The sequence below is a fragment of the Camarhynchus parvulus genome, chromosome 1A, assembly GCF_901933205.1.
Source record: "Camarhynchus parvulus chromosome 1A, STF_HiC, whole genome shotgun sequence".
NCBI classification, from domain to species: Eukaryota; Metazoa; Chordata; class Aves; order Passeriformes; family Thraupidae; genus Camarhynchus; species Camarhynchus parvulus.
In genome coordinates this window covers 13986785-14058873 of record NC_044586.1, presented here as the reverse complement: position 1 = coordinate 14058873, position 72089 = coordinate 13986785, and the positions used below count along the sequence as shown (strand labels likewise).

The window sequence follows — 72089 nt, the reverse complement described above, 5'->3', positions numbered from 1 at the left end:
TAACACAGTTTTCCATTCTGTCAGTGGCACACTCAGCAGCTCCTGCCATAAGCACAAGTCCAAGCAGCTGATAGCAGCAAAGGGAAAGTCTGTGTTTGCTGCGTGGGAGATCTCTGGACTCCCACAGCGAATGTGCAGGAGTTCAATGTCCATTACCAGATATTAAAATAAGCTTGGTTCCCTCTGCCTCCAATACTCACTTTGTGGTTGGTTGTGTTCTTTCCTAACCACTCCAGCTGGATGTTCCTGTGGACCCCTGACTGCTCTTACCTGTCAGGAGGCAGGAAACAGAAGGTGATCTTTCCAAAGGAACTGACCTACAACCTGAGAAATGTCTCCTGGGTCTGTTGAGGTGATAGCCATGGAGTAAAGCAATCCTTCCCCCTCTCCCTGCTCTTGATACTGTTTCTCCATCCAAACAGAGCTTTAATTAGATCTCCCTGTTTTAACTATGTCATGAACTGAAATGAAGGCACTTGCTATACGCTGGCAAATGAGGGTGATCTGTGTGGTCCTCCAACACAGAGTGTTTTTCTCCATGAAACTTTTCCTGTTCCTGAGAGGAATTTCATTGTCTGATATTTTTTTATTGCTACTTCTGTATCTTAGAAACCCTTATTGGAAAGTGTTTGATGTTGGGTTTCACTAGATAAGCGCAGAGAAGCTGTGTTGGACAAAATCACTGAATTCATTGTGCATGATCCTCCCTGAGGACCATCGATGGTGGAAAATACAGCACAGCCGCTGGCACAAGCCATGCCAGCTTCCTGCTCCTGCTGAGAAATACAGGATTGGCAAAATCTGCCCATGCAGGGAGCTGAGCCATCTAGGAGGATACAGCCCAGGCTTCTCAAGTCTCCTCAAGTCCCCCCTCTATGGTCTCAGGTCTGTCACAGAGCCCTTTAGGGTGCAGAAGGTCAGTTTGTCTAATGAACTCAACAGAGTCAGAGGATCATAGAATAGCCTGGGTTGGAAGGGACCTGAAAAATCATCTTGTGCCAGGGGCAGGGACGCTACTTCTACTATCCATCTTGCTCAGAGCCCCATGCAGCCTGGCCTTGGACACTTCCAGGGATGGGGCAGCCACAGCTGCTCTGGACAACCTGTGCCAGGGTCTCACCAATATGATCAGAAGAATGGAGCACCTCTGCTACAAGGAAAGGCTGGGATAATTGGGATTGTTCAGCCTGGAGAGAAGAAGGCTTTGGTCTTCTAGTGCCTGAAGAGAGCCCACAGAAAAGATGGAGAGAGATTCTTGACAAGGGCATGGAGTGACAGGACAAGGGGGAATGGGCTCACACTGACAGAGAGCAGGTTTAGATTGGATATGAGGAAAAGATTCTTCCCTTGTGAGGGTGGAGAGTCATTCCAGATTGAGTGCTAGTGGAAACCTGCTCAAACTGGGGCAAATACACATTCAGTAGACTGTAAGGAACAGAAAGGTGACTTCCCAATTCACTGGCCTTCTTTGTAACCTTAATGTTTGTCTCCTGGCTGTGCAAATGTTCATAAAACAACACAGATGACTGGCCAGGATCACCTACAAAGTACACAGATATAACTCTTGATGAAGGGGAACAATTACTTACTGGTGTTTACTTTACCTCTGTTGTTTTACTTATGCTTTCTAGTACATTTCTAAATAAATGCCCTTCTTGCTTGAATATTTCAAGATCTCTTGCACAAGCAGACAGCATTTTATATGTCTATTCATATGAAATCTTGTAGTCTGTATTTATGTTTCTTCATTCAAAAAAATCACATCCTGTAGATCTCTATCATGTCTTCTAAGTTCATTGATTCAGTATTTCTGGTAGTTTCTTGCACTAGATTTATTGTTCAAGGAGCCATCTTTGTGATTCTATGAGTCTATGAGTTGGATACTTGGAACACATAGCAAATTAGCAACATGGGTAAAATGTTTATACTCATAATATTTATAGTGTAAATGTTTCTTTGTTACATGGCACTGCTCTTAGAATGTTTCAGAAACATTTCTGAATGCAAACATCTTAATTAATGCAATAAATGTTAAAAGCAAATATATTTATTACCTTTAAAATTAGACCCAGTGAATTTTTGGGGATACACAATATAAAATAATTATTCACCACCTTTGTGCTGAGCTAAAGTGATGGATTTTTCTTTATTCCTGTTAGTTAGGGTGGATATTAGGAAAAGGGCACTGGAACAGGCTTCCCAGTGAAATGGTCACAGCCACAAGGCTATAAGAGCCCACGGAATGTTTGGACAATGCTCTCAGGCACAGGGTGGGGTTGTTGGGGTGTCTGTGCAAGGCCAGGAGTTGGACTCGATGGTCCTGATGGGTCCCTTCCAACTCAGGATATTCTGTGATTCTTCACAGAATTACTCAGATAACCCAGTGTGTTCCCTAGTGGGTTTTTTGCCAGTATTTTGGTTTGTTTCATCAGCAATTGGATTTCCAGACCTTCTGCTTTGCAAAGAAAAAAAAATCTCTATTTTTATTAACTTCCACATTTGCATTAATGCAGCACTGGATATGTCAGTGTTGCAGATATTTTTCTGGGCTTCTGCCTTTCAGGCTCAGATTTGCATGAATCTGGTTCTTCAGCTTTTTTTTTTGGCGGATATTGACATATTTTGGAAAATGTTTGGAAAGTGCTATCATGAGACCCCTGATAAGACAACACAAAGGCAGTGGGACCTGCTTTGCCAGCATTGCCACTTTCTGATACTTCCTTGCTGGTGCTCTTCTGGTACATTAGTTGACAATCTATGAGCAATTACGCAGTCACAATTAAGCCTGGTAACAATATGGCTCCATCCCAAATTTCTGAACTCCAGGGCACGTTCTTGGGTGATCTTTTTTAGCTTCCTTCTTGCTTGTGATTTTGAGCACTGTGTGCATTGATTTTGGTGTTTAAACCCTTGATTAATAATGTAGTTACCACTGCATCTGCACAGCTCATTTTTTTTCTTTTGGCAACATTTCAGTTTTTATTGCTGCAGACCTCAATTCTCAGCCTTTGCATCAGTTCTTGAACCTGTTTTCACAGAGACATGTTAGGTGTTATCTCCTTCAGGTATTTCTCTGTCAAGGTAGAATGGAAATGATGCATCATTACTGCAGCCTTACAATTGCCTGGGAGGAACGGAATTTGCTTTGCTGAAGAAATAAAATCTGAATTAAACAAGAGCTTTTCTGCTATGTCACATAAGTTTTTTGTACAGGGGTCTGAAACTACAGCCCTAGGAATGAAATACAAACTTTAATTGAGTCTTTTCTGACCTCATGGTCTTCCATGAGACCACTGTGAGTGCATAAATTAGTATATATTTCCTTAAATTATTTGCAAAATTAGTCTTGGCCAAAACATATTTGTGACAGCACTTTTCCTTCTCTTGTTGTCCTACCCTTCTCTTGTAGAAAAACTCATTTCTTTTGACAGACTGGTTTATTGCTTTATAAAAATGTCTTTTTGGAAGGTGGAGTCTCTTCCATATTTTAGTCTTTAGTATTTAGTCTTTTTCATATTAACACATGTAACATTTGCTGATGGACTATTTTTGTCTTTATTTGTACCCATTCCAAGAGATTTATGACCAGGCTTTCCAAGAACAGCAAAACATGGGTCAGGGCCATCTGACTTTTTATTAGCCTCTGTATGTGCCATTGCAATGACAAGGTTACAGAGTCTGTTGGGATAAAAGGAAACCTCTTCTAACTCTCACTTGCCTTCAAGAAGTGGCCTCATCCTCTGTGTCCTTTGGCTCCTTTGGATTTGCAGTGGTTTCTGTGTTCCAGTGAAAATCTGGTGGCATCCACATTTAATGTGTTCACCACAGACACTGAATCCTCCTGGTGATCTGCTGCATTGTTGGAAACTCTGCCCCTCAGCAGATGGTTGTCCTGAATCCCATCACCCATGTGCTTTTCAATGCTGAATGAACAACTTCCAGGGTGTTTTTGAAAGCAGCTCGAGAACTGGAGTGAATGACATTCCTGAACCAGTCTCAGGAAAAAATAAAATGGAGATGCATGATTATTCCTTATCCACATCTCTTGGCACAAAGGCTCTTTCCATGTTAAGAACCTCTGTGTGAGTACCAGGTGAAATTCTGATTGGACTTAGATCAGTGAGATATGCTGTCAATGATAGCAATTAGCCCCACCAGTAGCAGAAATTACTTGTGTACAAAAATGAATGAAGATTAGGGGTGTTCATCATCATGCCACTAAAGCTCACCTCTCTTTTCCTGTTTAGGACAGATGTTACTTTTTAAGTGATGATTACTGCTACTTGATAGGCTCTATCAAGGAGCGGTAATCCAGGAATCCAGCAGGGAGCAGGAGAGGATCATTTTCCATCCACCAGCTCTTGATGAAATCCTAATAATGAAGGTCAAAGGAATTCAGCTGTTATTAGGTTTGGAATGAAAGGTGCTATTCCAGAGGGGAATATTCACTTGTTAAAATTCTGCTGGATAAAGGAAAAGAGGGAGGAAGCAGCTGAGGAATGAATGGGTGAATTTTTGGTGTATTCAGGAGAAGATGTGGGAAGGGGCTCTTAGGTAAAATACACCTCATGGGTACCACCAGGAGAAGCCCAAACTGCCAATTTTTCCAAGCTCAGACATTCCAGATGGGTAACCAGTGGTTATAACATCCATTTATATATTCCTTAAATGCCTAGTGCCTTGTTGGGAAGGGATAATATTTGGAACGGAACAAATCCAGGGGTGTAAATCCTGATAGTAAAGCCCTGGGGGCCCAGGTTTTCTTATTCTTCCAGCAACCAAACCCAACAGAAGGAATCCTGGAGGAGGTGGAAAACACTGTCACTCTTGGTGGAATTCCTGGGAAATGGAAAGCAGCAGAAGCAGGAAGAACAGAGCTGGAACCAGACTCCAGCTGGGTAAGGCAGACACCAAATCCTTTGGAATTACACTTAGGCAGAGGTGAGAAGAATTAATTGCTGAATTTGTACCACACGGATTCCTGAGCGGGATCCCAGCAGGGAAACTCCATGAGAAGATCCAGACTGGGGACTGTCCAGATGGGAACAGTGAGCCTTGGAATTGTCTGAAGGACAGCACAAGGATCAGCTGTCAAACGTGGAGATGTTATCAGATAATTACTCAGGAATGTTTGTTCTCAAGGCAAGTCAATCTCCTGTCTTTTGAAGCTCAGAAATCTGGGAAGACTCCAAGTAATGTAGGGAATTGACTGGTAGATAAAACTGCTGGGGAATGGTAGGGAAAGTCATCCTATTAGGGAGACTTGTTTTGTATAGGAATTGTGCAAAAATTATCCAAAAGAACAGGAATCAAATTGGATTGACATATTCCTTGGAGACCACAATCCAGTGGGAAAACTGAGAGAAGGAAACAAAGCTTAAGAAGGCAAATGAGCCAAATCTGCCAAAACCCTCAAATGGCCACATTTCCTGGCATTGCTGAGGAATTCAGGCAAGCTCCAAGAGAAAGGTGAGTCCATATAGAATCCTTTATGGGAAACCATATCCAGCTGTGACCCTTCCTGAGGAAAGCCATAGGTATCCCAGTTTCAGAGAATATGTCATTTCCTTGGGAAAATCACTTTGCATAACTTTAATGGTTTAGCCTACGCAGTAACCTGGGATATCCAAGTCCATCCTCCCTGGTGGGGAGACCAGGAGTACATCCAGACATGGAGAATTTCTGGGAGAGCCCCGGAGAAGAAAGAGGCTCCAGCTTTGCAGGTCCATGTCATAACCCATTGTGTCAGCCACTCCTGTTTGATCCCAGTGGCTTTGTCCTCTTGTATTCAACCTCAGCAGCACTAATTGTTGGGAATTAAGCAGCCTTTGGTACTTCTTTTCCACAAAACCTCTCCATCCCACCCTTACAGAACTTCATATTTTCCCCTCTCCCCTTTCACTTTGCCTCTTCTTTTCCTGCAGGCTTTGGGCTATCCAGTCTTGGATGTGGATTAGGCAAAGCACCTTGGAAGCTCAGCTCAAGGTGGGATTGGAGCAGTGTTAGAACCACCATGGGTTCTCCCAAGGTTTGGTGTGAGGAGCTGCATCTTGGGAGGGACTGGGATTTTGTGCTGTTCTGGGCTTTTTTTCTTTTTTTGCCTTTTGGGCCACCTCAGAAGAAAAGCTGGAAACCAAACCAACTGAAGGGGATTCCCAAATTCCTTTCCAGACCTTCAGAGGAGGCCCAAATCCACATGGAGCTGAGAAGGAGGATATGAGGAGAATGGGAATAATTGAGCCTCAGGACTCTGCACTTCCTTCTTTTAATGTGTTTGGAGGTGCAGGAAAAATCAAATTGCAAAGAAATTTTGTGTCTGTAACATCAAGTGCAACCTCTTTAAAGCCAAGTCCTCAGAGCAGGGTTTTCCCCAAGGTTAGTCCAGATGTGACATGGAAAATCCTCAGCAAGTATTTCCAGCCTCGACTACGCAGCCTTTGGAAAAGCTTAGTAGCCAAACAATATCAACTTTGTATCAGATTTGTATCAAGTGTGGTGTTTATATCTGGGACCATTTAGTTCCCTGGGTGTAAAAGTCCTTCAAGTAGCAAAGCTGAGCCGTTTTTGAGAATTCCAAGTGTTGTGTCCCTAAGATTTTATATCCCCAATATTTAAATGATTAATATTTAATTGAGACAATATAAAGTGGATCTGTTAGAGTGGCAGAAATGCTTTTTTGCCTGGAAGTGTGTTGGGATAATCAACATTCCTTATGTCAGAATTAATTGGTCCTCCTCCTTTTCTTTCTAGATTGTGGATAATCAGGGAAAACATTTGGGATAAAGAAATGAAATGCACGAGGGAATCTTCGTGTTCCCAAGGGAATGCTTTAGGGATGTGCAGTTTCTGAACTGCACAAGTAGAGTCAGGCTCCCACAGAAACCTTCCAAAGCTGTAAGGGACAGGGAAGAAAATTCCAAGAGTGGTGTGGGAAGTGCTTTCTCCCAGGTCTGGACACCAGTGAGGTTGGAATGACTTAAAAATATTCCTTGTCCCTCTCTTGTTCCCAGCCCAGGACTAAGTTGGTGTTCCCTGCGTGGCTGCAGCTCCCTGGATGTGGAGGGAGGAGGTCCCTGCTGGTTGCTGGGTCCTCACTGGGCAGAGAACTCTGATCTTGGCAAGATGGGTTTGGGGGTATTGAACCAATCCTACCTCCTTTTAAATGAGTTGTATCAATTAATCAGCAGCAGGGACCACTTTTAGCCAGCTTTAGTTAAGTATCTTTTTCACAGATTTCTTGTTGTTTTGATCATGACATCACCAAAACCTTAAGTTTGCTAAATTAACCCTGAAAAACTTCAATGAACAAATCCTGAGGGAATTGGGGATTGGATATCTGGGCTCTTATGGCCCTTCAAGGCCATGTTAGGTTTACCCACTGATTTTGGTTTCAAGGGCAACTCCAACTTAAGAATAATCAAAATATGAATCAGTTCTCAGGAAACTCATCTTTCCAAAGCTTTATTTAGGATCAAAAAAGATGGAAATGCCTTTGGCAGAAAAGCACCTCTCAAGCAAAGCAGACTTAAAATGTCTGTAAGAAGATTACAGAAAATCATCATGTGTGTGTATATATACACATATAGATAGATAGATAGATATAAAGTAGATATTTTATAGCAGTTGAAGGTAAACTGTCAGGGTTGGGTTTTGAAATATTGTTTTAACAATATAATTATGCATGTGATTTTTAAACATTTAATATAGAAGACTAAATCTCTTGCTAGTTTTAGAGTTTTGCATTGAAAGCCTATGTGGTTTCTCCTCTCTCCCTGTTCCAGGAGAGTTCTTAGGAAACTTCTGTCATCTATAAGAAGGTTGTAACATCAGAACTGCTGATTTCAGTGCCTTTATCTGAACTTGATATATTATCTTATTATTGTTTAGATGCATTGTTTTACACAGAACTAGGGGGCTGGAAGAGAAAATTGAAGGAAAAGGTTGTAGAGAAGGGGCAGAGAAATAATGTAGAGAAGCTAATTTGGGACTGAAACCCATCATTGTGCTGGGTCAGTCTCCTGGCAGGAGGTGGTGAAGGAGATCAGTCGGTGTTGAACACAGGTGTTCTGTGGGTTTGTCCCAGCCAGATGAGGGTGTGGGGGACACTCAGCACCCCAGCCAGGGCAGGGAGGGCTAAGAGGGATAGGGGAAGTCTCCGCAGCCTGCTGGGAGCGGTGTCACACGAGGCAGGTGCCTGCAGAGGTGCACTGTCCTTACGGAGATGGGCCCGTGCTGTCAGTTTGCCATGTACCTGAGCCCCTGGCACGGGTCTGGGTCTCATTTGTAAAGAGTAAGTGTTGCACAGAACAATTCTGAATTATAATTTGGGCTGTTGTGTGCTGTGGGCTTTGGGGCATGCTCTTTTGTTTGGAATGGTTCACAGTGGAAAGTTGTGTATAGGTGGCTCTGATCTGCTGGGTTTTGTGCTGCTTGTCCCACTGCAAGCTCTGAGAAAAGGAAGGACATGGCAGCTCTCTCAGAGTTGGCATCCTTGCCTTCAGCAGTTGTGGAACCAGCAGGCAGGTTTCTTGCCTGTTGAACCACTTCTTGTGGTGTTAAGGCTGACATCCAGTGCTAAAGAAAATTCCTCTCTTTTCATGTGACAGCAGCACTGACAGGAGAGGGAAGGGCTGGGGCAGAGTCCTAAAAACCTCAGAATTTCAGGTCTGACACAAAAGAAAGCTCAGAGTGCAAAAAGGCAAATGTGTGCCCAAATTGCCTCTGGAGGCAGTTTTGCTGTCTGTCCTCATGCAATTGTGTCTTCTGAAAAAGCGACCATTTTATTCATTGTGCTGTACAAAACACTTCTCATCATTACAAGGAAAGAGAGGATACTAGAACTCAAAGGAATTTGGATGTGTAGAAACAAGCTATTCTTTCTTCTCCAGTGCAAGGTGCTTGATGTTAGGAAATACTGAAAAGCAAGGAAATTGTTATAGTTGACTTGGTCTCTCTTTATTTATTACCCCCTTTTGTTTTAAACAGAGGAGTAACTGGGAAGGTTACAGGATCTAAAGCTGGATGTAATAAATCCCTAAATCTTAATAACAAAAGAAGCTTAATGGAGAAGTTAACAGTCCTGTAAGGGGATTATTTTTTAACTCAGAGGAAGTACACACTGCAGAACCATGAAATGCCACCTGAAGGAGCCTAAGTCAAATTGGACTTTTTTGTCATTGCGTTGTTTTTCCTATTTTTAACCTCAAGGGCTGACACTGTCATGCTTCTCCACAGTCTCGGTTTCCCCAGCAGGGCATTGGGTGGATGGATCCTTCTGTCCCCGCTGGAGGTGCAGCTTCACAGCCCAGGGGAGGAGTCGCTGCTGGGGCAGGGGAGGCCAGAGCTGCCGCCGGTGAGCTGGCAGGGGCGCCGGCCTGATTTAAACAGCTGAACGCAGCAAAGTCACACAGGGACTCTGCTGCTCCCCAGGCTCCTGCCAGCGTTGTGGACACGGGTGGAAATTAAGGCAAAGTGACCCAGATGGAGCTATTTTGTTGTGAAATTGTGTTTGTTAGGGAAAGAAGGTAAGGATGAGAAATCTTGGGGTGAATGGGTTTTTTTCCATGAAATACCAAAAGCAATATTGGGAAACTTACTGATTCTCTATTGGTAATGGCTATATACTCCTGCACTTATCCTATTAGTTTTCCTTTCAAATACTGGAAATTCAGAGACTGTTCGAATGGAATTGTCTCTTGTCCATGGTATTTTCTTGGTTGTTAAAACCAACCAACCAAACAAACAACAAACTTGATCAGTAATAGTTAAAACTCTTGAAATGCATTTGTTCATGACCAATGAAAATGGCTGTATGACAGGCAAGGAGCAGGTGATGCATTAATTCTTGAGTGTAGATCAACCTGTTGTCCATAGTGGGGAAACTTCTCTACCCCTTGAGAGCACAGGGACTGAATTTGGTTTGATTTGAACCAAGGCAGTCCAAGCTTTCCCTGCCCACTCAGGTGGGGCAGCCACCAGCCTGTGACACCGGAGCTGGGGAGGAACTTCAACCCTTCTGAGGGCTGACCCTCTTTATTGTTCCAGCAGAGAGAGCCCTTTTGTGGGGATGTACACGTGTAAATTGTTAGAGCAACGTGCTGCTCTCCAGGGCAGTTTGACTCGTTTTGACTCACCCTTCTTCGCGGGTGGGGACTCGGGGGCTCCGATGTCATTTGGGGCACCCCAATGTCCCCGGGAGAGCCAGGATGCTGGGGAGGAGCAGGTGAGTGGGGAATGAGGGAGGTCATGCTGGGTGCCCTCCCCCAGAGGGACCCAAAACTGCCAGAAAATTCACAGGGAGGGGGTGTGTGTGTAGAATACTAAAACCTGTCACGTTTTTTGGTTTTCATATATTGACAAGTATTATTTATATATAAATTCATTTAAATCTACTTCATTTCTATCTACTCTATTATATACAGGAATGTAAGAAGCTCTGAGTAGAGATCTGTAGGGTTTGAAAGCAATGACATAACGTTTTTATATATGAATGAAACAAATTGCCTGAAAGCATAAGAAAAGGTGATCGGGGTGAAGGAAATACAAAGGGCTCCATCCCAACTTTTCCCTCAGGTCTCTCGCCACCCCGCTGAGCTGTGCGGTGGTGCTGCCGCCTGGCGGCAGAGAGCGGCACTGCCGGCCCCGGCACAGCGCCCTGACCGCCCCCGCTGTCCCCGGCTCTCCCCTGCTGGGTGACACGGGACACCGGCGTGGCTGCCGAGCGAGGCGACGTCTGGAAATAGAGTGGAGGGGTGAGGGAGAGTTAGGAGAGAGCAATCAGGGCCACGAGCGGGGCCAGGCGATAGAAGGAGTGCAGGGCGGTGGCTGAAAAGAATGACAGCCGTGGCGCCGGTTGTGCCGGGCGCCAGAGGCGGGGCCGCACCGCGACACGGGACGGGGACACCGGGCGGGCACGGTGCGGCTAGAGCTGCCCGTGTGCCACTCTCAACATGGCGGTGCGGAAAGGACTCTGCAGTTCGCCACTCCCAAGATGGCGGAAGCGGCAAAAAAATCACGTGACAGGACACGACGGGTGGCCGGTCGGAGTTGAGCCACACTCAAAATGGCGGATATGGCGGGACCGGGACAGAGGTGTCCATGTCTCTGCCTGCTGCCGTTCGCGCAGCTCCCGGCAGCTCCCGGCGCCGTTGACGCTACCACACGTGTCTCTACACCGGGAAACACCGCTAAAAGTCGCTCTGAAAGCGCTGGGTCGGCATAGGAGTCGGGTGTGGGGATTTCAGGCAGCCGAAAACACAGACGCCCTTGTGAGGAGCGGGGGGGCCTAAATCGTACCACACCAAAGATGGCGGCTTAGCGGAGATGGCTTCCGCCAGCACCCAAGGTGGCGGCGAAGGGCGGAAGTCACGTGATACCACACCAAAGATGGCTATTCGTCAGGCTGTTACGCGTACTTCCAAATATGGCGCATGCGCCTTGACAAGGTAAAAAAAGGCGGCCCGGAAGAAATCCGCTCCCTCTATTCGGCTGCTTGAACGCGATCCCGACGCCGACCCAGCGCTTTCAGCGCTGCTTTCCGCGGCGTTTCCCGGTGCGGGGACGCGGGCTGCGGGGACGCGGGCTGTGGCGATACGGGCTCTGTGGGCACACGAGCTGTGGCGACACGGGCTCTGTGGGGACGCGGACTCTGTGGGGACGCGGACTCTGTGGGGACGCGGGCTGTGGCCCAGCGGCGCCGGCAGCAGGCAGCAGGAGGCAGGGATGCAGCTCCTCTCTCGCAGGAGGTGCGAGGTGGCGGCCGGAGCTGCGGGCAGGGTTTGCCAGGCAGGGCCAGCAGGGAGAATTCCCGCTGCCAGCCGCTCCCTGGGAGTGCTGGGCGGACTCGGGCTGGGGAGCTGGGAGGTGTGGGGGGTGTTCATGTCCCCGGGAGCTGCTGAAATGGCAGCAGCCTCGTCTGTCTGTGTGGAACCAGCCATAGCGCTGACAGCCAAATCAAATCTCTGTCAGATTTGTATCAAATGCGGTGTTTATATCTGGGAATGCTCAGTTCTCTGGGTGTGAAAGTCCTGGAAGCAGCAAAGCTGAGCAGTTTTTGAGCATTCCAGATGTGCTCTCTGTGACCCCCAGAGCAGGGGCAGGGTGAGGGAGATGTGGATCTCCTGTTTGCTGGGAATTCTGTGGGACCACCTGAAGGAACCGGCCAGGTGGGCGCTGCGTGGGGACACGGGCTGTATGGATGAGTAGGAGATGAGCAAAAGGCAGGGAGAGAAAGGGATGGACCTGAGGGATTGCTCAGACACACTTAAATGTTCTTCCTTCTGAGGAAGCCTTTCAGCCCTAGTTTCAGTGAAATCCCTTAGGGCTGGGAACAAGCCAGCAAACCAGGGCTGTGGGGTTTGGTCAGGGGCATTCCTGGGCACTGTGGGGCAGCTCTGGAAGGGTGGAAGGAAGGAAATGCTGCTTTAGGGCCTGGGGCTGACACAGCAGCACCCAAAGGCTTCGATGGCAGCTCAGGGAGAGACAAGGTGTGAGCGAGCCCCTCCCTGTCCTGCCCAGTGGAAACAACTGCCCCAGATGCCAGGGCAGGAAATTGGAAATCCAGGCAGGCAGAACCCACTGGAAATCTGTGGGATTTTCATCAGGCAGTGCTGAGCTGCTGACACAGAATTCTGCAGGTTCCCAGGAAAAGTGAGTTTGGATGGTTCTATTCTAGGATATATTTGGGGCACAGAGGAAGAGAAATGCATTTATGTGGTAGCTTGAGACACCAGAATATGCAGTTCTCAAAGCTGAATTGGCTTTTTGTTTGAAGAGAGACAAAATTAATATGGTAGATTGTTGAAAATGGTGAAAAAGTGGAATGAAAGGTTCTTTTTGACCCAAACTGAAAAGGCTTTTTTGTTTGTCTTGAATTGTGTTGCCTGGCTTAGGGAAATATAGCAGATCTCACTCTTTTTTCTCCAGTTGAGTGAAGTGTTATCTTTTTAATTCAAGAAGGGTTTGCTGTATGTGTAATATTTCATCTGTAATTCCACAGTGGGGCAGAGCTTGGAGCAGTCAGACTGAACCCAGCAGGCCAGGGAGGGAGTGCTGCCCTTGTCCAGCTGTGCCCTGCAGGCGGGGAGGGGGAGGAAATCCCAGTTGGATTGGAATTCCTTTTTCTTTGGCATCCAGAAGGCACCTGAGTTTGGAGGGAGGAGTTTGAGTGTGTGCTTTGTGTGCAGCTGGACTGTGCAAAGGGACCTGTGCTGAGGGTTGTGCTCCTGCTGGGGCTTCCAGGACACTTCTTTGCAGCCAAGAGCTGAGGTGTCAATAACTGTGGTACTGAGGGTGGCTCTTTGTGCTAATTTGGGGGCTCCTGGCTACTCTGAAAAGAGCAGGAGCACGGCAGGGACAATGTCTGTCCCAGGGCTGTCGTCCTGGCAAATTTCACTTGGAATTTTTCTTTTCTTACATGTTACCCATAAGGACAATTTGCTGTGGACGATGTGAAAGGCAGGGAAACAGGGACAACATCTATCCCAGGAGAAGAGACTTGAAAAATGTGTATTTTATGATTGGCTTTTCGCAAATATTAAAATGAATATTATATGTGTTGTGTTAGAAAGTTATGCTGTATTAATTCTTAAGTAGTGTGTTATAGTTTTAGGTTATAAAAATGTTAAAATAGAAACTATGCTATGCAAGATACTTTTTTTAAAGAAAGTACTCACACTGAGATAGCAGCCACAGGACACCTAAATCTTTCAGACAAAAAGAATTTATTGCTCTCTTATCGAGTTCTTCCCGCCTCACTCAGCCCCGAAGGCGCTGTTAGGATTCAGAGGAAGAAGCTGACACTGACCAGACAGAATCCTGTGTTTGAATGGAATTTATGCATCATGTATGAGGTGTATGAATATGCAACAGGCTGTTGCTTTTAAGGATTAATCCTGTGTTAACATGGGTCCTTTTTTGGGCTTATTTTGCCCAGAAAGAGGTACCTGGACTGTCAGTAACATTTTGTTCTTATTGTCTCATATTGTCCTAAATCCTAATTGTCCAAATTTTTATTACTCTAATTATATTACTATTTTTATAACCATTTTATTGCTATTAAACTTTTAAAATTCTAAAAGCAAGTGATTGGCATTTTTCACAAGAGAGATCCTCCCCTCCTCTCCTGTGAGCTGTGCTTACACTGGCTGCTGTCTGGGGAGATGCTACCTTGGGAAAAAGCACCTGATAATTTCTGTTCCAAGATTCCATCCTGCTGTTTGTGGTTTGCCTGTGCTGAGAGAGGTGGAAATGTGTTTCCCTACGAGTGTTGTCTGCCAGTCACTAAAAACAAGACTCCAATCTTCTTGTGTAAACTGAATTCCCCTTGTTTTTCCTAACCTCACTGAGAACACAGGAATTGGAGAAGAGAAATGATCCTAATTTTTTCCCTGCTCCATACTGCATCCTTAGCACTTGATGGTCCCACCAGGACCTGTGATGGGGTGCATGAGAAAAATAAGTTATTTTGCTGATATAATTGGATTCTTGGTATTTTGCTGTGGTTTTGAACTCTTTTCTAGTAAAGCTTATAAATCTTTTAGATTAGAACAGAAAGCATGGAAAAACAGCCTGGCTTGAAGGGTTTTTAATAAATAAAGTGGCGGGGCTTTTTTTCTCTCCTTTATGGACACCGGCTTTGCATAGAGTGATTTTCCATATAGGAGAAAACGGAAAGAAAAAGGGGGGGGGAAGAACAAAAGGAAAAGGGAGAAAAGGAAGGACGAGCAGAGGCGTTAGAAGCGAGCTCCGCGCTGCCCGAGGGCCGGTACCCACAGCCCGTTCCCATCGCACCTGTGCCAGCCCCGCCCCGCCCATGAATCCCGGCGGATCCGCGCCCGCTCCGCTCGGTGCGGGGGATGCTCGTCCCGGGCTGCGGCGGGACCGGCGCTCGGAGCGCTGCGCGGGGCTTGAGGCGCTGAGATGAGGCCGGGATCCGGGCCCCGAGATCTGGGTCCGGGTCCTGCCGGTGTCTGCTGAGGGACCCGGGCGGAGCCGCTTCTCCTCGGCGGGCGCGGTGCGGGATTTGGGCTGGGCTGAGGACCGGGATCGCCGCGGGCGGGAGGAGCCGCTCCGGGCCGGGCGCTGGGGCCGAGCCCGGCGCTGCCGCTTTTCTCCTGCTCGGCCGGCGCGGGGCTGGGTTCCCGCCGCGGCTCTGGGTACGGTCCCGGTGCGGCCGCGGGGAGCCGGGGCCGTGCCGGGCCCGGGAGGAGGGCGGCGGTTCCCGGAGCGGGCGCTGGATCGCGGCTGGGAGCGGGCGGGCCCCGGGACCCTCCCGCCGCCGCCGCCGCTCCCTCAGCACCGCCCGCGGCCCCGGCCCGTGGGCGCCGCCTGGCGGACGCGGAGCGGCAGCAGCGGCTCCGGCGCGGCCCCTGCCCCGCAGCGCCCCGGGGATGCGGAGCCGCCCCGGCCGGAACCCCGAGGGCACCGCACCCCCCGGGCAGAGCAGCGCCCTCCGCCCCCTCCCCCGTGCCCGAACCCCCGGGGGCTCCCGCCCGCCGCGCCCCCGCGGAACGAGCGGCGCTGGATCGCCGGGGGCGGGAGGAGCCGCTCCGGGCCGGGCGCTGGGGCCGGGTCCGGACTGCGCCCGGTGTGGGACGGGGCCCCGCCGGGGCTCGGTCCTGCTCCAGCCGCTCATCCGACACCTGCTGGGTAAGACTTAGTGCTCTCCCTCCTCTCCCCCACTTTCTCTGTGGCTCGCACTCCCCCATGGAAAAACCCGTGGGTTTAAAAAGCCAGTGGAAACTGTTTGCTCTTTATTTCTGGAGCACTGGAGAGTCTGAGTTGGAAAGAGACACGAGGATCATCAAGTCAAACGGTGATACGTGATTGATCCATGTGGGGATTGAATTCAGAATCTTGACCTTGTCAGCACCCTGCTACAAGCACCTGAGCCGATCTCAGGCTCATGAGGAAGGTCCTGCCTGGGATGGGGATGGCTGCTGCCAGCAAGGGAATTCCTGTGCAAAGGTAACTCCTTCTTTCCTGCTAGTGCTACTTTACACACCAGCCCCTAGACTGGCTCTAGAGCAGAACTGGCTGGTACCTGACACAACAGCACAAAAGTCTTCCAATAACCCTGGTTTCCTGCCCTTTCCAGGATTTACCCAACAGCTGTAAAGGTGCTCATTCCATGTCCCTTTCCAGGGAGAAATGAGCAGGACAAGTCCTGAGGGTTCACTTGGTCCATGGCCAAAGTTCTTCTGGAGAGTGTCAGGGCTGGTCCCAGCTGCAGAGGGGCGTTTCCTGCAGGTGAGTGTTCACAGCCCAAAATCACTGCAGGTGCTGAGGCTGGGGCCACTTTCCTGGCCCAGAGCTCCATGGAGCCCTTGGTGACTCCCACTCCCTGCCAGGAATGTTCCTTGGTGTTTCTTCAGTGTGTCCCAGCTGGCTGGGAATGCGGGGCAGGAGGAGGCCGGGAGCCCCAGGAAGGGAACCAGCCCCTCTTGTCCTCGGTACCTGCAGGGGAGGAGCTGGGCCTGCAGTGTCCTGCCTGTGCCACACACACACCCTGGGGATGGTGCTGGAATGGACATGGATAAAGGGCTGCCCACGGCTCCTCAGCCATGCTCTGAACAGGCACCCAGAGATGCTTCAGCCCAGACAGACCCCCTGACACCCCAAAATTACCCCGAGGAGCAGCTGGCGTTACCTGGGAATGTCGGCACAGGGTGTTTGCGGAGGGGCTCAGACAGCAATTCCCAGTGCCGACCTCCCAGAGCTCCTGCACACCCCCAGGTATGTCCCAGCCCCCCAAAGCCCTTCCCTTCCAGCCTGGGGACATCATCCATCAGCAGTGCTAAAGTCAAGGGAATCTTCCCTCACAGGAATGAAACCTCAAGCAATGCCCTTGGAGATGCCTTAAAATAAAAGGTCAGAGTCAGATGAAGTTTTGTTTGGATAAAGTTTGGAGTTTTTCAGGGAGCCAGCTGGAACCACAGAACTGATGGAAAGCTTTCACAGGTGGGTCGCACTGGAGGTGTGCTCTGAGTACAGAAGCAATCCCAAGGTTGTTGTCAGAGCTTCTGGAAAGTAGCTGGAACAAAATAAGGTAATTCATCTTTGTTTTCAGGTGATCAGGGACAGATGGAAGGCTGAAGAGCAATATCTTTCTCTTCAAACTTGTGTACTCCCGAGTGAATACTGGTTGCATTCTGACATATTTAGAAATGTGGGAAAAGAACAAGAGATTGTGCACAGAAAGGATGCTTTTTCTCCCCTCTTTTAAAAATTCACAAAAATGACTGGTTTTGCAAACAAACATTTTTCCACTTAAGACTTTCCCACCAACTTCATTTAACAGAGGTACATCACACTTGAGACACCTGTTAAAATAGTACAGAAATACCATTGGTTCCTGCTGGTGGTGAGAAACATGGCCCAAACCAAAATATTCTGTTCTTTACTTCCTCCATTAGAAACTCTCACACAAATTCTTCTTCTTTTTCTTTTTTTTTAAGTTATTTTTAATACCCTCTCCCTTACATTTAAAAATTTCCAGTAACTTCTTTGGGGGCGACTACACTTTCATTGTACCAACCAGTACTGCAGGACAATAACATTACACCATCTTTTTTCATGGCTTGTGTTAAATACAGTACAGAGAGATCAAATTATGGCCAGCCACATGCCTTTGGTAAAATTAAAAGTCTGGTGAGATCACATTTTAAACTCAGAGAAGCCACATGTTGAACTCATGTTGTGTTTTGAAGTTCAATTTTATACAAACTTCTTCAAAGCAAAGTTAAACAGCTGTCACCCCACGCAAATGGCAATTTCTGAGCTGCTCCAGAAAAGAGATGAAAGGTTTGAACTTCAGAGAAGCTCTTCACATTCCTTGATCTCCATTAGATTTGTGTTTCAGACAGGGGGTAGAAAGTCTAGTAAATATTCACAAACCTACAAGTCAAAACAGTGATACCAGTGATAAATATTTTCAGTTTTTAAAAAACTTTCTGTAGTAACACATGTGGCTCATTTAAGGAACTGACGCTCTTCTCCTTTGAGGCGTTTTTTCCGGGGCTGTACAAAGTCATCATCCGAGTCATCAGTAAGCTCTGGGTTATCTTTTTCACTCTTGCTGCTTGGCTGTACAGGGAACTTTCTCTCAGGATAAAGATTCCTTAGAAGGTCTTCAAAGTAGGCTTCGAGTTTCATGCCAGCATCAGCCACTTCTGAATCAGGCTGTGGGTGAATGAACAACATCAGTGCACTGTGAAATAGCTTTGGAATTAGATCACATTAGGTCTTTTAGGTACAAACTCAAAAAAAAAAAAAAAACTCATCAGCAGGAATGGCTATGGAGCACAGGGCCCCAAAGAGCACAGAAATACAGAGTGAGGGCAGATCTTCCAGCCAACAACCACCAATGATTTTTTTTCTCTAACCGGTGACAACAGAAGTGACCACAAAAGCCACATTGCCTGGGTACTCAAAGCTGTATAAAGATTCTAAAAACTCTTAAATCCTGACTGGGGTGGGAGCAGGGGGACAGAGTTGTGTTGTGCTGTGGAACACACAAATATACCCTCAGGGTGTTAGAAACTTTTCTAGCTTACAGATCTTTTTAGTTATTACTTAGTAGATGATGACTGTAACACAGAAGACTGAGCAGTCCTAAAGTCATCCACAACCACCACAGGTACCAATTTCCTGAAGCAGGTATCACCAGTGTAGGAGTAAGTCCTAGCTCTCAGGGTGACTGGATGAGAACCCCACAGAAGCCATGTGGAAAAGCCTTTATTCCCATTTTAATTCTCTCTCATTTTGTGGTCCACTCAGAACCTGCATCCCTATTTTACCACATACTCCCTTTATATGCAGTAGGGGATAATAACAACTGCATGCAACTTGAAATCATAAGGGCTCCCAGAATTAAAATCTCACTGAATTTAAGATCTGACACAAGCAGGATGAAACCAAATTTTAGATCATAACGCCCACCATTAACCTGTATGATAAACATTGTCCTTTTCTTTAGCTGCTGTTGGGCCATTCACCTGGGTTTGTTACCCCCTCCTCCTTTTTCTGGAAAGATCTGCACTGCAGAGTTATCTCAGACCACAGCAGTGTCAAATCTGATCTATGTTTTCACTGCAGTCTCATCATCAAAGCAAGTTTAATACAATAAATTCTTGTGTTGTAAGTTGTGCCCCCATTACAGTTATACTGAAAACAACTAAGCCAACAAAGCTGATAAAGTATCTACTTTTCTAACCTCATTAAATTCAGCACAGTTTTGGAAAATCAGTCTGAAATCAGCCACAAAATCTTCTGGCTTTGTGTAGAATGAATTGGTCACTTCAAGTCTTCTCTTGATGGTTGACAAGTCCATAGGCTTCTTGATTATTCTGTAGTAATCAGGGACCTAAGTGGGGGAAAAAAGTCCAAAATGCAATCATGTTCATAATTTATTGTTTCATAAACACTTGGATTTGAGGGAGTAGGCAAGATTTAGTCTCATCTTCAAAGTACAACTCAAAGATACAAGAATTGCACTTCTAACATACATGCAGACAGTTTGTGGATTAACAGTGATGTATGACAATTTGTTGGCTAAAGTATAGTCTTTCCAATGCCTATTTCAAAATCAAAGAGAAACACATAAAAAACTCCACTAAGTACACATAATAGAGCCAATGAGTTGGTTTGGATGTTATTTTCAGGTGTAGTCAAATAAGCTCTCTATTAAGTTTCACTCTCAAGATCACCATATGAAATAAGTCCTTTGAAATTATGGCAAATTTCAGAGATATCACTGGTTTTCATACCTAAACTGTGGCTGTAGGATCAAGAGTTTTTTTTCTTTAGAAAGAATAAGAAAGTAAGTAAGAATGAAAACCGGTAGTAATATATTTGTATTTTTCCCTACATTCTCCTAATTGAATTCATGTTTTTAATACCTGAATTTAGTAACACATGACCATAATATGAATAATCAATTAATCTCTTGTGCTATTTCTTATTATTAAACTCTGTGGAATGTTCTTCAGAATTCTTATTCAAATGGAATAAAGGCTGCCTAGGAACATACTGCTTTTTGATGAACTCTTTCCCATTGACTTGTCATGAAGAACATCTTTTCATCTGATCACAGTGGTAGCTTTTTGTAGCTTTGGACTTCTACTGCACCCATGTACTGTTTACTATTTTAAACTAACAAATTTCAAGTCAATAAGAAATTCAATTTCGTATTAGTACTATGGAGTATCCCAATTCTCAAAATCAGGTAATGTTTAAAACCCCCAAATATATCCCAATTTACCTTCTCAGTAATGTAACTCAGGGTATAAAGTCAGCAGTGTTAGAACTCACTTTTTAAACTACTTTTGAAGTATTAAGTAAAATCAGTTATTGTGGAATTTTACTTGTAAATCCCCTGCCAACCCAATGCTTCAACTTTTAACTTCCTCCTTCTGACAGTTCGCATAAAACTAAGCACGTTTAATGCATTGAATGTCTGTGGAGTTTGACTTATGATAATAGACTTTAGAATGCCACTAGAAACATGGCAAATATGCTGCTAACATAAAATAGAAAGAAGTGAAGTACATACTGTGGGAGGAACTGGATCTTGAAAGGCAGGACTCATTTCATGACAGTAGAGGTATAGCAGCAGTCTTTCACACTTCTGTGCCAAGAAAAATAGATACCCAATTAATTCAGGAATCCTACATGTTTATTCTAAAATCACAAACTACAGAAAATACAGAACTCAGTATTCCCCCTTTTTCTTTGTGTATACAAATATATTAAACTGCATCTTGAGCCTTAAAAGAGATTCTGAAAAATACTTCTGTGTGATTTTATGCTTGCTGATCCCTTATTAGCATCTTTACAGGGCTTATAACTTACATTTAATGCAAAATACAAATAGAGCACATGTAAATAATGGTGCAACATGGTCTGTCCTACACACACACACACAACTGATGGGCAATGTGATCTGTCCTAAGATAAGAACTCCAGGTGGGAATTGAAGGAGGAACTGTCTGGATGTTTGCATAATTAATGCATTCCCTGGGTGGGGGAGTGGTGATGGCTGTGACTGATCCTGGCACACATGGGCCTGCAAAGGGCACAAAATGCTCCTGGAGCCTGGGCCAAATGGCAAAGTGACCTCTGAGGCTGCAGGGCAGCTTCCAGGTGGATCCCACCCCTGCAGGGACACCTACAGGGTACATCCAGCCCGAGAATGGGAACACTCAGGTTTGGACAGGGGAGTAAGAGGTGGAGATAAAATCCTAATGTAGCTCCATGGGTGCTTTGCTGCTTTGCAATTGTGCTTTGTGCAAATCTGCATGTTTCCAGCTGGCCCTGTCTATGTTACAGCCCTTCAGACCTGCTTATATGATACACTGCATTGGCAATATTTAGATACTGTGTTAGCAATAAATCTCATCATATCACCCACATAATCAGTGCCATACATCATGAACCTGGGAGTCTCCATCATTCTACATGTAGACTAAGACCCCAAATGAAATACTAATTTCAGCATATTTACACAATTTGCCAACTGAAAACAGGTAAACACAAAAGTTTCTAACACAGTTCAAAATTGCTTCTGCTTTAAAGTTTTAAATAATAATTTTATCCTTACCCTGCGGTCTATGGGTGCCAAACCCATGGTGTCTTCCAATTTTCTTTTTTCAGAGCTGTGAGCAGGTTTATCACAGTCATATTCAACTTCTGGCTTGGACAAATCCCGACAGAATGTACAGATCCACTCACCACTAAAGAAGACAAACAGACACATTGACCTCAGTGAGGGAGCACTCCTTTGTGGAAGGCTTTCCACATATTTCTGGGTATAGAAATCCCTCATCTGGGGGGTGGGATTTCTCTGCATCTCTGTTGTTTCCTTGGTGGTGGTACAAAAGGCTGCTGGCAAAAATGTTTTACTACAACTTGTTTCCTTTTAGTGTCACTGGTGCCATTATTGGTGTCCTAGCAGAAAGACAGACAGATGGTCTCTACCTTTGTCAATACTGAGTTTTTTCACTTGAGCTCACAGGATTTAGGGACAGCACTATGAAAGCCCTGTATAACTACAGAGGGACTGAAGGAGTCATATGGGCTAAAGAGAAGGCAAAGTGTTAGTATTATATGGTGAGAACCATGTGCCCTCTACAAGCTTGATCCTACAGCACGTTACAAATCTACAGAGATTACCAGGATTCTTTGTAAAACTGAAAATATTTCACTCCCTAAAACTTTCAGATATTCGTGATTTTACCAGTTTGCCTAAGACAGTACTGGAGATTTACAGGTCAGCATGAGATTATAAGATAATTAGTTCTGCAAGTTATATCTACTGATTGTTAAACACAATTTATAAACTTGAAAATTTTGAAAACAACTATGAAGAGTCTATTTTTTTACTATAGTTCTCTACAAAAAGAGAGAAACTGCATGCTTGCAGATAACCACCAGAGGGCTGAATCATCACACAATAGACAGAATCCAGCAATAACCAGCTGTGAGACCAAATGCATGCATCTACCCAAAGGTATGTTAAACAGTCTTCATAAATGGGAAATAGTTTCTGCAGCACCCTTTTTTCATTTCAATAGTAAGGCAGAAAATCTTACTGTTTTCTATTCAGAGTGATCCAAAAATTTTCACCATCTGCCAAGTTTTAGCATGCATGGTGAATGATGGGCATTTTGCTTCAAGAAGCAGTTTTGCTTACTACTGTCTTAACTTCACAGAGTGATTTATGACAGTGTCACCTCTGTGCCTGGATTAGCCTCACAGAAATGATGTGGCAGATACACAAAAATTAATACAGGCTATGACCTAGAGATCTTGAGATACAAGAAAACAAGGAACAAATTAGAGGAATGATGTATTAAAATATCCAAGAATCAGGAAGAATGTGGTAGGTTGGAGTGAATGAAAAAAGCTGCTGTGGCCTTATGAATCTACGTGGGAATATTGTTTTAAACTGAAAGAGGGCAGATTCAGACTGGATACAAGGAAAAAGTTTTTTACAGTGAGGACTGTGAAACACTGGCACAGGTTGCTCAGAGAGGTGCTGGATGCCTTATTCCTGCAAATATTCAAGGCCAGGTTGGATGGGGCTCTGAGCAACCTTGTCTAGTTGACGATGTCCCTGAGCGTTGCAGGGGGCATCAGATTAGAGGGTCTTTAAAGGTCCCTCCAACCCAAAAAGCCCTGTGAACAAAACACTCTATGAACCTATGAAATTGCTCTACCCATCTGAAACAGGAAAAAAAACCAACCATGAAAGCAGCAGACTGACACCCCTGACACAATAATAACAATTTTTTTTGTGTGTTTGGAGGAACTGATGCTAAGAGACTAAAGTTTGTTTGGCAGACTTAAGAGTTGAGAGAAAAAAAAGTAAGCAACCCCACAAAGATGAGAACAAAAACCTGATACATCAGAAGTCAGGAGGAAACTTCACCTAACTGCTCTGGAGCCCAGGAACACAATGCACCTGTAGCAATTTGCACCTTTACAGATCTGAACACCCGCCACCAAAGTGGGCTTTGGCTCTCTTGCCCTCAGACATTATCTCAGTTTCCACTGAATGATCCAGTAAAAATAAAGCATTTTAAAGACTTGCTATTGAATATTTAATTTTAATAGAAACAAAGTCTTGTAATGCACAGTTATCTATCTGCTTCAAGATTACTTTTTGTTTCCTTGCCAGAAAGAATATTTATTAATTTAAGTGCTTACTGTAACCTTACTGGGCTTTCCTTATGGCATAAAGCTGTAATGTAGCATTGTTTTAATTTAAAAAACCCTGGAAACTGAAGTTTCAAAAAGCAAGAGAAACACTTTTATGTGCCATTTCAACTGACATTTAAAAGAAAGACATACTTCCAGAATTATGCCTGTTCAGAGTAGCACAGAGATGATCAACCTGCTAATCTAAGTTGCTATCCAAATGTTTTACACAGTAAACTATGCTGATATTTAATCAGAAAACCTAATATTTATAAAAGCATTAACCAATGAGCATGCTATGACCAATGTTTTTATCCTTTAATGCAAACAAGCTTATTGCATGACATTTCCAAGCTGGGCATTGACAAATGCCCTTTATTTCAATCAAAGACACTAATTCCAGAAGCAAATGCCCGTAATGCTTATAACAATAATGTACTTAAGGCTCGATTTTGAAAGTCAAGAAACTGAGCAATGGTTTTGTAACAGCCAACCAAGAAAGCCCAATGCTTGTTTCAACACTGACTGTTATAAAATATGTCAGTCACTACACATCCCATGCTTGGAGTGTAGTCATGTTAAGCACTGAAGTAATATATTTAATACTATATTAATTCAGATTTTTCCTGTAGACAAGTCTTCATTTTTCTTTTTTTTAAAAAATCATTATTATTAAGGAGTTTAACTATTTTCACTCACTCTTAAAACATTTTATGACAGATTGCTAATTCTGTGTTCCAGTTTTAATAATAGATGCCCTAGATGTGATCTTGCTTAATTGTCAAATAAGTGAAGAGTTTTACTAGATTTTGTAGAAAAAGATACAATTAAGCTGAAGTTTCATGAAAATTCAGATTTTCTCCAAGTAATAAAACTCCTGGATAAAAGACTTTAAAGAAGGCACTGCGCTTCCTCTGAGACTGAAACTTCTTACCCTGGGTTTCACAATTCACAAGTGTAATGTCTTCTAGTGCAATTTTAGATGGAATTTAAATTGTCAATTACCTTGGAAAGCTCATCAACGTAGGGACATGACAAGAAAGATGGAATACTTTGGGACACTTCTCACAGCAGAGGAGCTTCCCTCCATTTTGGCATACAGCACACCAATCTTCATTGGGATCATCCTCTTTTCTGCCCTCGCCAGCGTGGGAGGATCCCATCCATCCTGTTTTCCCAGGGAATGTGTTCTCCTGCAGTGCCCCTGGCTGGTCATCTGTGCTGTCTGGTGCATCTGTTCTTAGCATGGCTTCCTCAGAAGTGGAATTGTGACTGGTATCCAGCAGCAAGGAAGTAAGTATGGACTGCAGGAAGAAACAAAGGAAGTCAAGATCACAGTTATTTACGTGAATTTACATGACCCTAAAAACATGCTAACTGACCTGAATAACAGATTTATATACCAGCAGCCACACAACGTGCTACATGCATGCAGAAATTACTAACACTCTATAACACAGGCAAATGAACACCAGAAATTAGCTATGAAAGGATATTTACTGCTCCACCAATAAAAAACTAATCTCAGACGGCCCAAAAAACTAGTACCTTGTTTATGGATATTCCTGCACTATCACTAGAAACACTTCCTAGCAGCACCTGAAAATTTCATCTCTGCAAGTTATTCCTGGATTTCCCAGGTTTTCAATGGATAAAAGCAGTCTGATCACACCATTTAATTGGCAGTAGGCTAGTTTGATTTTGAATTTCACCTCTTCCTTTTACTTAGCTTTTTAGTTTTCCCCTGAAACAGTTCCCAAGAGAATACAAGTAAATTATTTTAGTCCCCATAAATACAAAATACCCTCCAGAGAGAAAGGAGCTCTTTCCAGCTGCAAACATTACATTCCGAGGCCGGGATTCCTCCTCCTCTTCCTTCACGACAACGATGGGGAAATCAAAGGCCTCGTTTGAGGGACTTGACTCCTGCTTAATTCTGATGGGCTCCAACATAACAACAGGGACTTTGTGTGTGGAATCAGCTCCTGGTGGCCTGCTGGAGGAGCCAGAACTGCAAATAACAGGAAGAAGCAGGAAAAAAAGGAAATTGAGAGTGAGAACTGGACACCTTTTGTACACTGATGCTTTCCAAGACCTCAGGATGTGAATCTACTTTGTTTCTTTGAATCCTGAGTAGTACTCTCTTTATGGAATGCAACATCCAAGCTTATTTCCTTTGATGTATACTGAAAAAGCATTACCAAATGGGAAAATTTTAATGGCTCCACCATTAAAATTTGAGAATTACTCATGGTTTGACCCATTAGGGCAAAATTTGCAAAACTCAGTTTCTTTCAAATCATGCACAAAAAAGCACCTTCACTGGACACTGTAAACTACACAACCAAATAAAGCAGATAAAATACATGTTTATATTGTCTTGGGAAACTTTCTTAGAGCCTTGCAGCTCCACCAAAACTTGGTCCCTACTTTTAGAACTAGATCTGTCTTTTTTTCATGTATTTAGTCCTAACAAGATGAGAATGGACAATAAAACTTTAAAATATCTGCTTACCTTTTTAAATAAAAGTGAGGAATTTAAATCTAACAAAATTAATTCAAGCAGCAGCATATCAAATCACATTTTTAAATGCAAGTAAAGACTCTTCAAACAACCATTTAAACTGTTCATTTAAACTGTTCTTAAGAGTCCTTCACAGAATTTACCATGTAAATGGAATAGAGCAAAAGGTATTTCAGATTAAAAAGCACCTGCATTTACAACTCAAGTAGGATGAATGTCATCTGATTTTTCTCTGCATGAAAAATTAATCTCATGTCAGATGTATGCTCTAATTTATTGTAACGCATTAACAGATCTGCACTCTTTAAACAACGCTGTGTAAATATATTTGTTCATTAATATTCCATCAGTAAGGGATAAAAACATTTGGGTAGACTCTCAGTAGATATCTAGTGCTCACTTAACTGTATTGCAGCAGAAAATTCTTAATAACCCTCTTTGTAGCATCAGTTCCTTAAATCTGGAGTAATTTATAGTTCCACAAGGGCCTTCAATATGCAGCTTTCTCCTTTAGCTGATTTTTCTGAACTTAAAACCTAATTTATAAATGGTATTCTTTCAATAACGCAAACCTAACCATCATTTACAGAGTCAATACATTTTTAGATGTTCTATTAATACATTACAAATTAAATTACTGCTTTTAGAATGCAAAGAGTGCTATAACAACCATCAGGCCTGACCTGTTAACAGAGAAGGTGAGGCAAATCAACATCTTTATGCATTAAAGAGAGAAGAGACTCAGGCATGTTCTGTGGAGGTGGAAGTTACATTTTCTTTTCTCACACTTTCCTTACCTCTCTCTGCTCCCAACACTGGAGGCACTGGGTGAACGAATTGGAGGGTGTACGCTTGTCACACTGACTCCTCCTAGGACAGAAGAACAGATTAGAACAGAACACAGGCCTGAGATGTGACTCAGAGACATACACACATTTTAGGGAAAATTTCTCCTACAGCGAGAAATATCTCATTCAACACATTTTCATGAAAGGATGAGAGGCATGAGATAACAGAAGGAAAGAGGACTAAGAAAGGGCCCATACATGCAAGGAGGCCGATGGGTGAGTACCTTGCCTGGCTGACCTCTCCACCTGATCACTGCAGGCTGTTTTGTCTTACTAAATTCAAGCAGATCTCTCAGGAGAACTGCCAGGAAACTTGGAGCTGCAAGAAGGAAAAAGTCTGGGGGACAGATATGAGAGAGACCAAAGGTCTGGGGCCCAGAGAGCCAAAAGCCTTATGGAGCAGATTGCTGAGCAGCAGCCCTGAGAAGGCTGAGTGGGCTGTCAGTGCTGCCTGTGAATGCACCACCCGCTGTCTCTGCTGTCCTGCAGGAATGTGGGACCACCCCATGAGTGCATGAACATTGCACAAGTGCTCCTTGGGAGTTCCCACTCACACAGCCTTCCCACAGCTCAGGTCAGAAAATGGAGCAAGGAACAGCTGCCACCAGCATGGTGGGCCACTAGCATGGTGACAGGAATCCCCTGGATCCTCCAGCTCCACCACATTCAGCCACCCGTCACAGTAACTTCTCTGGCCATCCTGTGGCAGTGCTGCAGTACCCACCCAAGGCACCATTTCTAGTCTGCTGTTACACCCTCTCTCACCTTCTCAAATACTTGTCTCTTATCACAGCTGCTAGGTTTTAATCTGGTGTACACCTGGGAGTGTCACTTTCCTATGGATTTCTATCCAATTTGCTAAAATCTACTCCCTTTTTTCCTCCCTGTTTTTAAGATCTAGATGCTTAACTTTTGATCACAATGCTAAAATATTAACTCTACCTCCTACCAGGGTTTCTACAACTTTGCATTCATTTTCTTATTTCTCATGTTTAATATAAAACAGAATTAATTCTGATGTCAGTGTTAACATTGCCACATTTGATTTTTCAATTGCACCACTTAAATACAAAATTGCACGACATTCAATTACCTGAGAGGCCTGGTGATGGCACTGAGGAGTTTGGTGACTGCACAGTCCTGTTTGAAGGGGGTTTTGGCTGATTCTGCTCTACAGTGCCATCCTTCCTTACAGCATTATCCAGTGTGATGTTTCCTGAACAATCAATCTAAAAGGTGGGGAAGCAAAGGGAAGAAGTTAGTGTTGGGAAGGGAAAAAAACTCCAAAACAATAAAAACAAAACCAAACCAAAAAGCCTCTGCCATGCTGTTATTTTGAGAGTGAAGACCAAAATGCATTTCACCAAAGTTTACCCATCCAAAAGTGAGATAGTTAACTTTAAAACATATAATCTTGATTTCTTTTTTTAAAAGAAAATGAAATAGCTAAATCCAGACAGTGCTTCATTTTAAGAGCAGATAATTCTGTAAGTGCCCATTTTTCTCCACAGGCTACAGAGAAGGCTCAACTCAAACATGGAGCTTTCACACATTGAAATAAGTTTATCTCCACACCTTCTTTGGACTTGCTCACATTAAATACTCTTGAAAATAAAATATGCTATACACAAACTACCCCTTAATCCATGGGTGTTGAACAGGACTGGAAGAAACTCAAAGGACACTCAATCCCATCTGTCCCACATAACCTCTGGACAGGAGCCATGCATATTGACTCAAAATGGAAACAGCAAGCCAACACTTGCTCTTTCCACCATGGCTCAGGCCAGACAACTGAACTTTATTCCAGGGGCTCCCAATGCAGCATTCTAACTTTGCATTAAAACTACATGTTCTGGTTTGATGAGGACGAATGACTTTTTGAAATGTTTGGTTTCTCCCAATATGTAAGATAACATTGGATAAGATGTATCCAAAGTGGATGCAGCAGCCTTGGCAAGGTCAGCACATTTACAGTGATTTGGGCCATGTATCTTGAAAGCATGAACTCCATCACACGCAAGCAGAAGAGTCCATAATACTATGCACAGAAACAAATATACTAAAATGTCTCACAGACTCAGGGGTTTAATGACCATGTTGTGTAGTTCCCCCTTTAAGCCTGACAAATACTGTGACTCTGTAGCCTATGTACTCCATTTTAATAAAGAGAATACACAGTATGTAGGTAAAAACAAAGCATGTATAGGAGATAAAGTAATAGCAAGCTATGACTAGAAAACCATGACACTTCAGATACCGACAAACCTTAGACCACAAAAAACAGGTCAGGCAGTTATGTGGAAAAATAAAATCACCTAAGACTCAATAACTCTAACATGGACCTCTGGCAAACATGTACCATTCAAAAGATACTATAAAAGAGAAGCTTAGAAGGTTAAGAAATTATGATCTTACTATGCTGTTTCTATCACCAGTTCACAGGGACGTGAGAGCAATATATGAAGAAAAGAAGTGCCAAAAGGAAAAGTATGGTGACCAATAATACCTACCTAAGATAGCTCTTTTAATAAGTTAAAAACAGATTTTAGAAACGTTAAAAATATACCAGAAATGCCATCAGCAAACCACTGCTATCTATAGACACTAGTCAACGAAAGCTAAGCTAAAACATTTTTGTAAGATTTTGTAAGGATCATTATGAGGGCTACAGAAAAATATGCAGCATACAAATAAACATGTCCAATTACAATTACAACTTGTAATCCTACTTTTCTTAGTTGTCCTAACAGCTGTCTCCCAGAATGGTTCTGAGTATTTCCAGCAATGTGCAGGCAACTCTGCATTGTTTATTTCCCAGAACTGTTTCATTTTGACAAACAGAATTTCAGTCCAAAAGATTTCTATTTCTCACAAACATTAAGACTTCGAAATAGAATCTGTAAGACATTGCCTCTATGTCACACTCACATCAGGGAGGGATGGCAGATTATAGGAGCTGCCCACTGGGGAACTCAAATCTATCACAGGGGGGCCATAATTCTTCCCATCACATCCAGCAGCGCTGGTGACTGTGGGGCTGGATGGAGTCGATGTGGAGCTGCTTGCAGTTGAAGGGATGGATGAAGCTTGTCCACTACTGATCTGCCACTAAAGAGAAGAGATAAAAATCCACAATTCAGCATTTTTTTTCTTTGCAACAGGTCACATCTAACTGAATATGCTGATAAAACCAGCAGCTTAGTTCAGGAAGCTGACTTCAAACATAAAATCCTGATTTACTCTGAAGTCATCTAATTTCATGAACCAATCTCACAAGAAGATGACAAGTAGTTGAAAACTATGAATAGAAGAAATGAATGCAAATTCTTAAATTCAAAGCTATGCCTCAGTGTTAAGTATCTATTAATATTTCATGCTGCATTGACAGTGTTGTGGAAGAAAAGTAACAGTTTTTGTTAAATAAAAGCATTACAGGTAATAGGCTGAAGGCACAACTGCTCCAGTGCTTTACCAAATAAACCTGCATGCCTTGAAGTCTTTGATGTTCCCTTAACAACATAAAGTCATTAAGAATTTGAAATGCTGACTAGATCTCCATCCATATATACATTTAACACCATGATATGAAGTGCACAGTCAAGTCAGACCAAATTTCTTTCTCATCTAGCCGTATGCAGTTTTCAATGACTTTAATGGAATTTCCTGGCAACTGCAGGCAAAATCTGACTCTGCTCAATTTCCTTTTAGTCAGTCATTCTATTTACTGGCCCCTAGTTTCAGAAAGACATTACTGAATTATGAAGTATCTTGAAAGAAAGGCTTGTAGACAGGCCAGCCTTCTTTTCAGAAGCACAGAATAGAAGTGACTTTTTATTCTCACAAGTTCTCTTAGACATTGTTCAGCTTTTTTCCATTTAGTTGAATTAGTTCTCTGACATCATAAACGTTGCAAACATAAGTGGTATTATCCCACTTTTCAGGTCACAGATTTGTTTGATTCTTTCCTGCTTACCTACACCCAATAATAATATGGTTTTTAATAAAGATGAGCCTTCCTAAATGCCAATGTATTTGCTTCTGCCCTAGTTCAGCTGCTGATCAGCTGGGCATTGATCAGTCTCACTCAGCAGAGGTCCCACAATTGTGGACTCTCTTTTCGTCCCTCACCTGTAAGGGTTCAGATTTGCCATTCCCTGGGGGACCATGGCAACTCTAGCTTTTAGTCAAGGTTTCACCTGGTTCCTGGTGAAGTCACTATCATCTGATTTGCCTACTCACTGACTGCAGTGTGCAGACCATGGCCATGCTAAGTTTTGCAGAAATGGTCAGAAACCACAGCAACAGCAAGTAAGAGAATGAAACACCTGCACAGCACACACAGTGGCTCACCTCCCTAATGCTTCAGCTGCTTAGGACTGTCAAAATGAAAGCAACTTGACAGTTACCTCATGAAGAAAACTATGGGTATTTTGCCATGGAAAAATAATGTAATCTCCATTTTAATTGAAAAGCACTCTAGAGTGTAGGATAAAAGATTATATAAGGCACATTTGATGTTTAATTTCTAAATGGAGAGTGAAAAGGGAAAGACACTCTACCTGTTTTATAGCTTGCTGTGCCAAGATTGCCATTTGCAATGGGTTGGGCTTCACTGCTGGCCTTGGTAGGTTCTGATTTTGGGGAAATCTCATCTGTTGTCCAGGAAGAGCTGAACCATTTGGCTTAGGACTATGATTCTGAAAATGAATCAAGCGTGGAGGTGCCTGCATAAAAACAATAAAAACAGTTCTGCAAGTTAGCTGAGGTCTGGTCTATATTCCACACATTTTTTACTAAATGTTCCTTTTAAACTTCTGAAACTCCTCATAAATTATATGCAAATAAATAGTACCACACCATTTATCTGAATGATCAAAAGCATTGAATTTCAATGTTAAAACCTAGCAGACAGTTTTGAATTATTTTATTATATGAAGAGACATAACAAGAGCCAGTACGAGTGTTTCCAACTTTGGAAGATACATGAGAGAATCACTGGGTGTTATGCAAAATAGATGTAGCAAAAAAAATTAAATGACAGTAATTTTTTGATCACTTGACAAAACCACAAAAATGTTGCTAAGCACTGTATATGGTTGGATACAACAAGATTTTATTTCTTTAAAGAATAAATACAGGCTGGGTGCTACCATGGATTTTGCAAGGCAAGTTTAAAATGCCCACTAATTTCTCAGTAGAGAAAATGTCCTCTAAACCAGCTACACAGCTACGTGCTGAAGATGAAGACAGCTAAACTTACATATCTAGGTTTGAGTGCTTTTCTTTTCTTCCTATCTTACTTCATTTTCTCCTTCAGTGCCATGGAAAAAACAGACTCTGCAAACAGTCCTGACTTACCTGATGAGAAGCAGGAGGTTGTTGCATGGCTCCTGGCACTCTAGTGTTTGGCAGAACTGCAGGTCCTGCTCTGCGCTGTGCTTGCTGCCTCTGAGCCATGACCTGCTGCTGCATGTGCTGCAGGCGCAGCTGAGCCAAGCTGATCTGGGTTGGGAACTTGGAGAGCTGGTTGGGAGGTAAGCTGCCTGGTGGCTGCAAGTTTGCTTCCATCACAGGGCTCTTGGGCATATGTGGTGGAGTTTCCTTATCTTCAATTACTAAAGAACCTATTTTAACCAAAAGAAATAAAATCAATACTGAGGTATGGCAGTTAGCAGAAATGCCATCACACTGTCAGTGACATGCAGCCTGACTAGAACTCAAAACCATTTCTGAAGTAATTTGTTTCTTTACTCAGACTTTATTTTTCTTCACTGGTTCTTATATCTAGCTTATCTACAGAAATCGAAATGTCTGATCATAAACAAAATGGCCTGAAGGCTGTGATTTCTGAAACTAGATAGACAAACATGATTTGGTCACTTAAAGTCTTACAAGAGCCCCAGTGCTGGTCTATACAGGTGCCATTTCTATTGTAGCACTTTTCAGAATAAAAGGGGCTGCATTTCAGAAGTTCATGAAACAAATATACACAAGAAAAAGAGTCCACCAAACACAGGAAAAAGTCAGCCCATGACAAACATCTCAGCTGAGCAGCAGTTCAGAGTTATCACCACACAAACTGACAGCTGGTTTCTGGAAACACATTTCACTTTCAATTCCTGTCTCTAAGAAAATTATTTATAAAGAAGGAACTTGGAGAATTTCCTTACTACCATCCAATGTCCTCATGCCTGGGAAAAGGAGCTTGTTTGCTTTGAAGAACTGCCATAACACTTTCTGCCTCTGACATTGTAGAGAATCACACATTTGCACCCCTGTACACTGAGAGGGCACTTTCTGATGAAAGGCAGAAAATGTCCCACAGACATCTCACTTCTGCACATGACAGAAAAACAAAAATGCCCACCAAGATAACAGTGGAGAGAGAAAGGAAGCACATCAACAGTCAAAATCCTGAAAGATCTCTAAAATCTTTAAGTCCTTCTGCCAGGCTGTTGAGCTCTTAGAGTGCTTATCATTGTGGCTGAAAGCTGTCCCATGGGAAAGGACCTGGGAGTGCTGGTTGACAGGAGGAACCCTTTCTTCGGATGTGAAATAAGGTTAAAAACTGTGTTCCTTGTTTTAGAAGCCAGAAGTTAGAAGTATTGACCAGAAAACTGAAAGCTGCTATTTTCACCATCACATATACCATTCAAACAAGGTAAGTTTGTTAATACTTCATCAACAGTATTCATAAATAATACTTTTCCCCATGCAATGCACTTTAAATGTTTCTCACAGTTAGGGAAATATATTTAACAGAGTAAATGAAGAAATGAATAGCGCAGAGGCTGTTGTCACAAAAAGAAAGCTGCTTTCAAAATAGGATCAAGACATCAAAAGAATAATAAAAATGTATCATACCTAGATTGAAAATATTCTGAGCCCAGAAGCTAGGATCACAGTGGAACTGGATGGTATTGTTAGTCACTGGGGAAGGATCACACCTTGCCCGGAGGAGATACCGTAGTCGATATGTAATCTAGAACAAGAACAAAAAAAGGGTTTTTTTCCTCCTCTGGGGCCAGAGCCAGGTATCTGAACAGCACAAAAAACCCAAAAATACACCCCCCCACACACCAAACAAAGCAACCAATCAAAAAAACCCACTATCAAAAACCCCCTGAACAAGCCCCTAGAGAATTGAGGTTAAAAATAGAGAAACTTGTCCAAGCTACAGATGAAGAGGTATTTTAAACATCTTTCCCTTATTCCTAAAGTAGTTTTAAAAAGTATTAACTACAGCCTAAACAAAAATAACAATTCTTCCCTGTAGAATACATATCCTTCTATAAACTTGGTCATTATATTCAATGACTTTAACTACTCAGATTTACACAACCCATTGATGTTTTTCCCCCATGAATCCATTTTAGCCCATTCATTTTTCTTTCAAAATATGCCGTTCGTTTGGCAACAACTATGATCACAGGGAGTTTTCTTTTGTACTAAATTTAAGTTTTCTTCAGACAGCCAAAGAACAGATTTTTATAAACTGTATTTGAAAACTCAGATTCACAGATATTTTCAGATTTTTCCAATGCCTTAATTCCAAAGAACTGGACTGTGATTACACAAGAGAGTATTCTACCAAATGCTCACAATTTATCTAGTGCCTAGAAAGAAAACGTTGTCTTGCAGTTGCTTCACTATAAATGTCAGGAATTGATATACCAAAATCTAACAGGCACTAATTTTAGAATCACACACAGCAGATCCTGAAAAAAAAAAAACTTGAGGAGTTTGACTCCTGTTTTTCTTGAGTGACAGATTATTTCCTGGAAAAGAGATATACTTGGCAAAATCATCTTAACTGTTTAAAATGACACAAGATTTTTTCTTTTAATTTTAGGCAGGTCAGTTAAGAACCATACTCAAAAAACATTTAAATTGACTCAAGATTTTTAAATGACCATGGAAAAATTTTAAGTGCATTATGATTATTTTGGATAGAGATTTCCTTAGGATTTTTGTGTATACCACCAGAATGAAGTAGATGACACTACAGAAATTCTAGACTTTTGTCCTGTTACCAGCACTGGTCACACACAGTTCTGCCATAGTTTGCTCCACTATTTTCCTACTACTGTGCACACATGTGTGTTGTAGATAAACACCTGCCTGCTGTTAGTAGTGAACAGTGCAGCCTGAGAGTACAGCCCCTGAGCTCTAATGCTGCCTTTAAGTCTGATGGGCATTCCTTCCTCTCTCCTGGATATGCGGAGCACAAGTCTCATATGCTCCTCTATGCAAAACACCTTGGAAATAGATTTTTCCAAATGCCCACGGATGGATTATCTACTCAACTCCCAAGCAGCACCAACTTTCTAAAGCTCAATCTGTTCTTTTGAAAAATACTTTTCATTTGCTGAGGCTTCGTGGGCTAGATGGTCCTTTCTTTCAGCTGCCTAATGTTTATATGATTAAGATGTCTGAAACACAACTTATTTTCTTACTCATGTAGCAGAGTCTTGATGGCAACACTAAGCAATTATAAACAATATGACTCAGTTTGATGTCCTTTTTCTCTATTCGATTAAAAAAATGACTGGCTGAGGCAGTATAAGGCAGATCAAATGAATTTAACTACTTGAAGTTGATAAAAACAAGCAATATTCTGCTATAGCCTGCAGTATCAATAATGGGTATTAAAAAAAAATTATAAAAACTACTACCAAAAACCAACAGTAAATTCAAACCCAAACAAACAAACTCCACCAAATACCCTGGTAGGTTCTCAACTAACCAATGAGAAAATAAAGAAAAAAACTTTGTGAACTGGTTTATAGGAATTGGGGAAAAAAAAGCATTTAGCACCTTTCCTCAGCATTGCCCCAGATTTCTGCTATCAGGCAAGTACAGTCTAGTAACCTTTGGAAAAATCAAGGTAAGCTTTTGGGTTGATTTTTTTCTTTCAAATTTTCTAGGATTTCTGTCCATCATGAGCATTCAGCTTAGTGAGACAACATGCCCTCAGATATTAAGGGTCATTACAGCAATGAAATATTTAGCTTTGTAATTGTTTGTATGGACAAACAAAAACTTCAGTTTAATTTTTATTGATTTTGAAAGTCTTTCAGTGGGAGATGAACCTGACAGAACAAAGACATACAATAATATTTACATTAAAAAATTAGATGCCAGGCACTATCATATACAAGTACTATTTTTCATCAACTCAGATGCTGTAGCAAGTATTGTAAAGAAGCACAATGATGATGTAGGCCACACAACATTTTTTCCAGTGTTTCATGGCTTCACGGTTTTCAGCCCACAAAAAAGGAGTTGCTCCTACTTCTGCAGATCTACAATAGTTCTATGATATTGTAACAGGAGGGAATGATGACCAGAGAGCTAAATTAATAGAAACATTCTGTATTTATGTTTAAAAGAAAACCAAGAAAACCATATATAAATATTCCAGTTAGTAGAAAATCATTAAAAATTCTAATACCCTAGTACTCCAGACAAGCATGTGCACGCATATCTGAGTTAACCCTATCTCTGGGTGAATGGAGAGAGCTGTCCTGCTAACCTTACCAAACGTTTACTGTACAACAGTGCTGTGCTGCTCCCACTGGAAACTGCCCATTTGGAAAAATTCATGACATGTTCCAGCTGTTTAGAGAGACCTGCCACTTCCTGTTGTTGCTGCAGAAGTTTCATCCTGTGCTCTTTTGCCAGAGTCTGCAAGTAAAAAAGCAGTTCCAGTCAAAAGGTTCAATTTACAGTTAAAAGGCATTAACTTTCATACTGGTAATTCACAACGATCAAGTGGTTTCACTTAGCTCCTCTAAAAAGGACTCCTGCCCCCTGATGCAGCAGCTATGAAACAGAGTAGTCAGTACACATTAACTCAAGATATCAGGGCTTTCTGTGCCAATGACACATTTTAACATATATTTATATATATGCATGTGTGTGCCTCTCTACACACACACACTCTCTCTCTTTTTAAAACACAATTGGAGATATTATTTTTCCAGGTACCCATTCTACACAATTCTCTCCTGTGATTTGCTACTGGATTACTGGATTTATGAAAAAATATGATAGAACACTTTTCATGCATGATGTGTGGAATTATGAATTGCAAAAGCATGGAGAAAGAAACTGGCCACCCCTCAAAAACCAAATTTTCCTCCACCAAAAACCCCACTTGCTCAAGTACTTTTATAGGGCATCTCTCCACTTCGGAATCATGACAGGACATGCACAGAGGGACTAATGCTAGAAATTTACTGTAATGTGAATACATAGAAAAAAAATAGTAAGATTGAAAGTTTTTCTTTCTTATGATAGAAATGAAATTACCTCCAACTGATGCAGCAGAGCTTTTCCCTTTTTATTTATTTCTACCATCAGTGTAAATATGGCAACTTTAATATCCTGTTCCACCTGCTTTTGATTCTGATTCACTTCAAGAATTCTGTAAGTAGACAGAATAGAAAATAATGTTCTTTAGCTCATAAACCCATCTTCTAAACAGTATTTTTTCAAAAAATCTGTTGCTTAAGACTACAATACTTCTTGGTCATATGCACCAATTAATACATGTTTCATCAGATATTAATAGCCATGAAAATTAGTGGGAGAAATAGAGCAAGTAACAGCGACCTATGACAGACTTACTGAACTGGTGGCAAACTCTAATGCCATAAGTCTGACATCTGTCACTATTAAATGTTCATTGCAATGGAAATTGTTGATTTTCAGAGTTCTAGCACTTTTCTGGAATGGTCCATGCCAATCAAAACTGCTTAAATCTAATTTCCATCTAAGTAGAATGGCACTAATTTGGCTGTTTCTACAACAGTGCTCAAACTCATAACAGCAAAGCTTAATGTTATACCGGGGAAACCTCTACTGCAAAGATGAAGGAAGAGTTCAAGTCACACTTGGCATCCCCAAGTTCAGCTGTGCTGAACCTCCCTGGGTACTGCAGCCCCTGAACTCTGCTGAAGGAGCAGCCACAAAGGCTCGCTGCAAATTGCATTTTACAGATTTATTTTTCTCCTGGGTTTGTAGTACCCAGTGAATAGAGCCCCAAACATAAAAGTACTACATAAATCTTCAAATACATGTCACAAACATTATGAAACCATGAGTCATAACCTTTCACTTTCTACGAGGGATCTACACTAAGGAAATTAATCTGCTGATGGTGGGGAAGCATTTAAGACTGTCTTCTACAGTCTTTATTGCATAAGTTGTTTTGTTGCACCCAAGAACTGCTGCCCATTAAGTCCACAGGCTGAGCAGAAGAATTACCTAACACAGCCAAGCATGCTGAACAGGCAACAGCCACTACAGTGAACTTTAGAATTCCTCTTTCTGGAAGAATAAAAGCAGGGAGGCACGAAATACACTAACTTAAACATTTCAAGAAACTACAATATATGTAAAGTTGCCTTCTGTCAGTTTTAACCTCATAATCTAATACAAACCTGTTATGGATCTGTTTCCCTGTATATTTTATGTACTTAGTCTTCTCCATCAATTTGGTGATTAGTGTCTCAATGATAACTTTCTGGTTCTGAAAAGCTTCTTCTATAAACTGGTACCTGTAATAAAAAGGAGTGAGGATTTACACATATAAAAAGTGTTATAGACTTGCTAAAAAGCAGAGTGACTTACAAAATAATACTTCTTTAACTGAAGAAAGGGGCTGCTCAAATCTGAAACTTAACTGTCATCATGGGAACACATGTCAGCAAATCCTTATATATTTCATTTATAATACATTTAATTTACAGTCTATTTCCTGTCATACTGGGGTAAGAATTTATGATTTTCATAAATACAAAAGGATATTGTGTGACCATAGCCTAATTGTAGCAAAAAAGAATGTTTTCTGGTAGTCATCACTTTGAATGTGAAAATGCAGGTAAACTATTACTTCATGCAAGACAAGGATGCAGAAATAGAAGAGATTGCTGAGTTGGTAGAAGTTGGCAACATTTTAAATCAAGGAACCAAAATCTTTCACAATCTGAGGAATAAAAGAGGTGGCACGTTATAAAAGGGATATAAATCCTAAGAAAAGGAGAATAAAAGAGAAAGACTGCAACTCTGCAAGAGCAATGTTTAGCCTGTTCCAAGAAGCAAGAGTGGCCAACACTTCTCCATCTACTGACATTCATCTGGTCAGGCAAGTAAGCTCTTTGGGTGGTTGCATCAGGTATAACGAGCATATTAATATTTAACCAGAGTGCATCTGCCCCAAAACACAACAGTATGTGTTAACCAGCACGATTTTTGCCTTGTACTCAGAAGTTGTATATAATTCTGCTTTTCAGCTTCAGTGACCAGTAAGAGATGACCAAAAGAACAGCAACACAAAGATTTGAGTGTTACAGTGTTGTCAAAGTACAGTATTAGCCAAACTGCAGGCTAACTCTTCCTATGAAAGGGCTCTTCACAGAAAAAAGAATTCTCATTTTCTCCATTCAAAATGGTTTGGTAATGTTGTTATATAATCTTGTTGAAGGACAAATGGAGAAATTACACGTAAGTGTACAGTTGCATAACACAGCCCCTGTGTTTTCTAAGGACTCTGAAGAGCTGCATAGCAACAAATTCTGACCAAATAACTTAACTGTAAAAAAGGTCTTGTGCTCAAGTCACCAGATTAACAACTGGAAGAATTAGGTTTTATTCTAAATGTAACACACTCATCAGTCACATTCTTTGGGATACAATCTCTGGGTTTTTGTGAGTTTCATTTCTGAGCTGAAAATTTTAGTTTACGCTTTTTCCACCTGACTGTGTTCCATACAGCTAAAACTAGATTGCCTGAATCTACTTCAGGCTACCCTCCCATAAGTGAGATGGATAAAATGCACACTCTGCTTTGATACCTGTGCTCTTTGTGCTCTAGTAACTGGCAGTCTCTGCAGGTCAGCTTGTCACAGGTTTCACAATATAACTTCAGCTGCTCCTTTTTGTGGTAAGGGCAGAACACTGGCCGCTGACTGGTCACTCCAACTGCCTCTGTTGAATAAAGGAAGATGTTAGTACAGTCTACTGAACTGCTTCAAGATTTGCATTCTCCTGTTTTTCCTTAGATGTACCAGTGTGTATCAGGTCCCTCACTGAGACTCTAACAGCCATAAGCTCAAACTTCAATGTCTCACTCTTCTTGCTCAAGCATGGAGCTAGCACCCTTTCTAATGGAAAATGTCTAGAACCTGTTTTAACATAATCTCTTCTGGCCTCACAAAACTATTTACAAAAGGAGTAGCCAGCACTGCTGCAGCTGCAAAAGACATTGCACAATCAGCAAGCTCCTTTCTTAAATGGAGATGAGGAGGTGGTTAACTTAATTTGTGCTCTGTCTTCTTTCTCTGCTCACTTGGTGGAAAGGGGTTTGAGGATATCAAGACATGGACATTCAAAGTGTAGAACATACAGAATGTAACAACCAGGAGATAGGAACTTCCCTTCACGACTCCATTCTAAATGGTTGAGAGGTCTCATTCAGTTTCTAGTTAGCAAGCATCAAAGGGTGCAGGAAACATCACCAGATCATAGAAATGGAACCTCTTTCTTTAAACAATTTAACTGACAAAGCCTGATTTCCTAGAGTTAGGTTGGACACAGTTTATAAGGATTATACAGCCTGTAATGGAAACTGGTTTCACACTGCAACCCATCCCTCAAGAGATCAATAAGGTCTCTTTTCCATACTCATTCATTTACCTAATTTCCAAAAATCTGGAAGAGATTATTTTCAGATCTGTATCCTTCTGTCAAAATTCTTTCCAACTCACCAACAAACTGCCTCCCAAAGAGGCCTGAGTGCACTTAGACCATTCCTACCACCAAGTCCTGTTCTGCCTAACAGTCCATCAGCCACTCCTACCCACTTCTGTCCTCTCTTGAAAGTACACTCAGTACCCACTTATGACTGACTACAGGTGAAAGTGGGATACACAATACAGTGAATATCTTCAAAGTACCATGGTGGAAGAGACCCTTTGAGCTATAGACTACCTCATGGTACTAGATAGGGTGGAATGAAAATAAGTATATATTCTAATACATACCTTTAAAATAAAATATAAGAATTTCTAAAAAGTATGTATTTACAAGAAAAATCATGCAAGTTCAATAGATGTATTAGAACCAGTAGAATGTTTGTCAGCATCCCGTAACATTTATTATCCTCTTTCAATGACACTACAAGACAAGACACAGTGGGGAAAAAACTGAAACAAAAGAGGTTCTCAATGAACAGAAAAATACAACCTTTTCTACCACAGAGTAGTCAGGATTTCTCAGAGAGGCTGTACTGTACACCATATTCACCATTGTTGGTTCCCAGGGCCCAAATGGATAAAGCCCTGAGCAACTGAACTCAGAACTGAATGCCTGAAAGCAGGAGGTTGGACTAGATGATCATCTGAGGTTCCTTCTAGCCCAAATTATCATAGATCCTACTGAGGAAAAATGCCCCAATTCATAATATACTCCCTTTACATTTCTAAGGAAAACATTTCAAGCTCAAAAGATACTTAGATAAAACAATGAATTTTGGCTTTTTATCAGAATGCTGAAAATATATAATCTATTAGTGCTCCTTTTCCTCCTGTATACAACAATAAAGCTCATATTAACCATGTATCAGACTTCTAGTAAAACTAGAGAAGCCAAATGCCTAAAGAAGTATTTTCTGCAACTGATCTCTAAAGTCTAGACAATAATTTGCAACCAATCCATGTGGAAGAAAAAATCTATGTGTATTTATTGGTTTAAAACATGTTAAATTAAAAAAAAATAAAATGAAAACAACCTGTACCACTCTTCAGCTAATCTGAGACAAAAAACTGGCAGAACACCAACTTTCAAGTTACTACTTTTTTTAAAAAAGTGTGTTGGTCCAATGTAACTTACCAATGCAGACACAAATTCTTTGTGAAATTATAAATACGTTACCTGGAGATACTTCCTCTTTCTGCCTCACAGTATGATCCTTTGTGAATTTAACCCTCTGGTGAGCTCTGATGCAGGTCTTGCACAACCACTCTACACATTCCACACAAAACCCATGAGCTTCTGCATTGTCCTCACAGCTTGTGCAGACCTGACAAGAGGAAGAAAGGTAGCTGTTAAAATAAGTTTGGAATATACATACAGGTTATTTTTCATACATCATCAGTGCAGTTTAATAGTCTTCTGAAAACAGTGAAATGAGAACAGAAAACTGCCTGAGGTACAGGAACATTATAAATAACAGCACAGAAGTAACTGAATGTGACTTTTCAAAGAAACAGGTCATTTTGTCAGCGTTACCCTAAAATCTTTGACACTATTAAAGTCAGACCACTACTTTCTGCCATTCCCTGCACACCTAGAAGCCAAACAATGTTCACTGTATACAAGAAGCTGTTGTGAAGTATTTACTAATGACAGAAGACAGGCAGCACTACTCTGATTTTAGAAGCCTCCCTCAGTTCACACAGCAGCTTTAATTTTAGCTTCCAGTCACCTGCTTGGTTTCAGGAAGAACACACCATACTGAGCAGCAAGGTTCCTCTCAAGAATCTTAGCATCACCTCTTAAAGACAGTATTCCAGTTAAGTTTGTCAAAAAAGCTACCCCAGAACAGATTTGCAACCAATGCACAAGAGTTCTCAAACTGTGGCCTGTTAACTCCTGGGCTCTTTGGACTACACCCAACAGGAAAAAGAAATAATTAAGGGAAACAAACATGTCAGCAGACCAAAACCTCTCTACACAGATCACAGTGACAGATTTCTGCTCGCAGAAGCAACAAGGAGAACATTTTAGGTTTCAGTTTTGTTTTCAGTTTGATTAAAAAAACTCAACCAAACGACTTCTGTACCCACACAAGGTAAATATAGACTAAGTTAAAGAGGAAGGAAATATTTATAACTCATGCAGATAAAAAATATATACATAGAACTGTGTTCCAGTTTCCCCTTCAGGAAAGAAAGGAAAATTAGCACAAAATTTGCCTTAGGCCACATAGCAAGTTACTGACAGAACTGGAATTTGAACATGAGTTCCAGATTCCCAACGCTGTGCTTCTGCTTCTGGACCATGTTACCTCTCAAAGCAAGTAGCTTCTGAGAAATGAAGTTTCAACACAAGGGCTGTTGACCCCTCTTGTTGGAGTCACTTGGGGTTTGAAGCAGTTTCTTTTCACTAAAGGTGACTTGTAAAGGAGAAAAAAATGGGCTTGAGCCCCTTCTTCTGTTTCTTACAAAAATGAGGCCTTTTTCAAAATAATCTCAAAAATTTAACTTCTTGGTTTTTCTTTTTCTTCCCCTTCTTCTCTTAACAAAAAATATTCTTATTCCTATCCAGACCAGTAGATGAGGGAAAAATACTGAAGTCAGGACATCATTAAAAAAGTCTAGAAAATCGAAATAAAGCAATTAGAGGAAGTGAACTGTAATCAGGAAACTGAAAATTATTACTTTCTGTCTTGCTTTCAGCGGGGATAGAGTGGGGGTTTCCTCAGTAGCAGGCACAGTGCCGTGGTTTCAGATTTAGTACAAAAATAACATTGATAGCAACAACCAGCACATCAGCTTGTTAGGCAGTGCTTACACAAACTCAAGGAGTTTTCAGCTTCCCATGCTCCCTGCCAGTCAGCACATGCACAAGGAGGGAGTGTGGCCAGCACAGCTGGCCTGAGCTTCCCACAGGGATATTCCATACCATATTCCATAGCACAGAATGTCATGCTCAGCACATGAACCGTGGGGAGTTGGGTGGGAGGCACCAATCTCTGTTCAGGGAAAGGCTGGGCACCCGTCAATGGGTGGTGAGCAAACTTATTTGGCATCACTTGTTTGTCTTGGGCTTTACTCCTCCCTCCCTCTTTCTCTCTCTCTCTCATTACTACTATTATTATAATTATTTAATATTACTTTGTTTCATTTATTAAGCTGTTCTTAGCTCAACCTACAGTTTAATCTTTTTTTTTTCCCTGATTCTCCTCCCCATCCCACTGGAGGGGGGGAGAGAGGGAGGAAATAAACTGAAAGGGGAAGTAAAAAAGGCTGCATGGTGCTTGGTTACCAGCTGGGGTTAAAGCACAACACTTGTTATTAACCCTTGAATTCAATGACATTTTGAAAAACAAACAAAAAAAAAAAAAAATTAAAAACTGTTCTTAATTCTTGGGGGGGGGGGGAATCCACTCCCTCCTTTCTCTTTAGCCATTTGTCTCCTCCTTTTTGTGCCAGTGCAACTCTCTGCAAGACTGTGATGCAAACCAGGACTGATTACACCATTGTAGCCCAAGGCTCAGTTACATTAGCAATGCTGACTGAAGAGTGAACTGAACAGGCAGCACAAGAAAGTTTTCACATCAGTCTTGTGGCCAGAGAGGTGTGATTGTGCTGTGCCCCCAAATACCCAGACATCTTTTTGAAAGTCAGAGTGGAGGGTTACATACTGGATATTTGGTTTTCTAGTGTAAAAAAGCAGCCCTAAAAACAAAATAAGCAGAGGAAAAAGAACAAAAAGGTCTTTCAGGCATTCTCTAAGAGAGAGAGAGAGAGAGAGAGAGAAAGAGAGAAAGAGAGAATGAGAGAGAGAAATAAAGAGAGAGGCAGGAACCAAATTAAAAGCAAAACCGACCAACCAAACTCCCCACAACACCTTTTCCAGATCACCTTTAGCAAAATCAGGCAGATGAACATGCCAGGACATTTAGGTAAGTTCAAAGAATGTTTGAAGTTATTAATTCTCCCTAGATTCCAAGAGCTTAATCTATTTTCTTTTTTCAATATGCTTTATTGGGTTTTTTTAACTCCTTTGACCTGCTGTATGTGGAATGAGATGAAAATTGTGATTCAATAACCAATAATCAGGTGCTGCCAAAAGAATCAAAACTCCTTTTTAGTATCAAAAATATATCCCACCTTTATACTCTTCAAATCCACCAAGTGGACAGGAGACAGATTTCTAAAGCTTTTCATAGACACCATAACTCCAGCTGTCAAAACAGCAATGCCTTCTAGGTAGCATCAGATTTGCTCCTATCTACTCCTGATTTGAAATATGCATTTTCAGATATAGGTTGGGTTTTGCTAGAATTCCTAGTTATTACATTAAGCCATACAGCTAAAGCACATGGAAGTATAATTACTGCAAATATTTGTTATGCACTTACAAAACCTAAAACTCATTTTTATTTTTGTGACTCACACAAGCCGTGTTTCAGTGATTTCAAAGAAAACTCTCCCTAGTTAACCTAGAAGCCTTTATTCTGGTCAGACAGACATTTATTTTTAATTGAGTTTTCCTTGTAATTACATTTAATTCAGTTACAAGTTCTAGTATTTATAACCCCAGGAAGTGTTCATTCAGCCTTCAGTCAAATTTAATGAAAGCAGAAATTACTCAGCATGTTGCAGGTAAGTACTATTTTAAGAAAATACACAAGCTTTTATGGCAGAAAAAACACATTTACTTGCAAGAGTTGAGGTAATAGACCTGTCTTCTCAGCTCCTGTAATAAGTAACCACTCTTCCAATTAAACACACTTTGAGTATTAAAGAGATTAAATAATCAAGCAAAGGAAGAGAGCAAAGTAGTGCAGATGAATATTCAGTGAACGCCAAACTTCACCAATGTAAATGAGATGCAATGCTTTCCCCCATGGATCCAAACCTCACTGATGCTAATAGTGACACAACTATCTCCTGGCACATACAAAACCACTGAAGACAGAGACTAGATGTAATTCCCAATATGAACCGTGTACTGACGGCTCAAAATGCATGAAATCCTTCTTACCCCACCATCCCATCAATATCCACATCACTTCAAAGCATACAACAGCATATTGTGACTCTTCCTGAGTCTATCACCCACCTCTATAAACCACTGGCTTGCAGAGATGTTTTGGTCTCAGGTACAGCTTTTATAAGCTGTTTAAGCATAATAAAACATGCAGTGGTTCCTCTGGCATCATACAAACTTAAAGAAACTTATTGTTCTAAATTCTCCTTATTAATCACCTCTGGCAGTCAGACTCGCTTTCCTAATATCTGGATCTAGTATGAGATCTAAGCTGATACCTTGTTTAGTTACTACATTCCTGTTATGAATGAAGTTTTATATGTCTAATTAATAAACAACAAAATTGAATTTAGCAGCAGTTTTAATTTAGCAGCAATTTTTATAAATGAATACAATCAAGTATATGAAATATAATCAAGCATATACAAAAATGTGGTATGATTAAGGTTCATATAAAGCATAAACAAAACTAACCAGGGCACAGGGAGGGCTTCTCACCCTGCCTCACGTGGGAAACAAAGGAATCCAAACTACATTTATGTACTGTATGTTAATTCATATCCATCAATAATTTTCCATAGATCTCCTCCTATTTTTGATTCTTGAACTCTAAATCACTGTACTGCATAGCACATGCTCCATTGTTGCTAGGGGGTCTCCTGGCTTTTTGGTGGTCTTTTCAGAGGAAGGCTCACCGTCTTCCTCGCTGCCCTCTGAATAACCTGGCAGGTTGCACATGCACACTAAGCTTTGTGTTATGTAAATAAGCATTATATTCCAAATAAGCCTTATTATTTCATAGATAAAACCACAACTTAAGATTCCATACCTGGAATCATCCCAGCTTTGCTCATCCCAAGGCCAATTCTGTTTTGGAATCTTGCTTATCTCAGTACTACATCCTGTATCCTGTTTTTCACATGTAACATCTGCCAAGGGGCCCATCTGCTTTGTAACACTAATCACATATACTTTTCCTTTATTATTTTATAACAATTATTTTCTAAAATATTGATATAGTTACAATTTAGTTAGCACAGAACATATCCATTTATCACAATTCCCAACACCTCACATAAAACCCAGCTGTTCTTCATTCCTAGTACAATATTTTAAACTCTCAGGTCAGTAACTGGTAAAGATACAGAATATTATTCTTAACATCAAAAATATTTTTACACACATTCTGTTTTGGACACAGAAGCTATGAGAATTAGAACCTAGACTAAAATGCTCTAGAGGCTCAGTATGCTGCACCAACTCCCACGTTATCACTGAGGTCCTCTCTCTTGCATCAATCTCACATCTCTCATTTTTATTTTCATGGCTTTGCATCTGCCATGTTCTTCTGTTAAAGTCCCTAAATTTCCCTCACTTGTCTACCCTTTAGTCTTATTTAAATCTAGCACTTGCTTCAGCAACATCTCTTAACTCTGAAGCCCCTTTCTGCTCACTCTCATGAATGAAGTATAATTAATTTTTATTTTCAAACTTCTCTTTAGAAGCTGATAATTTTGCCAAATCTATCAATAAATCACAATGTGAAAAAAAAATTATAAAGCATCTACTCTTTCAAAGTATTTATGTCCTAGCTGCCCACAACCTACACAATTACTGCATTTCCTTTGAGTTTCTTTTATTTTGCAAAGTTTCTTATGTTAATAGCCAGCACAAAACCTTTAATGCTACCCAGGAGAGCTCTTGTGGAACATGTACTAGGGATTTGAGTTCTATTCTTTCTTCATGCTCACTTCTTGTGCTCCTGAAGCTTTTAGCAGAAATTGCTAGAGAGCACAGCTATGCCAGTACTGTGCTGAACTGCCCAAATCAGGCTCAGGTAAGATAATCATGATTATAGATAGATGGACAAAACTTTCATGGGTTCCACTTATTTTTCTCTTCCCACAATGCCAGGCCCATGATATGCCATTCACTCCTGCAGTATTATATTATTTTATATATATTTATATATATATTTTTATATATTCAATATGCTAAAAACTGCATTTAGCATTTAGCATTAGTACTATTTTGAATCTGAAACAATCAAACATTTCATTTGCAAAAGGTCTTTTGCAGTCTCTTATGGATTGAAATGAAACAATCCTTCCTGCCAACACACATATAAGGCTAATCATAGACACAGACCAGTGGTTCTAAGCCATAACAATACTTGCACAAAACCCTTGCCTTGCTTCCAATTCTAATTTCTTAATCATTCAAATAAAACTGTAGAACTATTTAAGACAAATCGACTACCTCAGTAGAAAAAATCCTATAAAATAGCCACAGTTTTGGATAGAATTTGGATGACCTCTGATGCAGTATTTCCTGCAAGTGTCAGTATCATTTCTACTTTATTTTCTCTGATCTGTTGCCTATGCTAATGGCAAATTTTCTTGCTTTTCTCTTTGCTCCTTCAAAGGTAAAACAAGACAGGCTGATTAGAAGGCTGCATCATCCTTAAACCTCATAATGCTTCCCCCTGGACAGTACACTAATCAGTTTAACTATCATTGATTTAACTTTGCTGTTCCACAACAGAGACATTTACAGAACAGTGTAGCTTTTTTCTTGTGTCAGGGTACAAAGGGATGTAAAAAAAGTTTCATTATCATACCAAAACAAATCTATTCAAATGAGGAAAACTGCACATCATTCATTTCCAAGAGGTAAGTTCCACACTCAGTTAGCAGACATCTAACCAAACATCTAGCTCCATTTTTTTAGAAAAAAGTCAGCAAAAAAGCACATGAATGTCCTATTCTGCTGGTTTAGCAAAGTCTGCTGGTCTGCCTTCAACTGCTAGAGAAAGTGTGCTGAGTTCAGCCAAGGACCTCAGCTGAAGAACAGACTTGCTTTCAAAGTGCAAACTTGCTGGTTTGTGTCAGGGAGAGGGAGAAACAAATATGGAATGGAAGAGTAAGACCGAAGTCTAGAAGGGATCTGAAGAAAACACAAATGCTTTCAAGAACCTCCCTGACAAATGCTCCATCACAGCACTCGGTGAATGGAATTCTCTACTTAACTTTCACATGAAGCAAAAAAATATTGGAAGGGGAAAGAGGGGGTGATCAGAGACTTTAAAAAAATGGTTACTACTCCCAAGGGAAAAAAAAAAATTCCATTTCTATCACCACTCCCCAAAGCAGTATCTTCGAGGATTTGTTATATAATTAAGCAGAGGCTATGGGACAGCCCCACCCTCTCAAAAAAAAAAACCAACCAAACATTTAGGACTGCTTCTGCATAACATTAGTTGCTATCTTGCTCCTCTTCCTAATTTTAAAGTCATTATAAAAGTTATGGTCAAATTTTCAACAGGGACTACTCATTTTGTCACTTACTGGTACAGTATTGAGAGACTGTGTAAATCTCACAACCATCTGCAAAACTCGGATATTATCCTGCAATTCCCAGGGGACAAACAAAAAACAAACATTTCCCCTTGCCAAAAAAAAAAAAAAGCCAAGTTCAAACAGTCCTACCTTTCAAGAACACAGCTTGTACTTCCAGCAACTCACAGCTCAGTTTCTGGTAAGGTCTATCATTTCTCAGAAATCCAGTTTCAAAATTCCTTAAAATCTGAACAGTTTAATGGCTTGCAAGACACAAGTTCTGTTCCTCAGAGATGATGACACCACATATGCCTTCAACAGCCAGTGAGTTGGAATCACAAACCTGACTGGCTCCTGCCATCTGCTCCCAAGAGATGTGGCCATTCCCACACACAAGCACAAATTCCAGCTAAGCCTTGAAAGGAGCAGAAGGCACAACAAAGGACCTCTAAGACAATGCCCCTGAAGCAAACAGTTCAAGAGTCAATGATACAGTCCCCCCCTAAAATGGGAAAGTGAAAAAGAGGCATTTTCAAAATAAAAGGAGACCACCATTCAAATATTAGGGCATGAGTTGGAATGCAAGCCACACTGATATAGCAACCTTACTATACTGTTCTTATGAAGAATGCAGCAACATACAAAGAGGCTGGATTATTTACAGTAAGTTCCTGGAGTTTAATAAAAAGTCCTTGAGTAAAGAGATGCATGAGATACTCCCTTACTAGCTAAAAATGAAGACATGCAATGTTTTGCTAACAGTAGCTGTTCAATTGTGATCCTACACAGATGTGACTATTTGTTTGGTATTGCTTCCACACTAGCTAGTACTTGTCTCCTGAAAAAAACATCATGGGAAAATTCCCCCTCAATATTACTGTTGTTCCAGATAAGCAACTTTTATGAGATGGCTATTACTTGACTGCAAAAGAAAGAAGAGGCAGCCTACATAAGGAAAACAAACAAGAAACCTCTACAAAACAAGATGATCCTTGGGAAAAGGATGCAACCATGCCTGTGAAAGTGTGAGTGTATAGCCACACAAAGAAAATATGGGCTCTCTGTAATGGCAAAGATGGAAAGAATCCACTTAGAACAAGTGGCAATATCAAGGATGAAATGGAAATAATCATTTGTAGCAGCAGATTTAGAAAAAGAATCTTAAGTCTTCTTAGACTACCAAGATGTGGAAGAAAAACAGAACTTCACCACAAGAAACCTCAAATGAAGCTATTATATCCTTTAAACTAACTAATAAGGATCCCAATAATTATCCAACTAAAGGAGGGAAGTAACTAAAGAAACAAGTGACAAAATTTAAGTTGATGTCCAAAGCTGTATTTTCAAGGTCAAATGAAGCACTGACACCAGAAAGTCCAGATGTAAAGATCAGATGAGAAGCTGAAAGCATTTGAACTTATCTGTAAAAAGTCTGCCTGTGGGACTTCATAAAAAAGCAGATGCCACACACCTATCTGAGGGGAGGTCAAGGGTAAGGTCTTCATTGCATCATTAGAGAACTTCAAAATGTATTGCCAAGTAAATATCTCTGGGAAGTAATAACCTGAAACATGAACACCTCTGAATCTCTGTTTAGTAACTCTGAAGTATTTATTCCTTATTTAACAGCATGTATTGAATATATTTAAAATGTTAATCCAGACACTCCCCAAGAATTCAGATAATGGGATTGTCCAAATATTATATGCTTCTAACAGCTTCATATAAATTTGTTTGCTAGCAGGTTTGCTACAGAGGAGTTACAGAAAAAAAAATTTCCTCTGCTATTTTGGCATTGACACTAGTAAGATTTCATGATGATAGCTGCATAAAACTTTGCTATGCCACTCCATGCACAAATATTTCCCCCCCACCAGTTCCAAGTCTATTTCATGTACAGGTTTATGACAAAGAACAAACAAGGCTACTTGCAACTTTAAAAGTTTTGAGAAGGGATAGAATTTCAATCTTTAACTTCACAGCTTTCACGTATCTATTTCACATTTGAAAATTCCAGAAGAGTACTATGAGGGTCTGCATGTTACAAACACTACCCTTTAAGTAAAGCGCAGCCCAAACAAAATCTGGGCAAATGGCAGACTTCTAATAGCAGCATTTCTTGTGTATGCTCCACTTGTAACTCACACAACTGGACAGTAAAGAATGCCCATTTGAGAAACAAAAATAAAACCTACATGAACTTAGCCAAATAGTTAGTAGAGGTGGCTGCAGATACTTGCTCACAAGCCAGGGTCACATTTACAGAACTGCTCTTTGCAGCACTCCCTGCAGTCCATAATGTTCTGTCTGACAACCCATTTTTTGGCAGTGCAACACCAAAAGTATCACCTATAGCAAATAATCTACCACCGAACATTCAGAAAGCAGTGAACTCTCCAGTGCTAAAACCACTGGTGTCTGAGACACTGATGATTCTTCAACACCTCCAACTTCAGGAATGGTGGAGAAATCAGAAACTCCAGGTTTTCTTTCCTATAGAAGTTATTCTACTTCAAAACTGAGTGCATGTGGCAGTATAGAATATATCCATGCCAACTGGCCTCTCCACCCGTTTGCCTTTGCAAGAGGAATAATAGTTAACACTTATCACATGAAACTCCTCTGTATGTCTTGCCACTCGTCTGCTGTCATCCATACTGAATTTTGTATTCAAGTGAGCAACTCCAGAACTCTTAATTCACTTTAAGCTTGAAGTCTTCTCTCACAGCTCCTTAATTAGTTGTTAGAATCTTCACAGAAAGAGAGCCAACAAATAAACTCGTCTGTATGTCGGAAGTTGAAGGCACACTTTATTCCAGTAAAGTGAACAAATGTTTCTTCTTGGAAACAGTTTGATGGAGACAAGAAGTCTCTCCAGATTATACTTGAAACTCAACCTCTTCAGTTGCTTGTTTCTCAGCTAATTTCAGTATCCATACAACACACAAGGCTGGTTCGGTGAAGCACTTTTCAAATCACATCCTCTCTTTTGCTCAAGACAGATTCCATTCTACCGTATTTCTTCAGGCTTCTTTTTGTGCAACTCAAGTGCTCAGCATAGGTGCATAAGCAGCCTGTCTGCTTATCTCTCAGGACATTTTCAAAATTTGCAATTCTATTGTGTTCCTTACTTAGGACATTCCTTCTAGCACAAACAGCTTCCTTGATGCTTATTTCTTCAGTTTAGTCACAGTAATTTCATAATTTACATCAGAAGAGTCATTTGTTATCCAGCTTTCTAAGATTATACTCTTCCTTTCTTGATGTCATTCCTCCAAAGCCTTTTGTACAACATATTACCAGAAGAGACAATTTTGCACCACTTTGGTCCTTCCTACCATCTTGTGAGAATTAAGGAACTCCTCTAGTTGTAACAAATATCCTCTATATAATTAGTTTTGGATGGTAACAGGGGTGTATTTTCCCAATCCTAACTTCAAATTCACAGGGTTTTTTGTACCAGTTGGTAAACAAAGCAGACAATGCACTTCACCAAGTTTGGCCATAGCTAGCTAATATACAGTCCCTGTCATTTTAACCAGGGCAAACACATGACAAGTAAAGATATAAAAAATGCCTCCAGGCGAGTGTGAGTTTCTTCTTCCAACTGGACAATGAACTCTAGTGTGGAAGCATGAAAGTAGCTTGGGAGAAAAGTCAACAGGGTAAAAATAATTGTCACCAAAAATACAGTATGTCTATAAACCTGTAGAATGAGGCTTGTGTAGTGTGAAATCATTCATACAGAACCAGCTCACAATCAAAAGGAGGGAACAGAGCCACAAGCTTACTGTTGCTGTGATTCATTATCAAGCAGATGTTTGAACAGCACTAGTCTTTTAATTCTTATGATGCACCCAATTTCTCATTCAGCTACAGATCCCTGTTTCTGCTATATTTATATACAACATCTGGGAATGGACCTACACTATTCATGACTTCTAATCTCAGAAGACAATGATGGTATTGCCTCTTACACTACCTTGCAAATTCCTGAGCTTGTATCTATGCACTCTTTCCTATTTCCAAGTATCTCATCTTGAAATATCTCATCCTACTCCAGAGTCTGTGTTTTTCTGCTCCTCCCATACAGAATTTCCCATTTCTACTCATAGATGTATGAGCAATAACATGTCCTGAATCAATCAAGCTTAAGTATATAAGCTTTGGGTCCTACAGATTTTCCCACTCTGTACCTTTTTATTAGGCAGTCTGACTATGACAGACTTCACATGCTAAAATTAAAGACTGAATGAATATACTAACACAGGCATTCACATAGATGAAGAGTTCAGCATATCCTGTTAACATACTTGGGAGTTTCTCAGATATTCTGAAGCAAATCTCTAGCTGTTCCAAGTATTTCTTTCTCTGTAAAGCAGTGTCTCCTTTACAAATTGCTGCAAACACTTTATACAATTAAATGGTAATCTTTGGTCAGAACTCTGGCAGGATGGTCAAGTTTTCCTAAGTTCACTTAAAGGACTTAAGAATGTCCACCTGGAGCTACTATTCACTTGAGCTTCCACTACACGTTCCAACAAGTACAACCTCCACTAATACCCATGGATTAGCTCAATTTCCATCACATTTCCTCTTTCCTATACAAGTTTTACCAAGCCCTTAACCAGCTTCCACTACAGGATGTTTGCACTTTTTTCTCAGACGAAAACAAAACCAAGTGATCCATTAGACCTAGCTTAAGAGGGCTAGGGGGGAAAAAAATCAAAAACATTAGGAAAGTAGTTTCAAACAGAAGGCGTTTATAGCGCACCTTCTACAGCGACATGTACTTTTCAAACACATCGACAGAGGCTACTGTGTCGGCACATGAGCTTAACAAAACTTCCTCGCAGCATTCTTCCTTCGGCACGGTAATTAGCAAGTAAGTGGTGCATGAACGCATCAGAGAGCCACGCAGGCTGCCCATGGCCCGGACAAGTGTTATTATTGCTCGGCCGCCCCGGTCCCCGCCCAGGCGCGGCCGCCGAACGCCGCGGATGACACCTGCAGGACTCCCCTCCGGCCGCACTCCAAACACCGCTCATAAAGACTCTGGGCTCTCGCTACGTTTTTGTGCCTCGCTATCAGCCCGTGCTCAGGTTTTCCGCCGGCCAGGGGCCAAAGCCTCCCGGCTCCGCCGATAACGGCTGCCCGGCCCCGCACCCGCGGCCCGGAGCGGGAGGCCGGCTCTCACCGCCCCTCTCCGCCCGCACACAGAGGTCCTGGGAAAGCGCAGTAGCTCTGCCTTCCCTCCGAGGTGGGAAATTTAAAAAATAACGATTAAAACAAACCGAGCCGAAGCACAACCCCGCCGCCAGCCTTGGCGCTGGCGAGCAGATCCCATCCCGACAGCTCCGTGCCCCGGCAGCTCCGCGGCCGGGCACCCGCACCCGCCCACGGCACCCGGTCCCGACAGCTCCCCGTCCCCCCAAACGCGGCCCACGGGCCTCCGGGTTGGAGGGGGCAGAACCCCCAGGCAGAGGCAAAGGGGGTACGGGCAAGAAGGGGCACTTACTGGGCGTGCAGTGCAGCGGTGAGGCTTGCGAAGAGACGGGCGAGGAGGGAGGCGCCGCCACCGGCGGCTCCTTGAGGGCGGCGGCGGCCGCGGAGGTCAGGACGGGGGGCAGCATGAGGTACCGGTCCGGCGGCGGCAGGCAGCGCTGGCACACCGAGTGCAGGCAGGGCAGCAGCTTGGGCCGCCGGCTCTGGATAGGCTGCCCGCACACGCCGCAAGTGTCCAACAGGTTGAGCGGGGCCGCGTCCCCGTCGCGCTCCGCCGGGCCCTGCCGGCTCTCGGCCTCGTTCTCCCCGCTCAGCGCCGCCGCCGCTGCCCCCGGTCGGTCCGCCGGGCACGGCCCCCCCGCCGCCGCCGCCGCTGCTGCAGCTGCTAACGCCGCTGCCGCCTCTTCCATTGTCCTACGCTGGCCGCCGCCGGAGAACCGAAGGGAGGCGGGGCAGCCCCGCCGCTTCCCGCCCGCGCCGCACGCCGCCACCGCCGCCGCCGCCTACCGGCCCCGCCCCGCGGGTGTTCGTGCGCCCGCCCCGGCAGCGGCTGCCCCGCCGCGCCGCGCCGCCAACGGCTGCCCGCGGCCCGCCCCGCCCAGCGCCCCGCCCCGCCGGGACCGCGCCCCCCGCCCCCGCGACGTGAGGCGAGCGCTGCCCCGCCCGCCCCGCGGGAACCAGCCCGGCCGCCGCGGAGCCCCGCCCCCGGGAGCCCCGCCCCGTCCCGGGAGCCCCGCCCCGCCCGGGAGCCCCGCCCCGTCCGGGGAGCCCCGCCCTCGCCCCGGCAGCAGTGACCGCTCCCGCTCAGCTGGGTTCCTGCCTGGCTCGGTCCGGGTGAGAGGGAGCACGGGAAGTTTCTCTTGAATGTGAGGAAAAACTTCTTTACTGTGTGGGTGGCCATGCTCTGACACAGGTTGCCCAGAGAGGGTGTGGAATCTCCCTCACTGGAGATGCTTAAGAACCGTCTGGACACAGTCCTGTGCCATGCGCTCTGGAATGACCATGCTTGCGAAGGGAGGTTGGGCCAGTTGACTCACTGTGGTCCCTTCCAACCTGACCCGTTCTGTGATTCTGTGAGAGGTCTTTGTCCCTTGGACAGGGTGTTAAAAGAGGTCACCCTTCTCCCTGCTCTGTGTGCGGGTGAGAGGCTGTAAGTTTTGTTGGTTTCGTAGATCGCAGCAATACCACCTCATGCAGCCATGTTACCTGACTGAAGCTAATTTGTGATTGGTACAATTAAAAAGATACAACGGAAAAGTACAATTCTTGTTTAGACACAACGTTTTAGTGAATCAAAGGCCTTAAGAATTGAGCTGGTGAGACATTGGAGCAGGCTGCCCAGAGAATTGTGGCTGCCCCAACCCTGGAAGTGTTCAAGGCAATGTTGGACCAATACTGAAATCAGACAACAAAACTTTCTAACACAATTTTGAGTATCAGACAGCAGGTGTTCTTTATTACACTGCTGGACACACCAGAAGGATAGCTCTGTTAATCTGATGCGTGTCCAGAAGGTACAACAAGGTATTTATTCCATCATGATCATCCATATTGATTACAGTGTACTTCTGGCTGATACATAAACATCACTTTTCGTAGAACTAATTTGCATGCAGCTGCCTCCTACTCAAAGTCTTTTAACGTCACCAGAGGGTTGTCTGAAGGGGTCTTTGGTGGTTGTACTCACCAAGTGCCCCCAATATTACAGATGACATTTCCTTGAACTTCTCTTAGGGCATGCGCTGTTGCTTCTTTTTACATAACTTGGCCCAAAAAGCCACTATAATCCTCATTATCTGTTTATCTACTGCTTCCAGCTACATTTATCATCCTGTATGCACACGTTTATATTCTTTTTCATTTTTGTTAGTTGGTCTTCAAGTTCTATCCAGCAACTTCAGGAGAACTGAAAATTTCTCTTCTCTGTGTTATCTATCAGGACAGGACTTTGAGCAACCTGGTGTAGTGGAAGGTGACCTGCCCATGGTAGGGTGGGGTGGAAGCAGGTAATCTCTTCCAACCCAAACTGTTCTGTGATTCTGTCAGCTTCTATGAAGTATGTATGCAGACACAAAGCTAGATCTAGCACGTTGGTTGCTAGATCAACCATAAACCAGATCCAAGCTCCTCAGAACATTCCAGATGTCTATGCTTAAATTCCCAGAGCAGCTCGTATCCTTCCCACTTCCTAGCAATTTCTTCAAGACCCTAACATCGGTCCCATAATAAAGAGGACCATAATAAAGCTGTACATGAAAAAATATTAATTTCTCCAGCACAAGGAACGACTGTGTACAGGAGCACTGTCATGATTCAGCATGTCTCACATGCATAATTTATCATGGTAACAGGAGAACAATACCACAGGTTGTTTTGGGCGGGAGGAACGGATTTGGCTTTACAATGAGGAATTGTTAAGAGGTAAATAAATGTCATTCTCTGACTAAGAATATCGGTGGAAGGGACAAGCCATACATTCTCAACCCCTGATCTGCCAACACATAAGGGGAAAATCCCTCCAGAAGCACTCTCCTGAAGTACACCTCCTGCCTCCCAGTCCAGCTGCGTCTGTCCCTTTACTAAGAGTCACCAAGTGGTACGAGAGTCCTGTGGTCCTCTTTCCTCCCCCCCCCCCCACCACGGGTTTGGTTATCCAACACCCTATGATGATGTGCTAACAATCCATTGTGACAGCAGCTAGCAGGCTGAGAGCATGCCATGAATGATGAAATGGGTTCTGGAATTAAAGTTAAGGAGGATGGTACAGGTTCTGCAAGGTGAAAATTAGCAAAAACTACATTAGAAAGGGTCTGTTGAGGAACAGGCAATAACTGAAGAATGATTGATTAGTATTGAGAGCAAACATGATCAGAAATTCAGTAAATTATACATTTGTGAGGAGTAATAGCAAATCATAAGATCATCAAACTAGGTAGTTCCTGTAACTAGTATGAACTATTTCTCTAACAGATGTCAGCGCAGGAAAATAGCAATACTACATAATGGTACAAAGATCACCCTGTGAATGAACTGAGTAGATGCTTTGTTGCAAATGATGACCCCCATGAGGCAGTGTCTCAAAAATTAGTAAAATAATAGGATTATGTTTCCTGCAAAGTTTGTTTGCTTAGGATGTTTGCAAAGCTTGCACAAACTGCGCTGTAAAATCTGTAGTTGCGTGGCATCTGAACAGCATCTGATTTAAAATGAAAGTATGAAGTTGCATAATTTGAATTTGAATGTAGAGCCTTCCTGTTAGCTATGGCAGCATATTAGGAGTACTTGGGACAGAAACAAAAAGGGCATGGAGGAACAGAAAAAACCACCCTGAGATAAGGAACCATTAGTACGAGTAGACAAGGGAGCAAAGAAAAAAGCTTTTAAATGTAACCACATTGTTCAGGCAAAGTGTGACAACGACCAGTGAAAGAAGTGGCATCCCATTACACTGACCTGGGTGCACAGCTTTTGGCCACAGCTACACCACACCTGGCCATCAGGGAACACTGGCAGAGCTGGCTTGGGGCTTTTGGAAAAGGTCATGTAGACAAACCCACCACAGGGCAATATGTGCTGTACTCACTTTTGTCTGAAAACAGATGATGTTTTTGTTTAGTTTCTGATCAAAGACGACTTGTTGGGCTCTTCAGTGTTCCACTGGAATGAGTCAAACCAATGAAGAAAGAATGACAATGGTGACAAGCTTGTTATAAATTTATCGTAGAAATGACCATTCCTTAGCCAATTGTAAAGCCAATTGTAAAACTGATTGATTACAGCAAGCGATAGCAAGGAAGTACAGCGCTGGGTGTAGCCGCCACCATTGGCTGACACCCCACCCATCAGTTCATCGGTCTTTTATCTCCCCTGCATAGTCGTCCTTCTGTGTACTCTGCGTCTGCATGACTTGTTGCTAGGGGGTCTTATTCTGCCTTCTGGTGGTTGTTCGAGGAAGGCTTCCATCTTCATCCTCAGCCGTGGCGCTGAGCCTGCAATAACTTTTCCATATATGATTATATACCTTTTGGTTGCACAACTTGATTTTGCAAGCTGTAGACTTTCAGCAACTTGATTTTGCAAGCTAGTTTTACGGCCTTGCGGTTTCCTGCTATTTATATAGTTCTTAGTTTCTTTCCATGGACTTAGCCCCAGTTTGATGAACAAAGATTATTTCATAACAAGCTGATTGCTGGAAATCAAGATGACTAGCTAGGAAACATCCAGAAGTTGAGGCTGCTTCTCTCTTCCCTTGCTATGCTACTCATTACTTCTGTTTATAGTTTGTTTTGCTACCTCCTCTGCTGCTTCTGGACATCCCATTTCAAGCAAATTCCAGAAGAATTTTGCCTTTTGTTCAGATATACACTTCGTGGCTGCAGTCTAGATTTTTGCCCTTTGTAATCTATATTCCTGTGATATACTCCACAAAAAGTTATCATTCAGAAACTTCAGCTGCAGAAAGAAATGGCTGCCAGCTGCACTGAAGAACTTATCAATGGAGATCTCACAACTAGAAGTTCCTTGCACTTAGAATTTACTTGCTGGCGCTAATTTCCTCCTTTTGTCCCTGGCTCAGTTTGTCTCTTTCTTGTATTTCTAGATTTTCCAGTAGTCATTTGGCCTTGCAAATGCAACAGATGTTATATAGTGGAAGTCACTTGGCCTTGCAAATGCAACAGATGCAAATCTTCTCAGATTACCGCTAAACATCAGCATGTGCATTTCCTCCTCTTAAAACAGCCATGTGACACTAAACAGGCTCTTTCCAAAGGTTTCTTTACAGACTAAAAACCATGGGGCTTTGCAGTGTGCCAGCTCAGTTTAACCTTTATGTGGCAACAGTGAAGGAAGTGGGGAGGAGACTCAGTGCTCCATCTGTGTCATTAAAAAATGCTTTTGACACAGTAGTCATCCAGGACATAGATCTGGCAGCTTTCTGGCCAGACTCTATTACAACACAAAGCAGTCACTGGAAGGATGTGTCCCAGAATATACAGCCTTTACTGGTCTGTATCCTTTTCAGAAATGGACATCTTCATATATGGTTGGTTTTGGAAGTCTGTAAAATATAAAATATGTTCACTGGAAGCAAGATGAATGCATTAGGAATTCATGGTTAGGCAAATGTAATATATTAACCTTTCCAGCAACAGTGAAGTAGGAGAACTTTACATACTAAAACATCTGGAACAAGCAATCAATGGGCATAGTCCCTCCCAAGCTCTGAAGGCTGAATTAGGAATTGATCTAGAACAGAGCTTGGATCTGTAGGCTGCCTTTTGGAACTCCACAATCAAGAACCCATCAAGCTATACTTACTTGTCCTTTCAGTAAGGAGAGAGTAAGAAAAACTACCTGGTTCAGGTAATTTTCTTAAGATTTTCAACTTTCCGGTTTTTATACTTCAGTCACCTAAAATATACAGACACACACATATAACTTTTCTTCCAGATTGGAGGATGATTTCTTGGAAACCTTTTTTGTGTCCTGTTATTTGTGCTCTTTACCCAAGTAAAATATTTCTCCAGCACCTGGCAAATAACAACTCAGACTTTAACAACTGAGAAGAGATTTGCTTGACCAGTTTCAGCTGGAAGCTCACCACAAATAAGGCTGGGTCCAGCACTCTGGAGTGGGCAGCTGCCATGTAATGTTTCCAGTTCTCCACACAACATACCTCCACAGTAAACTGTGGAATAATATGACCTCTGCACACTTTTCTATTGGTTTCATGGTCACACTTTGCTTTTGTAAATTAACTCTGGGTTCATCCATTAGATTCCCTTTCAGGGAAAAGGAGCTTGCCTAAGATGAGCGACAATGTGCCAGTTCTGAACACCCAGTATTAGATAAAAACTGATGGAAATTATTGTAGCGTTCACAACTCCTTTTCCTTCCAAAGGTATTTTTTAGTTTTCACTTTCATTGAAAATTCCACTAACACATGGAAGCAGCCTAGATATACATGAACATAGCGCAATTAATGTCTCCTAACAATTCTCTATCCACTTGTTTTGTCAGACACTTACAGGTCCCATCTCTAATTCCCAATGCACCTTGGAACCCTCTGTCTCTCCTATGGATGAGTAGGATTTTCTCCCTGCCCATGTAGAGATGCTGTGGTTCAAAACTTAATGCTTTCCCCCCCTTCCAAGTCCCTGTGCTCCTGGCTGTGCAGTGTCAATGGAAGTGGGGCATTCCAGGGTAAGGAGCACAGATCAGCCCTGATGATTTAAGAATGCAACTGCAAGCTAATCTCTGATGAGTTAAACCCAGATACTCAACCAAATAATCAGGCCAACAGACCATATTCCTAAATTATCACAGGCCAGCTCCAAATCTGTCACATCCAGTTTCTTTTCTGACACATAAAAGGCCAGAAATATCTTTCTGCAGCAGCACAAGTAACCTCATTGGGTATTAGACTCATTTCAAGGAACCTGGGAATTGCCCAGTGGGGGCCACAGCTCCTGTTGATGAATCTCAGTAATTATAAAGCAGGGGGTATAGTTGTATCACCTGTGGGTTTGAAATTCAGTAATAATTGATTGCTTAGCTCCCTACATGCCTGAGCACTTCCCTTGCCCTGTCTTCATGATCCTTGTGGGTCCCTCCCAGCTCAGCATATTCTGTGATTCCTTATCTCATGAGGGTTTCCTACTCAGGTTCTTGTTAGCATTGTTGCTAGAACAAAATGAAGCACTGCCAACTCCTGGCAATATATGAACAAAACAGCATTTCCTCAAGTCACCTGGCTCCACTGGGAGACTGTAATCTACCAGGATGAGATTCTGCCCCGATTTCATTCCTGAAAAGGGACTTCCTAGTCTCCTTTTTGAGGGAGGGTGGAGGAGGAAAATGTTGCTTTAACAGTCAGGTTGTAGGTGAATGTACATGGAAAAGAAACCCTGCATATCTTTTCACCTCCCTAGCGTGAGTCTTCAGCTGCAAGGAGAATCAAGAATTCATTTAACAAAAAGGATCCCAGGTTTTAAAATGTGCTTCCATTCAGATTGTGAAAGAGTTTCCCCAAATTTAAAATACTTTTAAAAGAAAAGTATTGCAACATACCCTGGATTTGATTAAAAACTATGCTTTCAATAAATATATTTTATTTGGATTTTGATATTTCATTTATTACTATGTTAAATAAATTATATACATGAAGTATTTGGAACTTTTTCCTCCATAACAGCTAAAAGACACTCACAAAGTTACTTAAACTTTTGCTTCAAATTCACAGTTTGCTGAAACATTTTTATTTTTAAAAAAAAATTTAAAAAATCCCCAAACCTCTTCAGATTGCAAAGGAAGATGGTCATTACCTCATTACTGGTATTCCTTGCTGACCTCATCTGTTTTTCAATAATGCCTTCATAGGCTGTGCCATTTTTTGCCCATAGAACTTTAACTGAATACCCATAGTAAGGTACATTTTGTTCTCTTAGTCTTATTGAACATCAGAGGTTTGTTTTCCCTCCTGTTGACAGCAGATCACATTAAATTACTAAAAACAGCCCAGGACCAAAACCACATTAATTTTCACTTCTATTCTGAAATGTAACCATATAATGGAGTTATGCAATCACATATTTCTTTTCCTACTGATTTTAAGGTCAGAAATTCTCAGTTTAAAGGTAAAGGGTATTTTTTAAAGTATTATTCCATCTGTTAAGCTACTGCAACTTGGAATTTAAAGGTCATAATATTCCTTCCTGATCAACAGTACTCCTAATGAACCTTTATTTTTGTCCAGAAAGTCCCTTTCTTTCAACTTAGGCTTTCAGGGGCACCCATATGAATCACATTAAGGAATCAGTTGGGAGGAATAGGATCTCTCTCTTTCACTTCATTTTAAATATTGTGTATATTCAGAAATGCCCTACTTTGCACACAGGCATTACATCTGTGTGAGGGATTTGCATCAGTGTGACTAAATTGATTTTGCTGCATCATTGCACATTTGCCTAATGTCAACAAGGCCTTTACTGTTGGCTATGCTGAACTAACAAGAATAGAAAAGTAGCATCGAAAACTTTCTTTAAGGTTGTTTGGAGATAGGATTCTGACTATACCTACAGGGAAAATAAGAAGGGTTGGTTTTGCTTTCGCATGTTGGTGTTTATAGACAGTTGGTTTTCAAAGAAGCAAAGCTTATTAGAAAGTTTGGAGTCTATCAATTTAAGTCAAAGGAACATGCTACAAATTTCCTAGCAGAAAGATAAAACTAATCTTATCTTGTGTACTAAAATTTTTATTTGCAGTGGTAACTAACTAGTAAATAAAATATTCAGCTCTTCAAAAGCCTCTGAGTATTTTGAGTTTCTCTCTCATTGTATCCCAAGCGTTGTCCCCACAACCAAACCAAACCCACATTGGACAACAGGCACCAGGACAAGCTGGAGCCAAACCAACTCTTCTGTTTCATTACACTTCTCTGAGCAGACCTGAATAGAGGATGGGACAACAAAATAGAGGATAAAGAAGTCACAATCCTGGTTGAAAGCCACAGTGGATAGACATAGGACTGTGTTACTTGGAATAACACCTTCTGAGCCCTTCAACCCTCTGTGTCTGGACAGACCTCAAGACTGCTGCACAGAAATGTCAAGACTCATTTCAGCACAAGACATAATGGATGAGATATACCCAGCTTCTCTCCAATTTGTTCATTCTGCTGTCACTATTTTTGGTATTAATTCTTAGGGGATTACATGATAATGGAACTATTTATGGTATTAATTCTTAGGGTATTATAATGAAATTTAAAGAAGTAGATTAAAATATATATATATATATATATATATATATATATATATATATATATAAAAGAACTTTGGATAGATAATATCTAAACTCCTTTAGATTTATGGATCTAGGCAAATGCTGAACATCTAAGAGCATTTCCTTTTTTAAAATCTTTTTGTTTGGTAATATCTGGGGGAGATAGATAAGGTTCATTTTGCCTTTGCTTTTTCACATACAATTTCCAGCTGTACAGAAGTTCCTTCCTGGGGTTATGACGTGATACACAGCCCTTTTGGCAGCAGTGCCAGGGATGAAGTGGTGCCACGTCAGCTGCTCAAACATTCAGTCATGCCCTGAACACAGCACTGCTGTGTGTTCCAGTTTTTTGGTGGGGGAGGGAGTTATCATGCTTTGGTTGGCTGCAGGAAAGAGAATCTTCAAAAATCAATGACCATGCCAGTGGCAGCTCTAAAATGCCCCATCACAAGAGAGTGATAGAGCATTGATGGTACCATGATGCCCACTTTCCAGCTTCTCAGTCATGGTCTCTTCTGGATTTAAAATAAAGGGGGTGATTCTTAATTGCATTTGTGATCAGAAAGTATTAAGGCTGATACCAGCTTTTATATCTGTTGACTCATTTTATTTAAAATTTCTAATATTAATAGAGGAGTCAAAATGAGGGTTCAACTATGAGTCTTCAGAAGTTCTGGTTAAGAGGGATAAATAGCCATATATCAGGCATATTTTAGTTTTTCATTTTCATTTTCATTTTCATTTCCTATGAAATCATGAAGGTGCTGATAGACCTCTTAGAAATATGTCTATGAAATATTTCTATGAATATGACAATGTATGGTCTATATTTCTAAATATGATCAAATACTGTCATATTCTGCCCCTCTTAGATTACAACCTTAGTACATATTTTTGCTCATGTTTGGAGCGCTCAGCACTGTGTAGCCATACAATACTTATTAAAAACCCTTTACTTCTTACCTTTTCACAAACATTAAGTAATATCTCTAACCTCCTTGTAAGGTCAGGTAATTTTTCTTATTTTTATGTTTTAGAATAGTGTGAGATGATGAAAGACTGTTGGGTTTTTTTTGGTTTTTTTGGGAAAGCCCACATTCATCTGTGATGGATTCCTACGTGGGTCTCATCTAGAAGAAATGACCCTTCACCATTTCCTTTTTCCATCCCTATGTGAAGCTGGAACCCCTTCCTCTTCAGGAATACCATGTCATTTGGCATGACAATGAATCTCTACCTTTGATAATTTGGGGGCAAGTCTATCCCACTGGGCCATCTTCAGCCTGAGCTCCGACCAGGCATTTCCTTGGGCAATGGGGTGAGAAAGTGAATTTTTTCACCTTTTCAAACTGTGAAAAGTCCTATTATATGATTGGCTCTTCATAAATATTAAAATGAATACTATATGGGTTACATCATCTCTTTTAAGCAGTGTGGTAAATATAGTTTTTAGGCTATAGCATAATATTAAAATAGAAACTATGTGATGTAAGGTACTTTTTGTAACTACCACAAGGAATGAATAAAATAATAAAGAAATTCTTCACAGAGAGATAACAGCAACAAGACACAAAGATCTCAAGAGAAGAGTTATTGCCTTCTTATCAGGAAAAGCCAGACTTCCTGGGGACTAAGGCAATTGATTTACAAGATGATGGGGGGAAGTTGACAATAAACAGAAAAAACCCTAGTTTGAAAGGAATGTTTGCATCATGTATGAGATATATGAATATGCAACAGGCTATTGCTTTTAAGGGTTAATCCTTTGTTAGCAGAATGTGTTTCTATGGCAGAGTGCCAGATACCCTGACATCCATAATTATTTGCTTTTTATTGTCCTTTATTGTCCTAACTCTGATTGTCCAAATTCTAATTGCTCTAATTTTTGTTACTATTTTTATAACCATTTTATTACTATTAAACTTTAAACATTTTAAAACAAGTGATAGGCGCTTTTCACACAATCCTACTGTTTGAGAAGATAATTGTGCAACCAGACTTGGAGCACAGGTATACTGAGCTTCTTTTATCATGATCCTGTACATTCACGTGAGCCACCTCTACTTTTAGAAGTTGATATTTCATTGCTCCCTGTGAAGCTGAAACAAGCTGGAGTTGCTGCCAGCAGGAAATTTTTCCAATAGAAAATAACATCAAGCACATTTCTCAATCCTCTGCCTTCCCAGGCCCATCAGATCCCAAGTTTAGTAGAAGAGCTGCAAACAACTCTGTGATGATCTTTAGTAGAAATATCAGCCTTGGTATGGATAGAGCAAAAGTAGAAACCTGGGGATGTGGGAGAACAGAAGAAGTGGAAGAAAAAGGATGAAAGAAAAGCATGTGTTAATGGCATCTAAATTAGTAGATCATAAAGTCTCCCTCACAACTACCTGCAGTTTCTATTTATAGAAACATCCAGATTGAGAAAAACAAAGGACAACCTAAATACAACAGCCTACACCCAGAAAGAGACAAAAGAACAATGAGTTAATCAGCAGTTTTACCTAAGGACTCACAGAGGTGGGACAAAAGGAGGGACAAATGATTCATAGTCATTGGCAACTTTTAAAAGGTGTAAAAGACACATTCAGAATCCAAACACGTGACTGCCATTAAGAACAACCCAGAAGATACCATGAAAACTAAATAGCTAGCCTCCCTAATTCTTTGCGGCCACAAATATTTTTGTACAGATCACGTGCAGACACACCTTCAAACTCCTCAATAGGAAAGAACAAGCAAAACTACAAGAAGAAAGCTTGTACCTGAGTGATACCTGGTTTGTACAAAATAAAATTAACTTTTCTTTCTTATGCTGCCTCTTGTCGAGGGTTGCTCCATTAGTTAAGATTTACAGAACAGTTCTAGATGCTGGATGCCTCTCCACAGCTTCCCTCCCACCAAGTGAAGCCTCAATGTATAAATCAGCTGCATGGCTAAGCAGCAGCACACACTCACAAGTGTGATTTCCTGGCAGAAATCGTGTTTGATTTGAGCCCCAGGCTGGATCATGGAGAAGAATCAGCTCACGGTGAAGGGTTTTGGGTGGGCATGGGCTTATTGCTCTGGCTCTTGTGCAGGGACGCAGCTGCAAGCCAGCATCTTAGCATTGCTCAAGGAATGCTACACAGATTTCAAAAGATGATCTCAGCCATCCAGCATCACTCCCTGTCCCTTTATTTGGTCCTCTGTAATCACTGATAAGCTGTGTTGGTTGCCTCTACTTCTGCAGAAAGACGACATTCATGTCCACTCCCAGGCGCCTGCAAAGTTTTGCAAAGTTTAGGTCATCCATCCACTGAGGCACCAGCTAAACTTCTCAGGTTGGGGAAGGGATTCTAAATACTAAAGCCCCCAGAGTCTTGACAAACAGTTGCTCCTCCCTCACTTGTTAATGACTTTGCAAACTCCTGTTGCATGTAACTATAGACACATCTTTAAATGTTTTACAAGGGTGTGGTAGCCACCCATTCATCATTTAGAGTCGAGCACTAAAACATTTTGCAGGTAACTGAAACACTAGAAAGCATTAACAACTGTCATTCACAAAGTGAGAATTTCTTGTGTGTTATAAGTGGTAACATCAGCATAAGCAGCATTTTAATATTCAAAGAACTTTTAACAAGAAGCAATCCATATAGGATCATTGTGACAGAGGTAGGCATTGAAAACAGATTCAAACTATTTCATTTTCACACTGCACTGCAAATAAAAGCCTAGGTTACAGCTTTATGCCACCAGGACTGAAAACTGCTTGCATGTGAATAAGTAGTACATACTGTAGTTGTATTCTCTTGTATACCATACTCTGCCCTCCTTAGAGCTGAACTTTTCATTTGGGCTCCATTAAATTACTGCAGAACAGGCTACAATCAGACACAGTAACCTGATTATTGCCAGGCAAAATAAACTGCTTCACTGCATGGCTAGCTACAAATATAATACTTGGTCACAATCAACATTCCCAGAGAATTAGGTTATTTTCTATATCTAAAAGCTAATCCTTTATTGTAAAACAGGTCCATGCCATCATAAGCAAATAGAAAACAACTGTAAAATAAATAACAAAGGACTGGTTTGTTTCCTCTACTTCACTTGAATAGTGCAAGGGGACACCAGTGAGAATGGTAATCATGGCCAAAGACATTGCACAGTACAGCTGTAGCATTTGAGTAACAGTCTGAGGACATATTTGTCCATTAGGCTCAACACTCCTTAAATATTTTCTGTGGTGGCTAAGAGTTGGCCTGGAGGCCTCACAGTTATAAATAATCCTAATTATTATTATATAACTAACATATAACTACTTACATAACTAGTAGTTATATAACTCGACCATTCTAGGCCACTGGGGACATGGGCAGCTATTGGCCAGTTAGCTGGGAGGCAGCTAATTCAGCCAATCAGGACTAACCATGCAGACTTTCATTAACTATTTAAATGGAACTGAACTCGATAAAAATTGGCTATTGCTACGTGAACTTTGTGTGTCATCTCTACTGTGACAATTTTCCAGCCCAACCAAGTCCCTCATCTGGTTAATTGCACACATAACTATGCTGGCACAGAGGGTGGAAAAGAGCAGCAGAAAATTGTGTGGCAAAATACTGAAGGGTAAAGTGCTTCTTGTGCCCTCACCACTGGCAGTCGAAGAAGGCTGAAGCTACACAACGCAAACACTCTCATGGAGTTCATCGACACGTCCTTTAAGAGCATGGTAGCCTAGTTTAGTGGTGGATTTGGCAGTGTCAGGTTTACGGTTGGACTTGATAATCTTAAAGGTCTTTTCCAACATAAACAATTTGATGATTTTGTGATCTTACTGTGATCTTTGTAGTGTCCTTCCTCAAGGTCACTAGGACGCTATATTTTAAAACCAAGCACTGAGAGGCCCATGGCAGTACATTCAGGAGAAAGTCCAATGTTATGAAATGGTCAATAAAGTGTAAACACTAGGTAAGACAGCTGATCAAATAGTAAGTCTACACATATTTAGCAGCAATTTATCTGTAATGTGATAAAATAATACAGGAACAGCTTTAGAGTAGTAAATCAACACAACATAGCCATCAACTAGCTTCTGTGGATGATAAATGCATACAAATCCCCAAACCTGCTCCTGATATTCAGGCTTAAAGTGAAAAAGTCAGAGCTGTTTTTCCCAATCCTGTGGTAATAGTAACAATGACTTTTAAATGGACCTTTGTCTGACCAGGTATTGTGAAATCATTGTCCTTGACAGAACTGTGGTCTGGCTACAAGAGAGGGAATTATCCTCTTTGATTCCAAAACCATATGAAACCCAGTTGATGTTTTTTTGAGAGTTTACAGACTCACCAACCTGGCAGCTCCTGGCAAAGTTTAATCAGCTCTTGGAATAATTGAGGTTGAAAAGGCCTCTAAGATCATCAAATCCAATCCTTAACCTACCACTGCCAAGTCCACCATTAAACTATATTCCTAAGTGCTAGGTCTACACATCTGTTAAATACCTCCAAGGATGGTTATTCTCTACTTTGACCTGGGCAGCCTTTCCTGTGCTTGTCAACCCTTCTGGTAAAGAACTTTTTTCCTAATATTCAATCTAAGCCTCCCCTGGTGAAACTTAAGGCCTTTTCCTCTTTTCGCTTGGCCTCTTTACCTGGGAGAAAAGGCCGACTCCCAAATCACTACAATTTCATTTCAGGTGTTTGGAGAGAGCAATAAGGTCAGTTCTTGGGCTAACACAGCTCATGCCTGATGTATATTGGGAGCTGTGTCCTTAGTTTAAAGGAAGACTATCTAAGAGGTGGGATAGGAGGGACAGGAAGAGATAAAGGGCCATGACTCAGCCATTATCACCTGCAAATTGCTGTCTCCTGCAGTCGTTGTCTTGGCATGGTGATTGTCTGGCAGTTTCATCAGAATCTGCTAAGTCATGAAATGGCACAGACAAGACTTCCATGCTGGAAGGTATAAAAATGTCTGTTTAAGCAAAAGGTTTGGAAGCTGATCCAAGAGCAGTTGCACTGGGGCTGCTGTGGTTCCCGGTGTGATACCAGGGATACCTGTGCAGGGACAGAGTAGGAAGGATGAGCATCTCCCCTCCCAGTTAGGTAACATTGGCGCATGAGTTGAGTTACAAGTTGTCAATTACAAGTTATGAATTAGAAACCTCATAACTTAGGTGATGAATTAGTGAATTCACATGGCAGACTACTCTGTGCAAAGGCAATTGAGCCCTTGTTTGTTGTGTTCCTTCCTTTCTGTCCTGGATTGCCAAGCAAATTGTATTCTATTTGCATCTATATGGCAGTTGTCTTCTGTTAAGTGGGCAGTTTTTCCTTATCTCTTCCACAGCCAATTCTCCCTCTGGAGAGAAATCTGCTGATAACAGGCCATTGAATGGTCACTGCATGACTGATAAGAACTACAGCATCCCATTGTGAGATGCTCCACCCAGAGGGAGGAGCCAAGCATTCCTACCCAGATATAATCTTGAGATTCTGGAACACCAGCACGACTGCTCCACTGGATTTCCCATAGGAACAGCTGCCCCTTCCACTGATCTTCAGAGGAAGATTACACCTTTCTACAGGATCCCTGCTCCAACAGAACCACACCTGACACTCCAGGAGGACTGCAGCCACAATTCCAACTGGACTGCTACCAACTCCCTGACCCACTGACTCTGTCAGTGTTGTTTTAGTTTATTGCATTGTTTATTTTATCTTTTTATTTTCTTCCCTAATAAAGAACTGTTATTCCTGCTCCCATACTTTTGCCTGAGAGCCCCTTAATTTAAAATTTATGGCAATTGGGAGGGACAGGGTTTACATTTTCCATTTCAGTGGAGGCTCCTGCCTTCCCTAGCAGACACCTGTCTTTCGAAACCAAGACACTTTCTTTCCCAATGAGCTTATAAAATAAAGCTTAATTTACAGAGTACATTGCCCTATAAATCTGAAATACACAAACAGCGTGACAGCTGTCCCCAAAAGTTCATTTGATTTCAATATGACTTGGTCTATTATACCACAGAAGAGTTAATGAAAATTTGAATTAATTAAATTCAACTTATTCTGAAAAAGTAAATAACTACAGAAACCCCAACAGCTGAAGCCTGATACACACAAAAGTTTGCCCACAGCTAGACAGACAGGTGAGCCTGGGAAGCCATATTAACTATTTTGGTCACCTAAGACGCCTCTGCAACCAGAAAGATGCACACATTCATTATTTTGATTACATTAAATACCCATAAAATCAAAGAATTACAGACCCCAAATAAACTTATTTTAAAACAAGACTGGACTAGATATTTTGTTTTCTACTACACATCTGCCATCAAAGCCTATAATCTAATAATTTCTGGTCTAAGTTTCACTATATGGTTTCCTATGTGACATTAGCAAACTTCTTTTAAAACTTAAAACCAAAACAAACCAAAACTTATACAGCACAGCTGCTTGTGGAGACTCTTTATTTAATTGTATCACTTTGTGCTTTATACAATTAGACTAGGGTGAGCCGTGTCAATTAACCTCTTCCCCAGCCTTTTGTCTGTCACTGCTTCCCTTGTGATCACAATAATTATCACTGCAACACACTGGGAGCACTTTTAAAAGAGACTCAGTTCTTCATCTGTGATTTATTTACAATCATGGTCTCAGGCCAAGAATTTGTAGGTTATTGTAGGGTCTTTTTCTAGGAATATAGCCTGTGAGTATTACCGATTTCCTGTAAAATGCTTGAGAAAAATACCCTGAGTTTGAGTGAATTCACTGAATTTTTCTGACAGTAAAAAAAGGGGAGGAAACAGAATTGAGATCTGTCCCACTAGTACTCTGTCATGGAACAGATCTCTCTTACACCAAGCATTCCCTGAGAGCTACCAGAGAAGGTTCAGATGCCAGGATAGGATGCTTTTCCTTTGAATGCTGTGTCTGTATCCCTGGTGGTTTATGACATTCCTTGTGAGGGCTCTCAGCAGTGGACCAACTCAGTAGGTGCTGTGTTGCCAGAGGAGAAGAAGATCCTGGCCCTCACAGCTTCCTGTATCCCTAAGCAATGCAGGCAGCGTAAGAGGGAAACCCTGGCCAGGCACACCAGTGCCAACAGCCATAGCCATGGATCCATGGCTGGAACACTGGCAGTCTGCTCTGCTTCCAGCCTGCCTTGGGGTGGAAGAGGAGTGTTTTCATGGCTGGTGAAGTGAGACAGACAAGGAAGTGGCAGCCAGTGTGGTACTGGGAGCTGTGGCATAGAGGTAAACCAGGCAGTGGTTTACAGGAGGCGCTGGGGATGGCAACCACAGTTTGCAGACACACTGCCTGCATGCACATGAATGGAGCTGAAGAAATGTGGCAAGAGAAAACTAAACAGAAGGTCTGCCACATGGCTTGCAATAATGAATATCTGCTTGTATAATCCCATCCCAGGTCTGCTTCTGGTGGGCAGCAGAAGCAAATAGTCACTGACAGGGTAAGGCAGACATGAACAGACTCACTGAAGAGGGAGCAAAACCAGCTCCCTGTCTAGAGCTGTTAATAACCTTTACCCTGGATGGACAAGAAGCAAATTGTGCAAATTCACACCCACACACACAAATGTGTATATTACCATTAT

At 41.8% G+C, this 72089-nt stretch overlaps 1 protein-coding gene across 1 annotated transcript; it reads right to left on the bottom strand.

The window, feature by feature from the left end:
• Positions 1-16777: 16777 nt before the first annotated feature.
• Positions 16778-55154, bottom strand: TRIM24 (tripartite motif containing 24). The gene is made up of 18 exons (XM_030959761.1): positions 54286-55154; positions 42010-42207; positions 39933-40065; positions 38520-38636; positions 37387-37501; positions 36613-36759; positions 33937-34054; positions 32431-32696; positions 31632-31796; positions 30001-30180; positions 28163-28298; positions 27019-27091; positions 25543-25708; positions 24703-25001; positions 21599-21731; positions 20552-20626; positions 19214-19363; positions 16778-18180 (listed from the first exon to the last, which is right to left on the bottom strand). The coding sequence occupies exons 1-18, from the start codon at positions 55106-55108 to the stop codon at positions 17971-17973; spliced, it is 3504 nt and encodes a 1167-aa protein (XP_030815621.1). The 5' UTR covers positions 55109-55154; the 3' UTR covers positions 16778-17970.
• Between the last annotated feature and the right edge of the window lie 16935 nt (positions 55155-72089).

Excerpts from the sequence above, each read along its gene's own strand:
- TRIM24 (XM_030959761.1), bottom strand. The coding sequence starts at position 55,108 with ATGGAAGAGGCGGCAGCGGCGTTAGCAGCTGCAGCAGCGGCGGCGGCG. Across the intron at positions 31,797-32,430 it reads AACCTCCTGCTTCTCATCAG|GCACCTCCACGCTTGATTCA; the intron begins GTAAGTCAGGAC and ends GTTTTTATGCAG. Across the intron at positions 19,364-20,551 it reads AAGATCCAGTTCCTCCCACA|GTCCCTGATTACTACAGAAT; the intron begins GTATGTACTTCA and ends TCCCCCACTTAG.